A 72089-nucleotide genomic window follows, 5' to 3' on the forward strand; every position below is an offset into this window, starting at 1 on the left:
ATATTTTCCAGCGATTCGGAGGGAATCTCTTTCTAAGAGATTCTGATAATATCTCTCAAAGAGATTCTGAGAAAATCTCTCTCAGAGATTCTGAGAGATTCTCTCTCAGCGATTCTAAGAGAATCTCTCTAAGAGATTCTGAGCGAATCTCTCTCAGAGATTCTGAGAGATTCTCTCTCAGAGATTCTGAGAGAATCTCTCTCAGTGATTCTCAGAGTATCTCTCTAAGAGATTCTGAGAGAATCTCTCTCAGAGATTCTAAGACAATCTCTTTAAGAGATTCTGAAAGAATCTCTCTCAGAGATTCTGAGAGAATCTCTCCCAGAGATTCTGAGAGAATCCCTCCCAGAGATTCTGAGAGAATCTCTCCCAGAGATTCTGAGAGAATCTCTCCCAGAGATTCTGAGAGAATATCTCCCAGAGATTCTGAGAGAATATCTCCCAGAGATTCTGAGAGAACCTCTCCCAGAGATTCTGAGAGAATCTCTCGCAGAGATTCTGAGAGAATCTCTCTAAGAGATTCTGAGAGAATCTCTCTCAGAGATTCTGAGAGAATCTCTCTCAGAGATTCTGAGAGAATCTCTCTCAGAGATTCTGAGAGAATCTCTCTCAGAGATTCTGAGAGAATCTCTCTCAGAGATTCTGAGAGAATCTCTCTCAGAGATTCTGAGAGAATCTCTCTCAGAGATTCTGAGAGAATCTCTCTCAGAGATTCTGAGAGAATCTCTCTCAGAGATTCTGAGAGAATCTCTCTCAGAGATTCTGAGAGAATCTCTCTCAGAGATTCTGAGAGAATCTCTCTCAGAGATTCTGAGAGAATCTCTCTCAGAGATTCTGAGAGAATCTCTCTCAGAGATTCTGAGAGAATCTCTCTCAGATATTCTGAGAGAATCTCTCTCAGAGATTCTGAGAGAATCTCTCTCAGAGATTCTGAGAGAATCTCTCTCAGAGATTCTGAGAGAATCTCTCTCAGAGATTCTGAGAGAATCTCTCTCAGAGATTCTGAGAGAATCTCTCTCAGAGATTCTGAGAGAATCTCTCTCAGAGATTCTGAGAGAATCTCTCTCAGAGATTCTGAGAGAATCTCTCTCAGAGATTCTGAGAGAATCTCTCTCAGAGATTCTGAGAGAATCTCTCTCAGAGATTCTGAGAGAATCTCTCTCAGAGATTCTGAGAGAATCTCTCAGGATTCTGAGAATTTTAGGGATTCTGAGAGAATCTCTCTCAGAGATTCTGAGAGAATCTCTCTCAGAGATTCTGAGAGAATCTCTCTCAGAGATTCTGAGAGAATCTCTCTCAGAGATTCTGAGAGAATCTCTCTCAGAGATTCTGAGAGAATCTCTCTCAGAGATTCTGAGAGAATCTCTCTCAGAGATTCTGAGAGAATCTCTCTCAGAGATTCTGAGAGAATCTCTCTCAGAGATTCTGAGAGAATCTCTCTCAGAGATTCTGAGAGAATCTCTCTCAGAGATTCTGAGAGAATCTCTCTCAGAGATTCTGAGAGAATCTCTCTCAGAGATTCTGAGAGAATCTCTCTCAGAGATTCTGAGAGAATCTCTCTCAGAGATTCTGAGAGAATCTCTCTCAGAGATTCTGAGAGAATCTCTCTCAGAGATTCTGAGAGAATCTCTCTCAGAGATTCTGAGAGAATCTCTCTCAGAGATTCTGAGAGAATCTCTCTCAGAGATTCTGAGAGAATCTCTCTCAGAGATTCTGAGAGAATCTCTCTCAGAGATTCTGAGAGAATCTCTCTCAGAGATTCTGAGAGAATCTCTCTCAGAGATTCTGAGAGAATCTCTCTCAGAGATTCTGAGAGAATCTCTCTCAGAGATTCTGAGAGAATCTCTCTCAGAGATTCTGAGAGAATCTCTCTCAGAGATTCTGAGAGAATCTCTCTCAGAGATTCTGAGAGAATCTCTCTCAGAGATTCTGAGAGAATCTCTCTCAGAGATTCTGAGAGAATCTCTCTCAGAGATTCTGAGAGAATCTCTCTCAGAGATTCTGAGAGAATCTCTCTCAGAGATTCGAGAGATCTCCAGAGATCGAGAATCTCTCTCAGAGATTCCGAGAGAATCTCTCTCAGAGATTCTGAGAGAATCTCTCTCAGAGATTCTGAGAGAATCTCTCTCAGAGATTCTGAAAGAATCTCTCTCAGAGATTCTGAAAGAATCTCTCTCAGAGATTCTGAGAGAATCTCTCTCAGAGATTCTGAGAGAATCTCTCTCAGAGATTCTGAGAGAATCTCTTTCAGAGATTCTGAGAGAATCTCTCTCAGAGATTCTGAGAGAATCTCTCTCAGAGGTTCTGAGAGAATCTCTCTCAGAGATTCTGAGAGAATCTCTCTCAGAGATTCTGAGAGAATCTCTCTCAGAGATTCTGAGAGAATCTCTCTCAGAGATTCTGAGAGAATCTCTCTCAGAGATTCTGAGAGAATCTCTCTCAGAGATTCTGAGAGAATCTCTCTCAGAGATTCTGAGAGAATCTCTCTCAGAGATTCTGAGAGAATCTCTCTCAGAGATTCTGAGAGAATCTCTCCAAGAGAATCTCTCTCAGAGATTCCAAGAGAATCTCTCTCAGAAATTGAGAAAATTTTTATAAGGGATTCTGAGAGAATCTCTCTCAGAGATTCTGAAAGAATCTCTTTCAGAGATTCTGAGAGAATGTCTCTCAGAGATTCTGGGAGCATCTCTCTCAGAGATTCTGGGAGCATCTCTCTCAGAGTTTCTGAGAAAATCTCTCTCTGAGATTCTGAGAGCATCTCTCTCAGAGATTCTGAGAGCATCTCTCTCAAAGATTCTGAGAGAATCTCTCTCAGAGATTCTGAGAGCATCTCTCTCAGAGATTCTGAGCGAATCGCTCTCAGAGATTCTGAGCGAATCGCTCTCAATGATTCTGAGCGAATCTCTCTCAGAGATTCTGAGCGAATCTCTCTCAGAGATTCTGAGCGAATCTCTCTCAGAGATTCAGAGAGAATCTCTTTCAGAGATTCTTAGATAATCTCTCTCAGAGATTCTGGGAGCATCTCTCTCAGAGATTCTGGGAGCATCTCTCTCAGAGTTTCTGAGAAAATCTCTCTCAGAGATTCTGGGAGCATCTCTCTCAGAGTTTCTGAGAAAATCTCTCTCAGAGATTCTGAGAGCATCTCTCTCAGAGATTCTGAGAGCATCTCTCTCAGAGATTCTGAGAGCATCTCTCTCAAAGATTCTGAGAGAATCTCTCTCAGAGATTCTGAGAGCATCTCTCTCAGAGATTCTGAGCGAATCGCTCTCAGAGATTCTGAGCGAATCTCTCTCAGAGATTCTGAGCGAATCGCTCTCAGAGATTCTGAGCGAATCTCTCTCAGAGATTCTGAGCGAATCTCTCTCAGAGATTCTGAGCGAATCTCTCTCAGAGATTCTGAGCGAATCTCTCTCAGAGATTCTGAGCGAATCTCTCTCAGAGATTCTGAGCGAATCTCTCTCAGAGATTCTGAGCGAATCTCTCTCAGAGATTCTGAGCGAATCTCTCTCAGAGATTCTGAGCGAATCTCTCTCAGAGACTCTAAGAGAATCTCTCTCAGAGATTCTGAGAGAATCTCTCTCAGAGATTCTGAGAGAATCTCTCTCAGAGATTCTGAGAGAATCTCTCTCAGAGATTCTGAGAGAATCTCTCTCAGAGATTCTGAGAGAATCTCTCTCAGAGATTCTGAGAGAATCTCTCTCAGAGATTCTGAGAGAATCTCTCTCAGAGATTCTGAGAGAATCTCTCTCAGAGATTCTGAGAGAATCTCTCTCAGAGATTCTGAGAGAATCTCTCTCAGAGATTCTGAGAGAATCTCTCTCAGAGATTCTGAGAGAATCTCTCTCAGAGATTCTGAGAGAATCTCTCTCAGAGATTCTGAGAGAATCTCTCTCAGAGATTGAGAGAATCTCTCTCAGAGATTCTGAGAGAGTATCACTCAGAGATTCTGAGAGAATGTCTCTCAGAGATTCTGAGAGAGTCTCTCTCAGAGATTCTGAAAGAGTCTCTCTCAGAGATTCTGAAAGAATTTCTCTCAGAGATTCTTAAGAGAATCTGTCTCAGAGATTCTGAGAGAATCTCAGAATATCTCTCAGAGATTTTGAGAAAATCTCTCTCAGAAATTCTGAGAAAATCTTTCATAGAAATTCTGAGTGTGACTCTCTTAGATATTCTGAGAGAATCTCTCTAAGAGATTCTGAGAGAATCTCTTTAAGAGATTCTGAGAGAATCTCTTTAAGAGATTCTGAGAGAATCTCTTTAAGAGATTCTGAGAGAATCTCTTTAAGAGATTCTGAGAGAATCTCTCTTAGAGATTCTGAGAGAATCTCTCTCCTAGAGATTCTGTAAGAATCTCTCTCCTAGATATTCTGTAAGAATCTCTCTCCTAGAGATTCTGTAATAATCTCTCTCCTAGAGATTCTGAGAGAATCTCTCTCAGAGATTCTGAGAGACTCCTTCTCAGAGATTCCGAGAGAATCTCTCTCAGAGATTCTGAGAGAATCTCTCTGAGATTCTAAGAGAGTCTCTCTCAGAGATTATGTGGGAATCTCTCTCAGAGGTATTGAGGGAATCTCTCTCAGAAATTCCGAGAGAATCTCTCTCAGAGATTCCGAGAGAATCTTTCTCAGAGATTCTGAGAGAATCTTTCTCAGAGATTCTGAGAGAATCTCTCTCAAAGATTCCCAGAAAATCTTTCTCAGAGATTCCGAGATAATCTTTTTCAGAGATTCAGAGAGAATATCTCTCAGAGATTCCGAAAGAATCTCTCTCAGAGATTCCGAGAGAATCTCTCTCATAGATTCCGAGAGAATCTCTCTCAGAGATTCCGAGAGAATCTTTCTCAGAGATTCCGAAAGAATCTCTTTCAGAGATTCTGAGAAAATCTCTCTAAGAGATTCTGAGAGAATCTCTCTCAGATATTCTAAGAGAATCTCTCTCAGAGATTCTGAGAGAATCTCTCTCAGAGATTCCGAGAGAAGAGATTCTGAAAAAAAATTTATTCGAGATTCTGAGAGAGCATCTCTCAGAGATTCTGAGAGAAACTCTCTCAGAGATTCTGAGAGAATCTCTCTCAGAGATTCTGAGAGAATCTCTCTCAGAGATTCTGAGAGAATCTCTCTCAGAGATTCTGAGAGAATCTCTCTCAGAGATTCTGAGAGAATCTCTCTTAGAGATTCTGAGAGAATCTCTCTCAGAGATTCTGGACCAATCTCTCTCAGAGATTCTTTTCGAAGATTTTTTAGAGATTCTGGGAGATTGTCTCTCAGAGAATCTGGGAGAATCTCTCCCGGAGAGTCTTAAAGAATCTCTTTCAAAGATTCTGGGAGAACCTCTCCCAGGGACTCTGGGAGAATCTGTCCCAGAGATTCTGGGAGAATTTCTCCTAGAGATTCTGGGAGAACGTCTCCCAGAGATTCTGAGAAAATATATACCGTAATCCGGGGTAACATTGATCAGCGGGGTAAGATTGATATACCGATCAATATCGTAAAAAGTTCGAATCATCATTTATTGATGAAATATTTTCAAAGTATGAATGGTGCCTCTCTTTCTTACATCCATAAGCTAACGAAAGTTGAGGTTTTTGCGAAAATTGGTTTTTGTTCATGCGTGAATTTGTCAACTTTTTGAATCAATGATTTATATCATTATGGATGACACTGCCGAAGATTCATGTCTCACATAAGTTCTGCAAATGGTTTGAGCAAGGAAAATGCGATGGTAACTAAAAATGACATCGCTTAAAACGATTCCGTTGTCAAATTTTTCATAAGTTTATTCAATTAAACAACAATAACGAACTACTATTAAGAATGCAGAATTTCCTTAGAAAATTTCCTACCTTTTGGCGTATTCCACGGTTCAACGCGATTTTATTTTTGAAATAACTCAAAAAGTAAATGACTTGTAAGAATTTGGTCCTTATATTCGGCTTCAGGGGCCATGATTTAAGTAAGCAACGACAATTTCAATATTACCGAACCTGTTTTCACAAGGGTGATCAATGTTACCCCATATCAGCTCAATAAAAAAATCACTTAAAACATTTATTTAAACATACTTATATCTGTTTAAAACCAAAGTACAGTATAGAGTCACTAGCGGTAGGTGCCAGTACTTGTTTTAAAAATATAAAATCTGCGACATTTGCATTTTTAAATGAAAAATTTGAGAAATATCCCATAAACTGATCAATGTTACCCCGGATTACGGTACCAGAGTTTCTGGAATAATTTCCCAGACATCCTGGGAGATTTTTCCTGAGAGAATCTCTTCTAAATATTCTGCGAGAATCTATCTTAGAGATTCTGGGAGAATCTCTTCCTAAGATTCTGGGAGAATCTCTCCCAGAGATTGTGGCAGAAGCTCTCCTAGAGATTCTGGAAGAATTTCTTCCAGAGAATGAGGGATAATCTCTCCTAGAGATTCTGGGAGTACCTGTCCCCGAGATTCTGAGACAATCTCTCCCAGAGATTCTTGGAGAATTTCTCCCAGACATTCTGCGAGAATCTGTCCCAGAGATTATGCGAGAATCTCTCCCAGAGATTCTGTGAGAATCTCTCCCAGGGATTTAGAAAAACCTCTCCCAGAGATTCTGGGAGAAACTCTCTTAGAGATTCTTGGTAAAACTCTTCCAAAGATTCTGAGAAAATCTCATCCAGATATTCTGGGAGAATCTCCCCAGTGATTCCTGGGAATCACTCTTTGCCAGAGATTGTGACAGAACCTCTCCCATAGATTATTGGAGAATCTCTCCCAGAGATTGTGGGACAATCTCTCCAAGAGATTCTGGTAGAGTCTCTCCCTGCGATTCTGAAAGAATCTCTCCCAGAGATTCTGGAGAATCTCTCCCAAAGATTCTGGGGAATCCCTCACAAAGTTTCTGGGGAATCTCCCCCAAAGATTCTGGGGAATCTCTTCCAGAGTTTCTGGGGAAGAGAGTTTAACTATCCTCTCGCACCAACGTCTTACGCCAATTTGTAACAAGATGGAAAGAAACTACCTTCCTGATAACTTCGATTGTATTTTTCAAATACAGCAACCAACCCAACAGAGAATCGATAATTAATTGAAACCGTATGAGGCAGCAAAAACCTCCTTTGCTGGAATCAGCGTCAATCCTTGCGAATCGAATGCAATTTGCTGGCTCATTCACCGTTTACTTGTTTGTTTGTCCATTCGCTGCTTCTGGCGGAATGTTTCCTCCACATTCCAGAGTGGTTGTCAATGGGTCGACCCGTTCGCAGAAAGGCCACAAGTAATTAGTAAGTCACTCAGTTCAGTAGTACCGTAAGAATAAGGGAGACTGGGTCGACTGGATCTCTAGGAACCCTTGATCCCACCCTATTTTCTTGAAATCTTTTTACAAGGGTCCTCTCGTGGCGTATGGGCAACATGCTCTATCTAGTGAACAGAGAGTCGTGAGTTCTATTCTCACAAAAAAATGTGTAGCTTTTTGCCATTTATCCATTGTATCCAATTGCAAAGAATATGTAATGTTAAGTTTCTATTTAAAAAAATTATTTCGGATCCGAAAATGGTCAAACGCGGTTGAGCCTTTAGTCTAGTACATGGTCTTACAGTTGGTCGGCGTTAAGTCAGAGCGGACCAAGTACAAAACTTGGGAAAATTGGATTATTCTTCCATTAGATGCGAAATGACCTTACCTCCGTTTCACTTTGACCAGATTTGATGAATGCTGTAAACTGCGAGAAAAATGTAACAAATTTACTTTGGATGATCAATAAAAATCGATAAAAATGTGCAGTCAGAGAGGACCAAGTGCTTATTACCATAACAGCGAAAATGATCAACGCGCTGAGGAATGCGAGGAAATGGACACTAAATGGAAGCATTAAATGATTATTATTTTCCTAGACATTGTTCAGTCAGAGTGAACCAACCCACAGAACGGTGAGTTTAATTCAGTCAGAGTGGACCAAGTACTTATAGTCCATAAAAAAATCGTTCTATCAGAGGTTTGGATTATGATTTTTCATGGTTATCACTTCACATTAAATTGTTTGAAAATAACACAAAGATGTGAAGAAATATTGAACCAAAATTCAAACGAGTTTAAAAATTACAGAGCTATCGACTTTAAAACCATTTTTCTCAAAATATGAAAAATGTCACTTGGTCCACTCTGACTTAACGCTGACCAGTTGAGGTCAAAGGATACAAGCTCTAGTGGAATTAAATGGTAAAGTACTAAATTCGGTTTTTCATTTACTTATATTTATAGAGTTACAGTCGTATTGAAAAAAAATGAATTATATCTACCCAGTGTCCCTTACGTCACTCCTCTTCAATATCTTCCAAGATGCGTTATGTGCACTCTCATCATCATCACGGCACCGGTTGTCGTTGGTTGTTGTCCCAGTCAGTCATTCGGTTGTGTGTCAGGTCGCCGGTCGCTGAGGCTGAACTTTGGCCAAAGGTGTCTGTTGCTGCAGCGCGTTGAATTCCCGAATCGGAAGACAAATGCCTACCACATCAGGGTGATTAATGATGGCGAGATGAACTCAGGCCGCCTTTTTAATCGCTTTTCCTCAATCTGACACTCTGTTTGGCCCTCAGGATGGGGAACTGACGGAGAGAATCGATTTTTACGATCCCTCCCAGCACGAGATAATGAAGCAAAATTAGTTGGCAATTTTAATGCGCTGTTTGTTTACTTCAAATAGGATTACAATTAATCATCGGATGATGCAGAATTGCCTTATTCATGTTTCTGAATGGAATTTTTCTTCGCAGAGATTGCATTGACACTTGAAACGAAAATGCGTTCTCGCAAATCTCTGTCAGGTTCAGAGTTTCGTTGCAAAGCCATTCAAGGCAATAATGCTGGCCCCGCGCGGTGTGCTGTTATCACGCGCCAAAACGCCCAGCACTAATTTCGCTGACAGAAAACGCAAACTTGCAATTAACTGGAGCTCGCGCCAGGCAAAAACGATCCATTTGAGGCACCATAGGAACAGACGACATATCGGCTATCGGTTCGCATGTCTCGCGTGCTCCAGTTCGCACTTCTATAAGGTAAGGGTGTGCGATATGTACAAAGCAAAGCCACGCTGAAGGTGTCACGGTTCGATTCCCGATCGATCCATGATCTTTTTGAAATGGAAATCTCCATGACTTCCCTGGCCAGAGTTTCATCGTACCTGACACACGATATACCAATGTAAAAATAACTTTGTGAAGTGAAAGTACTATTAAAACATTTAGCATAATCTGTCACAGTGGAAACGTGATACCAAGAAGAAGTTAAAAATCAAATTTTGATGACAGTAGCGCAACTAAAGGGGTGTGGTTTGCACGGAGCCTCGCGTTCAAAGGGGCTCTGAAATCATGGTTAGAATTATAACCGTACATGGGTAAAAATGCGGCACTCTAAATAAGGAGAATGAGTCATGATTTCGGGAGGAAAATGTGTTTTCATGTTATGAAAATACACCATGACCAAATGTCATGAAATCATGAAGCATTTTACCGTAACGCCGGCTGTACGTTACGTTTTCAATTTAAAGCGAAGAAAAATGTCAGCTGGAATCCTCAAATCATGAAGCATGTATGCTGGAACCATGAATAAAATTCATGGAAACATAAGCGCTACTCATGGATTTAGTCATCTGTCATTTATGATTCCTATTTTTGATACGAAAAGTGGTAATTTCGGTCTGATATCATGAACAAAGTTCATGAAAACATAAGCACTATTCATGTATTTAGATGGCTTTTATTTATGATTCCGATTTTGGTGCTGAAAAGTGGAAAGTTGAGTCATGAAATCATGAAGCAGAATCCCTGGATCATGAACTAATTTCATGAAAACGGAACATTATACGTCAATTTAGATCCCAGTTTATATTTGCTATTGGTAAACAAATGCAATGAAAATAAAAATCGTTGCGACTTTTGCGCCGGTAGTTTCGTAATAAACCGCGAACACATTCCACAATTGTCAACCTAACGAGTGCCAAATCTTTAGCAGGAACGCGAACATTCAGTGGTAAGGTTTGTACGCAAAATATTGTTTCGAACATCAATTGATTTGACAAATGGTCCCTGGGCGCACAAAATGCTGGTGGATTGCATGAGTAATGGAACACTCCTTAACAATACTATGGATATGGAAAGTGAACTAGAACATCCGGCTGCCGAAGGCTTTTTTGAGCTGTTCTGCTATAGGACATAGGGAAGGCATCACAGCCGAACAGTTAAAATCGCCGACGAGTTTGTGAAGCGAAATCCCCGCTCAAAGTCAAACATTGCCCGGTTCTGCAAAATCATGATGAAGGCTTGTAAGTATATTTTGGAACATCTAACAGCTCCGGCAGATTGATTGTGCCGTGACACAACGTGGGAACTTACGGAAATCTCGCCAAGAATGTCATCGATACGATGGCAAGGATCCGAAGAGCAGTGTTTTCAATTTAAACTTTTTCAAAAACAAGACTACCGTCGATGGGGGTGACAATAGGTCTAGGGGGTAAAATTGGGTCATAACGGAAAAATATTTTTTTGTGGAATATTTCAGCTAATAACGCTGATATTACTGAAATTAATAATTCATATGTTAGGGAACATATTATTATACATAATTCATAACAATATATATTTTTAGAAATAGTAGTTTTTGTGTACTACATCAATAAACTTGCATGTTGAAACTAGATAAAATTTACAACATTAAATTTCTCCTGTACAAAGTATCACGCATGTACTCTAGCCTCTATCGTTGTATTAGTAGAATGTTTAAAGTCTTTTCATTACACATCACAGGTATTTTCCGGAATCTGTTTGATTTTCCCACAAAAAAATCATTTTTTTCGGTACGATGTCCAAAACATTGAAAATGGGGGTGAGATTGGGTCAAGCAAGAACGATAGTAAATGAAATTCCAAGTCCACTTTTTTGACATTTTACGGTGTCGGGTGTTCTCTTTTTTCATTAAGATGTGTTTATTCTTTCTAAATACAGCATCTCTGAAACATCAAACAAGTCTACTTGAGTATTCTGTGCATTGAATAACAATACAAAGCATTTTGACAACTTCTCAAACCAGCAACTGTGTTTCGTGCGCAGCAACATCGTAAATTTTTATCAAAAAGGTGTTTATTTTCTAAATTTGATTATTTATCAGTGTTTTCATATTATAGAAATATCACACGGAAGTACAAATGAGTTGGATCGCTGAAATACTGGGATTATGACGTCAACTTCTGCCTGAAATTTATTGATCGGGGAATGTCGCACCGAAATTTAACTATTTGCGAAGGTTTAAAATAATCACTGTTTCAGTACACCTTTGGGGAAACTGAATGGGCTATATAGAAATGGAGATGAGACTTTGAAGACAATTTGAGGGAACAACCAAGAAAATTTATGTAAACTTGACGATAAGTGTTGGGTTTACATATTTTTTCTCAAAGCTCTTCAATTTTCGGTATAATTTTTCTTTTAAGTGGGTTTATCATACTTGTGAAACATCGTAGATATCTTTTTGTCTTGTTTGCATCGTTTTTTGTCAAGATTTTTCCCTTGTGAATGGTTTTGAAATCATATTCTTAAAAACAAGTTATTTCAATTACAGTGACCCAATGTCACCCCCTCTATGGGGTGAGATTGGGTCATTTTTCATTCACTTGTGGTGCCGCTGTGAATGAATATTTGTCTTTAATTTTTTGAACAGTTGTTAATGTACCATCAAAGTACATAAAAACCAAATTTGAAGTTTATTGGAGTTAAATTGCGAGCGATAGTTATTCAAAAAATAAATCGCACATATCCCTTTTTGACCCATTGTCACCCCCAACGACGGTACTAGAAAAAATCACCGATCGCCATGAGAGGCGTTGACTAAGATGAAGAAAGTGACAGTTAGATTTGTGTAACGCCCTGAGCATACAAATTCTTGCATAATACTCACGATTTCATGATATTTAGTCATGATATCATGAAACATAAAATTTTATGAGTTCATGACTTTTTGTTCATGAATCCGGCAACCGATTTTTTTCCGTGTAGAAATTTAGTTTCTTACAATTCTTACAGAATCTCTCACTGATTGTTAAGTGATTTACAGCACATAATCGTGGTGAAGCATATAGGGGAACTTACGCATTCTCGGCAATCTAAGCAGCTGGACTTTGAAAAATTATACACAACCATTAGCAGGAGACACCTAAAATACACTTGAGCTCTCTTTATTCATTGGTTATTATACACAAAACACTGTTTTGTTCTCTAAATCACCTGTTTTTCCTCGCCAAAGTCACGAGGCATTTGTTCTTTTAATGACATTAAACGTCACTCATTGTGTCCTACTCGCTGAAAGGGTCAATGCAGGAAAATACAGACTACACTGAAAACAGCGTTGCAGTTATAAATACAGTATCAAACTTTCAAATTGAATGCACAACGCCACTTAATAGGGGGGTCTGTAGCCTTGAGGTTACGCTTTCGCTTCATAAGCGGAAGGTCATGGGTTCGATTCCCAGCCCCTCCACAAAAAACCCATCCAGCCACCAGAAGACGCCTCACGGAGGACCGTGCTTTGGAGAGCACATCCATCCGCCGTCAGTATCAGATGGTGACTGAGACAAACTGACCCTCTTCGCAGGCAGCTAGCCTCACTAACAACAGAGCTCTCTCCTACCTGCTCGGTGTGAGAGAAAGAATAGGAGAGAGTGAAAGAAGATGTAAATATAGATAAGTTGAAAATAGATCGTATCGGTAAAGAAGCTACAGATCACCTGATTCCGGCACAAAAAAAAAAAAACGCCACTTAATTTGTGTAGACTAAGGCGCCGTCCACACATTACGTAACGCTGTAGCGGGGTGGGAAGTAAGCTCAAATGATGCGACTCATACTTTTTTTTTGTCATACAAAGACCGTTACGGAGGGGAAGGGGGTCGAAAATTGAATAGTTTAGCGTTACGTGATAAATGGACGCAGCCTAATTTCGTTTTCATTTATTTCATCGAATATTTTTTGTATCAAGTCTTACTGTGGCAGCATTTCGGCTGTGAAAATTGACATGCCATGGTTATAAACTTGCAGCAGGTGCGATTCTAACCAAGAATCAACCAACCAACCAAGAAGTTACAGCGTGACCTCATTGTTAATTGGTTCATAATATTGCACTCTGCGAGAAAAATCCACGGAACGCGATTATCGGATAATTTGAATTTCAGAATTACGTTTGAATTGCGCGTAATACTGTCTGCGCGTTACTGCCACCACCGGATGTTGATTTAAAATGAGCGCCGGAATATTATCCCTTTTATTCGCTCCTGATCCACACCATCCGTCCGCATTCAAACAACACGCATGACTTTTGTCGTTACGAAAGGAAGAAATCACAAAAAAGAAAAAGATGGACACACCGTCCTCTGGTTAGTGCCGACGACTGTAACTCACCACTTGCTACACACTGGTTTCACTTTTTTCGTACTATATACCATCAGGATCACTAGATCATTTTTTCACAAATTTATTCGGGATGGATAGGAATGACGTCATCAAGTAGCTGTCAGTTTTCGGAATATATCACCTTCTCAATATAGTAACCGTGGTAATCCTTGAAATTATCTACAACTACAGTCGAAATTCGTTCGTTGCATTATCTTTAAGTGGACTACGTATCAATTGGGCTCCCGTTAGTTGGGCTATAGCCCACCTAAAACGAAGGCAAACGTCATTTTCTGACATAAGACGCAATTTATCAATGTTGGTAGCTCCGTTTTTTTTATGTTATTTGACAGCTCGATTCTCAGCCCGATTAGTCAAAGTCTTGCACTAAGTGGGCTACAGGTTTAGCGCAACGAACGAAGGTTGACTGTACCATCAAAATATTAGATTCATAGAACTAGTAATTAATTTTTAATAAAACTTTGAAAAAAGCTTGAAAAGGCCTTTTTAAATTGTCACTTTTGAGGCTTCACAGATAATCTGGTGGACGAATACTTTTTTGAAATCTCACATTCCTGTCCATCATATCATCTATCATATTGGTAAGCTCTAGAAAACTTGAAAGGAACAGGATTCTCTTATAGCGTATCTATTCTACACGCAGTGAACTGGACTATAGAAATTCATATATTTTTCCTTAAGAATGATGGAACGATTATTGAAATACGAAAGCTGTATGTATCGTTTTAGCTTCACCCCACATTGAGGCGTCGATAGAAAACGGGAGTGCGCACGAGCCTATTGATCGCAATACCCAACTAACAATTCAGAGCCACAAACAAGCATGCATGTTTAATTATTGTTCAATAATGGTAATGGCAGCTGAATAAAAAATTTGCTCTATAAAGAGCTGAGAAGGTGCTTTTTTAACACAAACTTAGATCAATATTCAACGTTATGCATTAGAATGAACAAAAGTTGAATCGCCACTTATTAAACGTTTCCAAAGATTCTCATTCGACTAGTCAAGATTGTTCTACAAATAAGCTGAACAAGACATGTTTCCCCCAATTAAAAAGCCAATATTCCACTAAACAAATGTATATGTATAAAAGGATATTCAGAAGACGAACTAACGTTTTACTTGCGTCACACTTCAGCTATTCCCACATGTTTAACATAAGCATGAATAAGAACTTAATAAGTATCTTATAAAATCCTAATTCAGCTTCAGTATATTATAAGAACAGTTGATCCAATATAGGCCAAAATGACGATTAACAAACACATTGTTCAGCAATAAATAAGCCTTGTGAAAGCGATCACACTATAGCTAAATTTCATAAAATGGACAAAATACCCGAAATTCGTGTTGAGTTCCGAATGCATTTCAAAGCTCATAAATTATGCTTTCTTAAAACTTTTGAAATAGCTGTTCAGAAAATAAACATGATCAGTCTCCAGAAATGCAGAATTATTGTGAAAAACAAAAATAAACATTTAAGGTAAGTATTCCGAGTAGGAGCAAAGTACTGACAAACAAAGCGTGATATTGACTTGATTGACATAAGAGATAAAATATCTGAAGACAATATCAAAATTTTGTTCCTGGAACTTCTAAACCTATGAAAAATTTGATGTACGCAGATCTAATGAATAGCTCGCAGCTATTGGTAAAATCTTGCAGAATCTAAATATGACATGCCAATTTCGTTCTAGTAGTTTATTTTAGATATCATTTCCAGATATGTTATATCATATATCTATCAAGTTAATATCACTTTAAGCTATCCATATTATATTTTCTATTGTTAAGCTTTTTTCGCCTGCTCGAGGTGTTCTTCCGTATAAGAAAAATGGAAATTTCTTTGACAGAATTGATTAAATAAATTTCTATAGCCAGCTACATTTGAAATGACATTTATTCACAACTGAATAAATGCTGCGCTCTAAGAAAAATGATTTTTTTGGCTGTTTCCGAAAATAAAAATTGCATCAAGATATTCGAATATTTTTCTATTCAGGTGGGTTCTGAGGACTAACCCTTCAAATGATTCAAATATATTCATACAGAGAACTTTTACTTCAATGCATATGTAATAGGTTTATGAAAAATACAAATCAAAAAATAGTCAAACTATAATTTATAAAATTATTTAAGTTAATTAATCATCTTTGAACAAACTAAAACTTATTATGAAATTAGATTAATCATTTCAGACTGTTTTTACTTTGTGTAAATAAACATTATTTTGACCAACATCGAAATAAATTTTCTCACTGTGCGCTAAAAATAGCCGACTGAACTCAGCTTGGATCAGCACTAAACAGCAGCTGAATAATATGCTTGTTCAGTTGTAGATTAGCGTACCATGTGTTGATTAGACGTTGTCGAATAGAAGCTCGAACATGGTCAATATTCAGCTATGAGAAGTTTATATTTTGCCCTGGACGGTACAATCATCAATTCTAGGGTGGCGCAGATGGCAAGGCATACCGCTGACGACTGGAAAGTCTCGAGTTCGAATCCAGTATACAGGCGATTTTTAATTAAGAATGTTATACTATCATAATAATAGTGCACACTACATTCATAAAGTGCCTAGAAAAATATTTTTTTGTTTTTATTAGTCTTTAATTATTTTTAGACCAGCCGTATAAAAGCTGAACTAAATGCTTGTAAAACGTTTTTAAAGCTGAAAAATAAAGTTGGTATTCAACGACATGCTTTAAAGTTTCTCCAAATTTGTGTGAACAATGCTTTAACAAAGGTTGGCCATGGAAATTAATAAAATGTTATAAAACATGATGCTGGATAAAACTGCCATAACGGTGTTTGTTAAATGAGTGAATGTTAGTTGGGTAGGCAATAGGTTCGCAATAGATTCGATTCCACGATGCCGCGAAAACTATTGTTGTTTTCCAATTTCGGTTTTATAACGGAAATTTATGAATTTCAATCTGACGTCTTGTGGCGAATTTTCATAAGGGGTTCCTATGTTTATCGATAGGGGCTGTCCATTAATTACGTAAGGGTTTATGGGGGGAGCGGGGGTCTGAGATTTCTTACGCGCCATACAATTTATTTATAATTTTCATACAAAAAATCTTACCATGGGGGGGGGGGGGGTTGAAAATCCCCGAAAATTGTCTTACGTAATTAATGGACCGCCCCATAGTTCACTTTCCTGAGTGTTGGACGGGGTTGGTGGTCTGATGGCTACCGCTTCTGCTTCATAAGCAGAAGGTCATGGGTTCAATCCCAGGCCCGTCCCTTTCCTCGTACTTTGTAGTTGTATATTTCTCACTTGCTTCTATCTTCCATTCTAAATCTATCACACTCAAACTATTCGTTCATAGCAAACGCTAGAACCAGAGACGGACAAGAAACCGTTTCCCTAACGCTTCCATTCTTCCACGCGCATGCCTTTCCTTACGCCTGATACATAGGCAGTCTGCAAATCACAAAAGCAAACCTCTCTGCCATGCCTTCCCCCAATCCACACACTCCCGCATGAACTGGCTTAGATGCAGTGGTATATACGGTCTACGGGGGAGCCAGTTAATGCATCATCAGTTCCTCCCCCTTCCCCACATTGGTCAGCATTCTGACGTGGCAGGCACCATTGTCGCTAAAAATAGAAGATTACCAGCACTTATACACTGAGGATGGCTGTTAGTCCCAAGCAGTCATTCGGTTGGTTCCTTGTGTAAGTGCAGCTGATCTGGTGATACTGCAGTAGCATCCACGGGCGGCCAATCAAGCTCAAGCTCGAGCTCAAGTTCACTTTTCTGAGTGTTGTTTGTTTGACCAAATGTCATCCCCTCGAAGGGGTGAGTTAAGGCCAATTTTCGTACGTTTCCTATTTTGAGGAAAATAATTAAATTTAGATCATTTGTTCAGCATTGGCAAAGTATTCTCTTATTTAGCCGAGCATATCATGCAAATTGCGAAAGTTGTTTAGAAATAAATGAGGACTTACACATTTTTGGCCAAATCTCACCCCCAACGACGGTACTTGCGCAGTTGTTTTTAAATTTCTTTAAATGCGAAAGGTAAATAATTTCAACATAAATTGAACTATTCGCTCAATGGCTCGATATGGTTGTGGTCTGTAAAGGTTGCTGCTCTTGAATGCTCTATCACCATGTTATTACCGAGAGAGTAAATGGTAACATTAAAAAAAATCCGGTTGCGATTTTTCACGATTTTTTGTTGGTTTGTGATTAGCACTCTCCGAATATTGTTCGATCGGCTTAGTCGGATCAAAATCCAAACATTACAATTAAAATTTATTTGCGTTCATATTATTCTCAGTGTATGAGAAAATCAGAAAAGACCCTTTGCAAATAAATTTACTTATGACTTGACACATAAACATCATCCTGTGATTCGCGACTAAGAAGCTGCTGGTGTTTTCTTCGGTTTTCTGTGAGAAAAACAAGGAGAGATGTTTTTTTTGCTTTTTTCACGTACACGATGGCAGTTCCTCACGAGGTTTTCCGTTGGTGCGAGTGCTTTGTGGAATCTTTTTTTTTGCTTCGTAGTCGAGAATTGCCTGTAGAACAACAGGAGTGTTGCCAAAATAGTTAACCTGTCAAAAGACGTATGTTTTATATGTTTCTCAGTATATTGATGTTTATGCGCTACAATACGCAGATAAGGAAAGTATTGAAAGGCTTAATTATTACCAACGCATGCTTTGTTGCCTAATTCCAATAAATTGATTAGTTGTGTTTGACTTTCTATATGAATTTAAATTGTGCATCATAAATACACCGTAATTGAATATGGTTTCCTGGCAACCTTGTCCAGTAATAAAAAGTGATTGCTGAGGAAATCAAAGTGCATTTATTTTAATTTGTGAATTGAAGCATTGAAATTAAGTATTTTCGAGGGCTTTATATACAAATCGAAAGTTCAATAGTGCATAAATGATCGGTGCGTAGTTTTTGTGAAAAAAAATGGAATTGGAGCGGAGAATTGGACCGTTTAAAGTGGTGATTTTTTTCTTAAGCAGTTCTTGTGTTGTTTTATTCGGCAGCTCACGAATGACGTTGATTTCGTATGCATTTATCTCATTTAATGATTAAACCCATGTTGTATAATATTTTTGTGAAAGATGAGATTCACAAGGAAGATTATAGTTCAAGGAATATGTTATGTACATTGAAGATAACTCTTGTTCCGTAGATAAATTTTGACAAGGACGATAAGTTAGTGCCGCCAAAAATACCCTCAGGGTGCCGAAGCCATCTTTTACCCTATATCTAAATTTTTTTTAAATCATTTACCCTATATCTATATTTTTTTTGCCCCTTTTATTTTTTGGCTTCATGCGTCTAGTTTTATTTCACAGCCTCATAGATTTTTTGGCCGAAAATTCCTCTTTAACGCTATGTTTTCATCTTTATTTTTTTGCCCTTTTATTTTTTGGGCTTTGGGAAATTTCGTCGAATGACATTTGGTCGAATGACGTTTGGTCGAATGACATTTAGTCGAAAGTACATTTGGCCGAAAGGACATTTGGTCGAATGGACATTTGGTCGAATTGTTTGGAACTTTTTTTTTTGTTGTAATGACGTTTAGTTGAACGGAAATTTAGTTAAAAGCTTATTTTCAAATGGTTTATTATCACTCGGTGAAATAAATTATTGTTTTCCTATTTTGCAAAGTTGGTGAGATAATGTATTATTTTAAGTAATCTGAATCATTACCTGTTGTTGAATAAAAAATGGGACATTGTATGTCGTCTTATTCTCAAATTCCTTACATCTTTTGATTAAATGAAATTTTCGGAAATAGTTGTTTTATACATTGACTGAAATATTTAGCTCTAGTGAATTTATTATTCTTTGAGATTATCGTCATTCTTTGAAAAAATGTTCAAGTTTTTATTTTATTACTCAACGCTGTCAAGGCTTGCATTATTTATAACTCTTTTGAAATGTCATCGTTCTTTGTAATGAACTGCTGATCTTCATCTGATGGAAGAATTCAGAGAGAGTGCTTGGGATTCTTCTTTGAATTCAGGGTCTTTCCGCTTACGGAAGTGGGTAACATTTTTGAATGCGGAAATCATAATTAAAACGACAGGAAAAAGTTGCTTTAAGGAAAACATTTATGGCCAATTGGCTTATTGTTACTTCCAGCGTAATAAAATTCCTCAAGCAAATATATGGCTTAGATGACCTCGGATGAATAACATAGTTTGCAGTAGAAGCTTTGAATTATTAAAAATGAAAATTGGGCTGATTCTATGAATCGGGTAAAGGAAGACGAGCTTACTGAGGTGACAAAAAAGGGCTTGCTTCCTTTAAAGATCAACTTATCTCGAATTGCAGAACATGCCTGAACGAAAAAGCAGCATGAAACATTAAAAACGCAAGAGGTTGATCAATCAATCAATGTTGAGAGAGCGTCCATCAAATTGAATATCAAAATTTTGCTAATCGTTCAGAGATTGTTAGTAAAATTGCTGATACTTTTTCAATTATTCAATCTCTCTTGTATTAGCGACAAAATGCTACTCTCGACTATAGTCAGACTAAACGTAAAACTCTGTTTCCATACGATTAAGATTCGACCACTTACCTTTCCACGAAATGTCGGTTCGACCAAATATCATATGCTTTCTGTTGCAACTAAACCTTTTCGACCAAATGTCCATTCGACGACATGTCCATTCGACCAAATGTACTTTCGACCAAACGTCATTCGACTTAATATCATTCGACCAAATGTCTTTCGACCAAATGTCATAGATTCTATTTTTTGGCACCATCCATCTCAATTTTTTTCACAGCCTCATAAATTTTTTTAAGCCCAACTTTTCTCTTTTCCGCTATGTATTCAGCATCATATTCTTCTCCTCCGTTTGCTCATTCTGTTCATTTTTTTCAAGCTCAGATAATTTTATTCATTTGTAATCACTTAGCTTTGTAAACTTTCCTTTCGTTTTCCTGAAAATACGCACTATGGTTCAGCTACTGACTGCGCCATGTCGTATCCGGAAAGCAAAACTTTTCTTCGCAACACGTCCATTATTCTCAACAATAACCGATAAACTGATTTCAGCTTTCTGTGAACGATCGCTGCTTGGTCGGATTTCCGATTCTTTCGTTTGTCTCTCCGCTCTGGCTCTTCCTCTCTAATTGTCAGTTGGATTCTTTCATATCAACTGTCTACATAAATTCAAATAACTCTCCAAGGAACGTTTCGTTCAATCACAGAACGCAGCCTAAAGAGTAAACATTGAATAGGGCCTAATATGCGAATGATGTTTATTGCGTGGTAATATTCATCAGTGCTGTCTTCCTTTTTATCATTATTACTGATCTCTAGATCTAGATTATCTAGATTGTAGAACAATTATCATTATAGATGTGATAGATATGATAAATAGATATGTATACTTCACCACAATAATGATAGGCTATTTATCGTATACTGCTACAACTCTGATTAAATCGGATGGAAAGCTGTGCATGTTAAAACCCCTCTTAACAAACCTTTAACCTGGGGGACACTATTGCTATCGAATGTTCGGGGATTGTTTATCGTGTCAGTGAAATAAAACGCCTACGTCAATGGTAAAAAAGCGAGAAAAATGGATTTTATCATCGCTCTCTTTTTGGGACTCTCGTTCGCTGCTCTTATTTACCTTTTTGACTCATATTCCGAACACTTAAGGACAGCAGTGACTTCGAATACATCTAATGGGCATAAAGAAGCTGATATTTGTAAAAAAATATGTCTTCGCATAGTCTAAACGGTTGAGTGTGTCTATAAAAATGTTTATTTAAACTTGGTTAATATTGTTTTTACGTAAAAGTATGGAACAACATTTTGATTCAAATGTCGAACAATGTATTCATTCTGTCTCATATTCCGAATACTTTGAGTCAAACTCCGAACAGCACGAATAAATCGTACTCCAATGAATAAATTCGCAAATAAATTTATCTGATGTAATTTTACTGACCTCGAACTAGAGAATTATCACTATTCCCGAGGTCCTAAAAAGAATGTAGTGTGTTTAAGTCAAATTGCAATTTGCTGCTATTTTCTTGTAATTTGATCACATATTTCAGCGAAATATTTCAACCAAATTGCCGTACAAAAACCAAGTGTTCGGAATATGAGTCTGTTCGGAATTTGAGACAAAACGGTATCAAACTTGCGATACAATGCCGATCATGGACCGCTATAGATGGGATGGTTTTCTTCGCTTAATTTGATCTTGCTTCAAAATCACTTGAGAACGAATTCTGCAATGTCTGGTTCTGCATGCTTCAGAAGGATACATAGAAGATTTTTGCAGAATTTCAAACTTGACAGTGAAGGTTTTTTTTTAGAGTATACCGAATTTCTGAATTTAAGCAAAGGATGCTGGAAAATCAACAAACTCCTGATCTACCTCAGATAACAGGTTTACTCAACATAATCTACCAAAAAATGTATGTATGCAATGCTCGAAGAGGACCTAAAAGCACTAGGAGATTTTGAACGACGTGTGCTTAAGATGATTCCTTGACGGAACCGTTCGAAATATTCCATACCCTTACTAAAAGGCGACCTGCAACGGTGGCCACTTAAAACCAAATTAAGGTGTGCAGCAAAAGGCGTAGTCGTTGTCTGGTTCGCTTACAAGGGATGAATTTTAATTAATATTGGCTCCACTTTTGAGGACCGACCGATATCAAGTCACTCGAAGGGCGCTGAAAATTACACCGATATTGGCGTGCTGCGTGCACTTGCCACTTGCCGATAGCTACTACTAGACACACTGCATCTGGAAAGTGTTTAGCCCCAAGTGCACCACTTTACTTAGGGGGCTCTTTCTCCACCTCTGATCGAACCGGAGGAAGGTCATTTACGGAACGGGTGCAGAGAGGTTCAGCTTTTCAAAAGGATAACAAAACATAATTTTGAATTGAAAAACAAAGTAACACAATGAATTATACATCTGAAATATCAGATAGTTGAGAATACGTAAGAGAATTAAACGAAAAATTTGTTTCATCGTGTTTGGGCACATGTTCAAAAATCTGAAGTTAGGATTTAAGTAAAGTTAGGCGCCTCAAAATGTCTGAAAACAGCAATTTTGTTAGTAATTTCTATAAAAACCAAATAATTGTGGCTATGTATGCCACATGTATGAGTCTTCAATCATAAATCATGCTTCAAAACACTTTTGATGGCTAATAATAGTACAATATTGAGAACACGGAATTTCAAACTTGCTTTTTTTCAACTTGGACCACTGTGAGTCGGTGGCGGCTGTTAAGCTACGAGTGGTCAGACTTTGGTCGCGTGCAACGGAACAGGTTGCCGTTTCGTTCGGGTTGGAGAATGGGTAGTAGTTAGAGGGTCTGTCTGATAAGGCTGCGTTTATCTCATAGGAGCTACATGGGCAGATATTGGCAAAACAACACCACTTAAACGAATACCGCCTGCATGGTAATAAATAACATTTCCTGTCGGTACCTGCCAGGAACGGTAATAATCTGGTAGCGACTTTGGAAACCAAGCAAATTCCAACGAATCAACCCGTTAACGCCCAGCGTTCTTGCTTGATTATGTTGGTTCCTTGCAGCTTTGGCTATCATATGTGGTTTCTGCTGATCACAAATAAGCAAAATATCAATTCCTTTATTCCACTCAAGTTTTGCTCTCAGAGATATCCTTAGCCTCCAATACACTTTGAAGTTGTACCTCAATGTTCTAAAATGATCTAAAATTATCATTTGGTGAACGGTAAGAGCTGCCACCAGGAGCTCACAGTTGACGTAGGAAAATTTGATTATTCAAACACACATGAAGAATTGTTATGGGATTGGACTATTGGATACATAAATGATAGCTATTTGACTCCCAAACAGGCACTAAAATGGATACGAATTTTGTTCAAACAGTAGGTGAAAAGCACCCACCCACCATACCCCCAATTAGAATTTTATTCCATAGACATATGCATTCCATTCTATTGTGTCATATCATGTCCTAACAATTTGGCTTCCATTCGGCTAACAATGCGACTATACATTGTGAGTGATTCCACTTTTGCGCTATCAGCTTCTCATTCTTAGTGGTTTACTAGGAAACACAAAATGAATGAAATTGCTTCATCCACTTCCGTACCTATACGCGGAGAGGCAAATTGAATAGATTTCCCCATCCCACCTACATGACGACAATCAATGCCATCCGAATGGAAAGGATTTTTCTTCCATGTTCTGGGCGAGAGTTCAGTTCGATTTTTCTCCACTCGGAGGATCGAAAGCCTTTCATTTGCCAATCGGGAATTGGCACTGACGACGACGAACATGACGGCAGATGGATTCCAGGAAAGGAAAACTTATTGCCAATTGTATTCGATTGACATTGTATTCGGAGAGCGAACACGGAGTACATTATTGGTTATTTATTCGAAGGAGCGGATGAAAAATCGTCTTTCCGGGAAATTTCATTTTCCAGAGTGTGGATAACTGTACACTGAAATCTCCATATGTGTAAGAATTAGGAATACGCCCTCAATATTATGAAATATTGTAGATTGATATCGAACAGACCAAAAATGAGATTTGTATGCTAATTTGCCTTGGAGGTCTAGGTCAGCTAGGAACTCTGAAACAAGCCTTCAGATCTACAAGCGTAACTAATGATATTTTGAAGGATTATTAATAATGTCGATATCCACACGGATTCACTTAATAGTATTCTGCCAAGATTACGGAAGATCAGGACTCTACAAGGACAATGAAGAATATAGGTTCTTCACGCGGATACGACGAGAGAAATGATTATTTTTATGATTTATTTTATACTGATTGGTACGAGGTATATATTATTTTTGAACTGTTATACGATCTATAAATGCTGCAGCAGAATCTTCTTGAGCTGCCAAGAATTATTCAATGCAAAGAGTAAATACTGAACGGCTATTTAAGGCTTTCCAATAACGAAGACCACATTAGCACTGTGTTTTAATTTGGTCGATTTAATGCGCTTTTTGATTACCGCACAAACCGTTGATTTTAGCGATATAGTTTATTCGGAGATTTTTCTTGGTATATTGAAGCGCATCTTTTGATGCAAAAATGTTTTGTGATCAATCCACCTATCAGTGAGATAGAAAAACTATGTTTATATTTCTATATTCTATTTTATATTTCTGTCTCTTATACTTTTTGAGATATATGCCGTTGAATGTGAATGGACCCTTCAATTCAGATTTTTTATCATAACTTTTTTCCAAGACTTTTAACATTTTTTGTGTTTTCTTCAAAGTTGTTTATCATGAGGAAAAAACCCTTGTTTTTGATAAACATATCATCACGCTATCTGTTGAAGTATCGAAGTTTTTTATTATTTACTCTTTTCTCAAGGGGTTGTTTAGGCTCCCATAACTTCCTTCGGCGCAAAATGGCGCAGACAACTCTTACAACAACTATAAAACAAATAAGCCTTATTCAAATTAATTCGATCGATAATTTCAAAACACGCGTTTTAAGATATCTAACAATTTAGTAGAAGACATGAAAAATGTAAAACCACGATTGGTTGTATAGAATGATGTAACACAACGGACAGACGGAAAACAGTTGAAATCCACGCTTATAATTTTCTAATTTTCGTGTCTTGTTAATAAAACATAATAAAATTCTTGTTTTTTCATAAAGTTACCGCTCCATGTTACCGTAATTCGGGGTGTAGTTGATCAGTGGGGAGAAGTTGATCATTCACGTACCCACATGTATAAACTGTTAAGAGAGCTATGATTCGATTTCAATTAGCACAAATTCTGTGACGTCATATTACCTGATGGCTGCTTTTGATGTTCCTTAGCTCGGTTTGACATTCAAAATAATTATATCATGGAAAAACTGATTTTTATTAAATGTTTGATGAACTGTTGAAAGGTTCTTCTCCAAACAATCGACTATTGACAAGGCTATACACACCATTTAAATAAACTGTTTCATACATTTCAGATATGTTCTGTGAATCCAGTTTTGAATTTGCATTGTGGATAAATAATCATTTTCTTTATTCTTCTGTAGTATTTTATGCGCGAGTTACTTATTTTAAATAAAATTGCATACTTTCAGGCGTCTAATGTGATGTGTTCTGTAATTTACAACATTTAAATATAAAATTGACCGATATATCATTAAGTTGTAAGATTTTTGAGACTTGATCCAGATTCAGTGACCCGAAATTTAGTGAATAGCATATCTCTTTATTTTAGGAAGCTTATCGCAATAATTGATCAACTTCACCCCGGAATCAAAAATTCCATTTTGATTTAAAAAAATGTTTTTGTTATTAAATGAATATTTTATTGATTCGATAAACATCCAACCAGTATATGTTTTAAAAATATTTGGATAATAATACATGCATTCTACTAGGAGTTACAGAACAGAATCATTCGAAAGTGATCAACTTCACCCCATTTTACGGTACCTAGAGTATTGATCTAGGTTGATCTGCTTAAATTGAACATTTATTTATGCCTCCCTTGGCCCTTGGCTTTTCGATTTGTACCATAAGTTTCATATATGATCGTGGAAATATATCCGCGTGGATTTTAACCGTTCTCTGTATGTCTGCTTTGTGTCATTATTTGAACCGAAGTACAAATGTACCGGATTCGGCATGACGTTTGCGGTTCAACACAATTTGCAAGGTTCGAACCAAAGTTTAGCATCGATTCTGTTCATGGGAAGACTGCTGTGTAGAAATATAGGTCTTCAGATTTTTTCGCTAACTCATTTCGTGTGGCCCGCAGAGGGTTCCAAGATTCTTCTCATGTTTGACCCGATGCCTATTCTATCAACCCGAAGTTAGAATAAACCAAGACTAGCTGTTTTAGTTTTCAATTTAGTTTGAAGGTGATATTTTAGTTCGATAATTATTAAAAATGTTTGTTGATCTTTGTGAATACTTGATTTTAAAAAAGATTCAATTACCTAATTATAAAATTCTGGGCTTCAAAACGCTAGATTGCAGTTCTAATAACGGTTGCAATTATTCTACGCACAAAGCATGACTTGAGAAGATTGATTTGAGGATTATTATAAAAAAAAAAACAAGTTACAATTATACGTTAAATATTATTGGGATTACAAAATGAATAAAGTTTCAACCGTGACTTCCTTCAACATTCAATTAAAGAAGCCTGAACAAAACTCATAGCCAAAATGCTAAATTTCACTCTATAAAAGGTTGATAGTTTCACAAAATTCTGTAAAAAAAATTTACCAACACCTGTGCGTGATTCAAGAATCCTTGGCAGGATAATTAAAAAAAGCTTTTCAGCGGGTATATTGAACAGGATTTCCTTTAAGAATTCTGAACATTATTTTCACGGATAACATGGGCGATTCAACAAACATTTTTGTCAAAAAAAGAATAAAACGAATCAAATACGTTATTTTCTGAAATCCTGGGCAAGGTTATAAACGCTATGTGACATTTTTACAAAATTTGTAAAAGAGTTTTGAGCAGTATTTTTTTTTTCATAAATACTGATAAGTATTCTCAAAGATTTTGAAATGATTATTCGATGAAGTTCTGAAGGAATCCTAGACACGATTCTCTTAAAATCCTAGACATTTTAACCAGGTTTTTTTTTTGTAAAAGCTTGATTGGGATTTTAATACACCCCGGATAATTCTGACAGGATTTGAAATATTATTCTGGGGTAGATATATAGAAATATGATTCTGGGGTAGATACTTACTCTCACAATATCAGCAGCATCTGTTTTTTTTTCGATTTTTCCAAATGAAAATTGTTTCAATCACTGATTTTTGTCAGATTTTTTGAACTTCATTTTCTGAATTTTGTCAGACTTCAAGAAAATATGAGTGTATTCAAAAATGTGGCCCGCCACACAAAATTGTTTCTGTGATTTGGCCCGCCGTTTAAAAAGGTTGGTTTAAAACATCCACCTAGTCCGGCTATCTGGGAAGCTCATGGGGCTTAGGCTACCTTTATCTTACTTGGGCTTCAAGTCTCATATTTTCTCCGGAACGACCTGGTTGCATTACTTCAAGAGGCTGAGGGCTTATTAATGCTTCTGCGCGTTTTCGTCACTTTTTACTCTGTTCATGCTGGCTGCAATATGTCTTTTCAATGTCGTTTACATTTTTGGGATGGCCACACGCCTGGGCCATATGAGACATTTTCGATAGATGCTCACAGGCGCAATGACGACCATTTGCCTGTATTGTTTAACGATCTACTCAGCTAATCCTCAACGTAGGATATAGCCTACTCCGATCGTACCCGATGGTCTCTTTCATATTCTCTGCCGAGTTATGTCAGACGATTCCAGTGGGAGGTTGGCTTCCGGTTCATCGCCTGACCATGAGCCAGACCTTATTTGCACGGCGATCATATTCCAAAGATATCATTCCGTGCACCACTCCTTCTACGTTGAAGTACTCAACAAAAGCAGTCGCTACAGTGTTTCGTACTATGTTGAACCTCGGGCAGTCGAAAACAACATGTTCTGGAGATTCTTCAATTTCTATACACTTAGGACAAAATAGGGTTAGTAAATGGCTCGGCATGGCGTACCTGACGGAATAAAATAGACCCCTCTTTGCGGTTCTTTGCCTTCTGTCCAGCAACTCCTTAGGAAAGATCGGGTAACCAACCCCGGTGAGAACTTTGGTCGTATACTGGCAAGGAAGGGGGGGAAGGCTGAAGGACCGCATCGTAGCGTTGCAGAAGTGTGTTGGAAGGGATCAATGGTGCGAACGTTTAGAGGTAACCACATCATCTACCAGAGCTGCGGCAACACACACGAGCTGGGAACAACTTCTATAGTGATGAGTGAGAATGTGCAAGTTGAGGATCAAAGGCCGGTTCTTCAACTTCAGTATAATAAACGTGCACAGCCCTCACTCCGGAAGCACTGATGATGATGATGATGAAGGATTTAACGCCCTGCTCTAACGCGAGTACGACAGCTGCCCAATCCGTGATGTCAAGATCATTATAGGAGTTCTGAACGCCCTGGTTGGCCAGAAAGAGGAGTTCAGACCGAATATTTCAAAGTTCAGCGCCCACCGGCTGACGAACGAAAATGGCCTACGACTAATTCATTTCGCCGCCTCCAAAAATACAACTACTACCAGTACTACCTTCCATACCGATACACCTGGAGATCACCACAGCAGACGGATTTACAAATCGACCACGTTCTGATTGAAAGATGCCACTTCTCCGACATTATCGACATCAGGACCTATCGTGGCGCTAACATCGACGCTGACCACTATCTAGTGATGGTTAAACTGTGCCCAAAACTCTCCGTCGTTAACAATGTATGGTACCGACGGCCGCCCGGTATGACTTAAAGCGGCTTAAGCAACCATATGTTGCAACAGCATACGCGTTTCACCTCGAGGCTGCATTACCGGAAGAGAGTGAGCTGGATGAAGCCCCACTTGAGGACTGCTGGAGGATATTGAGAGTAGCCATCAACAATGTAGCTGAGAACAACGACGGGTACGTGGGATGGAGTCGACGGAACGATTGGTTCGACGAGAAATGTAGGCAGATTCTGGAGGAGAAGAACGCAGCGCGAGCGGTCATGCTGCAGCAAGGGACCCGGCAGAACGTAGACTGTTATAGACTGAAACGACAACAGCAGACCCGTCTCTTTCGGGAGAAAAAATGCCGCCTGGAGGAGACGGAGTGCGAGGAGATGGAACATCTGTGCTGGTCTCAAAAACACTTAAGTTCTATCAGAAGCTCAACACATCCCGCAACGGTTTCGTGCCGCAAGCCGAGATGTGCATAGATAAGGATGGAAGCATCTTGACGGACAAGCGTGAGATGATCCAAAAGTGGAAGCAGCATTTCAACGAAGACCTGAATGGCGCTGAGAGCACAGGCAATGAAGGTCGGGATAACGGAGGAAATGCCTTCGTCAGTACTGCGGGCGATGGAAACCAATCAGCCCCCACTTTGCGGGAGGTTAAGGATGCCATTCACCAGATCAAGGACAATGAAGCTGCTAGTAAGGATGGCATTGGAGCTGAACTGATAAAGATGGGCCCCGAGAGGCTGACCATCGGCTGATAGGCACAATTTAGGAAACAGAACAGTTATTACCGGAGGAGTGGTAGGAATGGGTAATATGTCCCATCTACAAGAAAGGCGACAAGTTATATTGTGAGAACTTACGAGCGATCACCATTTTGAATGCGGCCTACAAAACGCTCATAAGGCCGATAGTCCTCTACGGGCATGAAACGTGGACAATGCTAGAGGAGGACTTGCAAGCACTTGGAGTCTTCGAACGTCGGATGCTTATGACGATCTTTGCCATGTGCAGCAAAACGGTGTGTGGCGGCGAAGAATGAACCACGAGCTCGCCCAACTCTACGGCGAACCCAATCTCCTGACGGTGGTCAAAGCTGAAAGGATGCTATGGGCTGGGCATGTTGCAAGAATGACGGATAGCAACCCTGCAAAGATAGTGTTTGCTTTGGATCCGGTTGATACAAGAAGGCGTGGAGCGCAGCGAGCTAGGTGGGCGGATCAAGAGTGCAACGATTTGGCGAGCGTGGGGCAGAACCGAGGATGGAGAGACGCGGCCGCGTCCGAGTATCGTGGCGAGAAATTGTTGATTCAGTGTTATCTGTTTAGATGTAAATTCAATAAATGAAATGAACGGACAGGATTAGTGCAACGGAGTGTGAAGTGAATGCGCGTTAGTTATCCGGAAAGCCAAATTCACGACATATCCTGTAATCAGAGGAGTTGTTGAGTAACCCTAGTCAATTGTTTAACTTAAAACATGATAGGTTATGTTTCATGTCACCTTATTCTCAACACTTCTAGAAATGTCTGGCTACACATGTAGAATCTACATTGTACCGTAATAAATCGAAATCCGGACGGTACCAATATCCGGACACTCTTATAATATTCATTAATTAAACGAAAAGTTAAATTTAATTCTGCCTGTTTTTAAGCCTATTAACTATTTATGATACTTCTGATCGTTTTACTGATAGTTGTAATCTAGTTATCATTGCCAAATAATTAATAAAAATACAAAGCAAATATGCCGCTCCGTCTGGACGTCATTTTTTCTCATCGTTAGTTTATTCGGTAGAAGTGTTGACAAACGCAATTGGAATGATTTTCTTGTGATAATGTGTTTCATTCGTATTGTAAGTGAAGTGATTTAAACAGAAATAGACTCAAAACGATGGTTTTACGATTCGGGGACTTAAAAGTCGTGAAATATGGTGAAAATGTGTACTAAGAGGTGTGATAAGAGGGTTTTGCATTGCATTAGAAACCCTAGTTGAATCTAAATAAATGGATGTAAAATTAATGGTAATAAAGGAATACTTGTTAAATACCTACAGAAGGCATTATTAGTGAAAACATAGTTATTTATACGGAAAACCTGTGTGAATCTATCATTATTACCATAGAATCAAAAGGAAGTGCATCGCAACTAATTCAAATACAAACAATACTCATTTGTCGTCTATTTGAAGCACTGTGGGTCGCAAAAATAATTTTCGTGAATTTTGTGCAAATAGTTCAAGTTTTAACAATTGTCCGGATTTCGATTCAATAGTGTCCGGATTTAAGAACAACACTTACTTCGGGTGTCCGGATTTTAGGACAAGACATGCTTCATTATTTTAACGATTTTCATGATAAAATCTTAAATTTTAAAGAGAAATTTATCACCTACATTAAAATCTGATTAGAAGTTGTTCATTTAGTAACAGAACTTTGATTGTTTACCCATGATTCTCACCAAAAATATAATTTGAACATTTGTCGCTGCTTAAGTGTCCGGGTATTGATGCATCACGGTAGATCTGAAGTTTTTGAACAACTTTGAATATACATACAATTCAAAATATCACAATTGTTTGATCCGGCGTTACTATGAACTGAAATGATAAAGTTCTCGATGATAGTGAAGGTAAATTGAGGTTTCAGTGTAGGTACGCCGGGAATAGTGTTTGGCATGTAGCACTTGAAAGATGAGAATTCTCGAAAAAAATATTTCGCTTCAGAAAATTTCACGTATTGTGGTAACACATTTGCAAGAGATGAATTTCTAGACTTTCTAGCCTTATGATTTTTTTTTTGTATCTAATGTGCGCGGTTATCTTGAACACTCATAAATCACCAACAAGTCGAAATATGCCTTAACATTCACTTCGCATTCTATCCAGAAAGACCCTCGCTATACAATAATGTAACAAATGAGGGCAAAGGTTGAACAAATGTTTACCTGTAAAAGTTGAGAAATAGGGGACGATTGCAAAACTTCTTCCTTCCCTTACTTCTCCTTCTTCACCCAAACGCCAAAAGATCATCGACTCTGCACTGATAATTTATTGCCTTCCCGACCTTCGTGTCTTTCTTCCCCGGTAGGCAACTTAAATTTGCACCGCATTCACGAAGAGGTCACTGAAAGGATGAGATATTGATTTCCATATTCGATCTGTTTGGTGGCATCACAGCGACAAAGAAAAAGGGTTAGAGAGATCTTTTCAGCAACAAAGCATCGGAAAAGTGTTGTAACTGATTTTCCCACCGTTCGAAAGGCCACACCTGGCTTCGACGGCTTAGATGAAGGCCTGGCGTGTGAGAAGGGGAAATAACTTGCATCTATAATGACACTCTTAGAAGTAAAGACGGAGCGCCGCCGCTGCGACGGTTGATGGCGATCGTGAATAAATCACTCACGCGATCATGTTTCGCGTTGCATTAAAGTCAAGGCCGATGCCATTTGCTAAGAGAACGTATATGGCATTACCCGGGGATACCAATCCGCGCGAGGTAATTATGCTGTTGCATTGCAGCTGCCGTTAGAATGTAAACATCGATTGCTGAATTGCATTGCGGTTTTTCTATCGCACTTCTGAAGCATTTCCAGCTCAAAACGCAAATATAAATTGCATTTAAGACTGACTATCTTCAATCTAAAGGAAACTTTGCTGAATCTAGGATCTTTTTGTAATGGAAACTGTTTTGAATTCCCTACGCATTAAGTATCTACGTGCTTGCCACACGAAATACATGCAAAAATTATTAACCGCAAAGAAAGCTCTCAAGTAATAATGGTGGAGGTGGTGATTTAGTCATTTAGTTTGTTTTTCCAATAGTATGTGTTGTCAACTGAAACTTGTTGATAGATTCCATTGTTATAAAATGCACCGTTTTGGAGCTCTAAATGTTCTAACAATGAAATCAATTTTATTTGAAAGGTCCTTTTCAAAACGTATTATAGGAAATTTAGAAAAAAAAAGGAATATGTCAGCTACAAATATTTGTGTAATGTTCCATTCAATTCGATAAAAGTAGCGATTTGCGTTTTAAGCTGGAACTGCTCTTTACGGTTGTGAATTTGATGGGAGAGCGTGCAGCTTGGACTGTCTAATATTCCACGCCGGATTGAGATGAGCCCCCATTTGCGTTGCGTCGCTGATTGTTTTTCTGCTCATCCCGTGCGGTTCCAGTATCGAATTTTGCATACATTGAGGTTCAATGTAGTGGCAGCGGCAGCTACGAGACAAAAGAAAAAAAAGGGGTGAGCAATATTTGCGACCGAGGATAATGCATTTCTACGCTACTTTTTTGTAATCGGTCAATGAAGCGAAAAATTTTTGAAATTACATTATATGCCACCCGGTGAGCACCGCATGGAAAACAATGCAGGGTTGTGGAGATCAATGAACTTTCTAAGGAATATTTGCTTGAATTGGTATGAATAAATAGCAAAAAATCACTTGCAAGTACCGTAAATTCGGGCGAAATTGAAGCTCTAACCCATTTGGCATTAAGCCATTTGACATAATTTGACCCGTATAGGCCCAAGTGAAAGAAAAAAATAAACTAACACTTTCACCACTCAGCGAATACTTAATGGGTTTCAATTATTTTTATGTCAGTATACTTGAACACATATTTTGTTTCTAAAAGTGGCCAAAGGATCTCGGGAATGTTCCTGTGGTCGGAATTATTCCGATGGGTTACTGTGTCAGGCCGGGTGAAAATGGTGATGTGCTTTTATGCCCTTGAAAGTAGGCTAATTTTAAGCCACAGATAGTAGATAGGAATCAGCTTTAATGTGGCCACTATATCAACGAGTTTTAAGAATAACGCATACGTGTGAACCTTTTGGGAAACGATTGAATTGAATAACAATGTTTCCTGTATTTCATTGATCCTACAAATATCCATTTTCAGGACCCAACACGCCTCAAATTTACAATAAAGTGTATCTAAACATCTGTGCCAAGCTTATAGGAACGTGTTTTAGTGAACTATTATGTTGGATATTTACTTTTCGAGAAATTAAATGATTTATTATCCAACAAATCAATAGCCGATTCTTCAAGGCATTAGGTCCGAGAGGCCACCTGTGTTCATTCTAAATGGAGCAAAACACTTCATGCATCATTTATAGTTTTGAGTATCATGTCTTAATGATTTTTACAAATAAGAATTAATAACATTTCAAATAATTGAAGATTATTTAGCATGTTCCCAAAAAACAGCCTCAGGCCCTCAACTCCCCGATATTTCTTCGGGGAGGAGCCAGTAAATGTAGCACGCAACACATGTGGAAGAAGTAGCCTAAGGAAACTGCTTCTTCTTGCTGACTTGAACAACGTTACAAGAGTCCAGCCTCGGCAGGGCTGATCATCTGCAGTCAACTCTTGGTCGCAATAAGCGCTGCAATTCTGCATAATGTGAGTGAGAGCCGTAGTTACTGCATTTCAGCACTACGCACACATTCTCTGGATTATGTTGTTGTGAGACTAGTCCCCTCCGCATCTAGCGAGCATGCGATCTCTCACAACAGTGAAACGGGAACAGTCAAACACGACATGCTTTTCTGTTTCCTCAACAATAGCACAATGGACCATCGATCATTACCCCATCACTTGGACTCTATGGTGCAATCACCTACTGAGATAAGCGCCCGTTGCTCGGACTTGCGGTTATTGACCACCACCATCTCAGTCTTGTGACGGACCAGTCCTAGTTTCCTAGACTTCATCCAATCCTCAACTATGGAGATAGAGTGCGCTGCTGTCAACTCTAGTTCACGGTTTACACAACAAGGTAGGCTATTCCCACGTGTAAACAACGATTTTCCATCAAAACATGTGTCGTCATTCCTATCGTCAAGCGTGAGGCCTTGAGGATAGTAAAGGAGAGCAGGCCTTGCTTTCTTTTGCACTCGTTCGAGTTTGTGATAGGAATAACGTCACTGCCAAATGTCATTTTTCGGAGTATAATACCTTGCTTGCTTCTACCGTGCTCTAGTTCCCCCATCGATTCGGCACAGACTACTAGGATGATGTCGTCAAAGAAGCCAACAATCTTAACAATCGTCGGAAGTGGTAGGCTCAGTACGCCATCGTACATCGCCTTCCATAACATCGGGCCCAGGATTGAACCTTGAGATTTTCCCGCGGCAATTAAAACACTTTTTTGTTCCTGCTCTGTGATATACAGTAGAACCCTACCATCAAAACAGTTTCTAGAATTTTGCACAACTGCACCGCTACCTTGAGGTGGTAGAGTGCGTAGGATATCGTCTCCCAACTTAACACATTCTTCACATCCCTAGTAAAACCGCGCAGTAACGGATGCCTCTCCTTTTATGCTCGATTGCCGCCTCAGCTGTCTGAATGAACGACTGGATAGCATCCAGAGTCGATTTACCTTTATTGAATCCAAACTGTATGTTGGATAGGCTGTTTGCAGTGCAAACTTTGCACCTTCCATGTACGGTACTACACGGATAAAAATCTGATCCCCACACCATGATTTACAAATTCATAAATTGGTTAGGTCATAATATCAGGATCACAAATCATGGTTCCTGGAGTCATAATCATGATTCCTCATAAGCGTAACATCCAGTGTGAAAACACTAAGCGGCGCACTTTGCTTCATCTCATTCGTATCGATCACTCTTAATCCAAGATGACGAAGCGGTTGAGTGGTAGAGTACGTGGCTCACAATCGGAAGGTTCTTGGCTCGATTCTCAACGTATGCAATTTTTAACTTTTTTTTTATTTTGTCCATCATAAACGTTTTGGATTCTGATTTCTACCCGTGTAATGATCTTGTTGAAGGCAACCTCTCCGAAAACTTGCCCGTCGTATCTAGTAGATAGATTGGTCTATACGCCAACGGGTCACCTGGTGGTTTCCCTGCCTTTGGTATTACCATCAATTTTCTCTTGGGACTCTATGGCACATTTGGTCTTAGCCATTACCACTCTGTAGGCATCACTCTACGGACTCAAATTCTCTTCTAGACTATCAAAGCGTGTCCATTTTTGACTTTTGATTTCCTTTTGGGGAGCTAATATTGAATACTGCACTGTGTCCTTCTTTTTATGCATCTGTGCGTGCGCGTTGTAATTTTCGTCTAGTTCGAATATTTACAATTGATTCGCACCACCAGTACATACGTCCATGATATCACAGCAACTAGCTCTTCACTGTTTAGGTCCACAGCGTTCCATTCGTGCCTCATGGATTCAGTAGGGCGCTGTTTTCCAACTTCGGACTTAGGAAGAATTACACCACACTGCTTTCCGTTCGCCAAGCATTATGCTATAGCCAATCGCTTGATGATAACTATGAATATAGCCGTTATCAACGCGTCAGCTCATGGTACCGTCAAACGGGAAGACTTGCAACGCAACGGCGGGGTGACTTGCAGCATATTGTAATTTACTACCAAATTTCACTATAAAACACAAATACCATAAGAAAATGTGTTATTAATCAATACTACAATATGTGTTACTTATAATTCTAGTAGTGGGCACAATTAAAACAGTAATTAGAAATATGTTACATATTAAACACAGTTCTTTTGAAAGCTTTGAAAACTGATACCTGCTGGAGGTTCAAAATCGTGGCCTGAAAACATGATATAGATTTAATTTACAAAATTAATACTCTGCATGGTGTTTCTATATCGAATGCGTGATAATACTGCGTATTTTACTTTACGAAATTTTAGCAACAACTTTTTTAATGTATATACTTTTTATAAAGGTGTACCTGTGCGGGGTGACTTGCAACACTTAATTTTCAAGAAATTTAGAGTTTAATAAAAGTGGAAAACATTTGTGTTAGGCCTACTTTATAATGAAATAAGTCATAATTCATCAATCAACTTCAAACACTCGTTAAAAAAAATTTTCAGTTAAGATATCGGATGATTTAACGCCTCATTTTCCCATTCAAAAATATTTAAATTATTTTCTTACAAATTGGTAATCAGTTTGTTCTTGTACTGGTTCGAATGCTTGAAATACGTGAATAATAATACTTAATAAGTGCGACTAACAAAAAATATGTACATTTTGATGGCAAAAACTAAATTAGCATTTAGTGTTGCAAGTCACCCCGCATAAGGAAATTTTAAAAAATCGCCTTATGATTTGCAAAAAGATAAAATAATTCGAATAAATCTTCTGTCATCTCATTCTGTAGGCGGGTTGGCCATTAAAAGTTCAAAAAGCAATTTATATTTTCAGATGACGTTTAGATCATAGTTTTGGTTGATTGAAGCTGAAAAGTGTTGCAAGTCACCCCGTTTGACGGTACCTAAAAGATTAGGACTGCAGAACGTCACGTCGATAATCCGTTCTGCACCATCTCTGTTGAAGGTACTCATTATACCCACTACTGGCTACTGGCTGCCGATTAGCTAGATCGGCTGTCATCCTGGTATCCGGTATGTGTCCGATAGTAACACCACGTTGGTCTTCCTTTCCGAGACTGACTGCCAAAGCAGCTGCTGGGCTACATCACAGTGGTTTAAATTTAACTGTGTTACTTCCGTTTTGGCTGCTTTGATATTCCGCTTGTGCCCGGACATTTGGGTCCGCCCGTTAAGTGTCCGTTGTCTGCTCTGTCGACACATATTAGGCACTTAGCATGCAGGAAGCACCACACTAGACAACGGACAAGCATGCAACGCCCAATGGTAAAGTCGAAATACGTTCCTAATGAAAGTTTTCCGGACTACAGTGGGAGCCGAACCCTCACTCTTTGGATCGATGCGGCTAAATGCTTGGTAACATTAACCGCACGGCCACGAAGCTTTGTTTTATTGTTGTTTTGCCATTCAAATTTCTATCTCATTTTGGATAATTAAGGAAAATAAATGTATTTGGTAAGTTAAGCGGATATCCCTGCATGATTCCAGCGATAAAAATAACAATCATAGCAGATAATGAACGAAAAATGGTCACGTTTACTATTCCGTCACAAGCTGTAGCGACGGAAAAATAGAAAATAATTTGAAGAGAATCTCAGTCATTGTCTCGCCGTCCGATGACAGTGAGGGAAGCATCTACGTAAAAGTCGCATGACATCCCGTATTTACATTGACGCATTCCTGCCCTGGTTGCAGGCCACAGGTGTGCTTTCAACCTACAAGCTAGCCCGGTTCGGCACCAAGATAAATTGCACCTCCGCCGAGGAATACAAATACGCGACGGAGGCGGAGTGGCTGTCCTTATCAAGCAGGACATCCGCTACGAAATCCTGCCACATCCGAAAACCAGCGTTATCGAGGTAATCGGGGTGAAAACTCACGCACTCAGAGGTGACATCTCTCTATAGGGCTCTGCACTGTTATGAGTTTATATTAGGTTTTGACGTTTACTGGCCTTGTTGTTTACTAATTTTATGCAAGTGTGAAAGAGAGAGATTGATTTTTGTGCAGGTCTCAATATGCTGTCTACGCTCCTGGACAGTTTACGGACAACGACGGCAAAACTATCCAATTCTCGGAGGTCCTCGAAAAGATCACCAACGGAACCGGCTTTGTGGTAGCCGGCGATCACAACGCACGTCATACCCTGTGCCGAAACCACACCTGCAACAGGAACGGAAACTTAAAGTGCACAACCTCGGTGCGACCATGGTGAGCCCGCATGAAGTCACGGTGCTGGACGCAGTTGACGGCGCTCCGTTCATCGGCCAAGTCACCGAAGACGAAGTTCACTCGGTGGTGAAACGAGGAAGGAATATGAAGGCCCCCAGAAACGATGGCATATTGAATCTTTCTTTGAAGAAGCTCTCCGGTGAAGCGATCCGGCTCCTAGCAGCGAGATTCACGAGATGTTTTCAGCTCAACCACTTCCCGACCAGGTGGAAGATAGGGAATGTCATCCCTATTTTGAAACCTGGCAAGGACCCATATCATTACTGTCGGCAGTCAGCAAACTCTTCGATCAGCTTATCCTCCAACGACTGATGGAGCACATCGAAGTGCATTAAACCATCGTCCCGGAACAGTTTTCCGGAGGTTTCCGGAGAGGACACCCCACCGTCGCTCTTCATCAACACGTACATGGTTCTCCTGGACGTTAAAACGCGTTTGACAACGTCTGGAACGATGGGCTCATCCATAAATTGATGCAGGCGAACATCCCAGACTACCTAGCGAGGATGGTAAGAAGTTACCTCGCTAACAGATTGTTTCAAATCCATCTTGCAGGTTCGTTATCTGACATCCAAGAGGTCGCCGCGAGCGTGCCTCAAGACAACCTCCTAGGGCCCATCCTGTACAATCTGTACACCTCCGACGTGCTACAGCGCTGGCGCTGAACACGGACGACAGTGTGATCATCGCGAACGGTAGAACCCCCACTCACTACCGGTCCCGGCTACAGCAAGGTGTGACGGCGTACGTCGCGTACCTCTCCGCCTGAACGATTAAGGTAAACGAGGCTATCCTCTTTTAGCACCGACCATCAGCGAAACTGATTTCGCCACCCGACTGCTTCATCCGGATGAACGGCTGTCCTATCGACTGGTCAATCGAGGACGGCTACCTCGGTATAATTCTTGATGACAAGCTGACATTCCGTAGCCACACGGACAAGCTGAAGCAGAGGTGCATCGGGCTACTGAAGTCGTTGTACCCCTTAATATCCCGTCGGTTTCGGCTAACGCGTCGGAACAAACTAGCAGTCTTCAACGCGTTTATCGCCTCGGTGATCGACTACATCATGCCAGTGTGGGGTACGTGCGCTACGACCCACAAGAAGAAGCTGCAGGTGGTACAGGACCGGCGGCTGCTGACTATACTGGTTGCCTCGTACGACACGAGGACCACCGAACTGCACAAAGCCACAGGGTGCAGATGATCCAGAATCGCATCGAAGAAACGACAAGCAGAAGTATCGGAGCTGCAGCAAGTCCACAAGAGGCGCACACCCCCTCGAGTGCGAGATCTACCACCCGACGGACAGCCAGCCAAAAGCGGGATGCGAAAGACCCGCGCAATCCGCAGTTGCTAGGGCAACCAACGCATGTGCATCCAGCGCATTCATCGAAGCAAGAGCGGATCGGATTCAATAATCGCGTGTGTGCTTGTTTTGGGACATGCTACGTTATACTTATTTATTTGCAATGACATTCATTTTTATTTGCATTCTTCTTTAAGATCTGATATTCAACATTATAAATTGAGAGGTTTGCACCATTTAGAATGTACCGGATGTGGCCACTCGGATTTAATGCCCTGAAGAACTGGCTATAGTTTTTATGGATACTAAACCGTTTCGGGGCCTTCCTTTGCCGATTAGGTAGTGTCCGCGGCTACAAAGCAAAGCCATGCTGAAGGTGTCTCGATTCAATTCCCGGTCGGTCCAGAATGTTTGCGTAATAGAAATTTCCTTGACTTCCCTGGGCAAAGAGTATCATCGTACCTGTCGCACGATATACAGTTAGTGACATAAGTTAGTAACCAAATGCTGTTTTTCCATACAAAATGCCCAAGTTTGGGGTGCTGTATCTCAGCTTCTGGTAATCCAAGTTGGCTGAAATTTGGATGACGAACTACAAATAACTTGAAGTTTTGCCTGTAAGGGAATCATTATATTGCAGTCATTTTACATAGAGTTTCAGAGGGTTGTTCAAAGACAAAAGTAAGTAACCGAGAGACTTTTCAATTTAATTCTAAAACGGTAAGTTGTGGGTTGTTAGTCAGTTCCACAAAGTTGTTCAATTTCAGAAGTCACACAAATTTGCAGAACACACCAACCAATCCTAAACATTTTTTAAATACGCTCATTTTTCTTTCCTAAAACATGATCAAATATTGCCAAGATGAGCTGTTTACAAATTTATACAATTATAAATTTATAAAATTAAACGAGTTAAACGTGAATACTTTACAACTCAACTTAGTGCAGATCTACCAACAAAAAAGTTATGGAGAACATAAAACGTTTAGGTCTCAAACAAACTAATACAAAAATGGGCGGTGGCGATGTAAACGCAACAACATTAAACAATTACTTTGTTTCACATTACATACCTATCACATTTGTAGAAAATTCAGTCGAATTTGTTGAATCACATTCTGAGTTTTCATTCCGTGGGGTAACTAATGATGAGGTACTCCAAGAATTTGTTTCTGCATCGTGTGATTCCGTTGGAGATGATCTTATTTCCTTGAATGTTTTAAAAATATCTTTACCTGCAACTTTGCCTTATATCACACATCTAATCAATTTCTGTATAACTTGTTCTGAGTTTCCTGCCGATTGGAAAGTTGCAAAAATAATACCAATAGGAAAGGTTGATAATCCTACCACTGAAAAAGAATTTCGCCCGATCAGCATTCTATGTGCCTTGTCCAAAATTTTTGAATCGATACTTTCAAAGCAGTTGAATGAATATCTGGCAAGAAAGAAATTATTGAGTCCTTTTCAATCAGGATATCGTAAATCTTGTAGCACGATAACTGCATTGATTAAGGTTGAAAACGATATAAGAGAAGCGTTAGACAAAAAGATGGTTACGATTATGGCATTACTCGATTTTAGCAAAGCTTTTGATACAATTAGCCACAGTTTACTTTGCAACAAACTTATACATATTTTCAAATTTGATATTCTATCGGCTAGCTGATAAACTCTTATCTGTCGTGTCGTTCACAATACGTTGATTTTAATCACACCAGATCAGAGAAAATTTCTGTTCCCTGTGGAGTACCCCAAGGGTCAATCCTAGGTCCGCTTCTTTTCTCGATGTATATTAACGACCTACCAATGGAGTTGTCTTTTTGCAAATTTCACTTGTATGCTGATGATTGTCAACTGTATATATCAGATACAATAAACAGTCTAGAAAATAGTATAGAGAAAATTAACTCAGATATTCAGAACATTTTAAACTGGTGTGAACGGAACGGACTAGTATTGAACTCGAGTAAAACACAAGCGATTATATTTAGAAATAAGCGTACTACAATTACATGCCCTTTCAAAATTAAGATAGGCAACGATGCCATTGAATTTTCAGATACTGTAAAGAATCTCGGATTAATAATGGATTGCAGATTAAATTGGAATGACCAAGTCAATGCTGTATGTAATAAAGTGTATAAGGCTCTTCATTCTCTTGTTGTTGTAAGAAGTAGCACTCCGCAACACACACGACTTCTACTTGCTAGATCATTAATTATTCCGCTGTTCGATTATGGAGATATTTTATACTCGCTTATTTCGATGAAAAATCTACGTAAACTGCAACTAGCCTTCAACACTGTTACTCGATATGTTTTTAACCTCGGAAAATTTGATCACGTATCCAGATATGCAAACTCGATACTTGGTAGAAGTTTCGCTAGCCATTTAAAACTTCGAATCTGTACGCAAACTTTCAAAATCTTAAATGATCCTCCATTGTATCTAGAAAATTTCTTTTCATATGCACGATCCATGAGAGCACCTTTATTAATTGTGCCTAGATGTCTTTCTGGTGATCTGAAAGATTCGTTTCGCCATCGTGCAATCAAAGCCTGGAATGAGTTACCGAGAATGTGTAGGTGTGAGAGAAATTATATTGCTTTCAAGAATTGTTTAAGTTTGTTTCATAACTAGTTTGTGCATCGGCATTAATGTTAAATAGTAACATATACTTGGAAAACCGTTAGTAGGTTATTTGTGTTATTATATTGTGTCATTAAATAAAAATAAATAAAAATAAATAAATAAAGCTTATTTTCAAATTTATGAGTTTATAAACAAAACTACTTAAGAACGAAACGGCATAGAAACAAAGCTTTCTTCAATCATAATGTAGGCATTTTTTCCAGCTACCTACTACCTACTACAAAATTGACAGTTAAATCAATGGGTAGACAATATGGCAATTAGGTATTTACCAATTCTGGTTTAAAGCGTTGAAATGGCTTGAGAATCATAAGTTTACCAAAAAACTAACAAAGAGCAGTGAGAAAGTGCAAGTGTTGTCAGCTGTATATAACTCGTTATTACCGAAGCTGTTGAAATTGACAAAGTTCAATACTACGAATACTATTCGCTATGCTGTAACCCCTTCGGACTAGACGGCCACAAATCAGTAAGGACAAATTTACGCTCCATTAGCCATGGTCTCATGACCAAGTTTCATTCGAATGGAGTTCGTTGGATTACGGAAAAGATGAAAATCTGTATGAAGTGCATGATTATGATTAAGCAGAAGGCTCCCGTAACGGATCTTGCAGAAGCAATGGTGTTTGAGGAACAACTTTCAAGGTGAAAGACCAATTCAAAAAAGATTGGGAATTTTTCTATGCAACTGAAAATGACTATTCAGAGGCTGAAAAATTTCTTCAGGAAAGATTTTCTAACCTTGTTCCAATTCCTGGAACAAAAAAATATAATTCATTCATACCAAAAGACGAACGAAGCATTTTTGCTAGTGAATTCTCAGATGCACATGAAAACCAAGAAAATACAGCATGCTTTGTTCTTAATAATACAAAGAAATGAAAATATTCTGGTGTTAGCAACTAAAGACAATCTTCCCGGTTGAAAAAATAGATAGTAGGGGAAAAGCACTAATTTTCGACCTACAAGAATTCTGTGCCAATTTTCGGATTTTCATACAAAGTAAGCCAAAATCGTAAGAATCGTATGAAAATTAGCACAGGGTCAAAATTGGTGCATTTTCCCTATTAAGATGAAACTGTTAGTTATATACTGAATAATTGAATAAATAAAATTAAATAATAATAATAATCTTATTTGTTCCATAGAAAAGAAAGAAACCCTTTTCAGTGTTATGACAAATTGAGGCAGAAACAGTTTTTTTTTTCAGTTTTTCTTAACGGTGTAATTTTTCATGAAAAATATCATCCATTTCGACATATACTTCATTAAAACCAATCCCATATTTTTTTTCAGATGTTTTAGAAAATTTGCAATTGTTTTGATAACAAATCTTCGTTTTTCAGATGCTTCGATTGAAATATGGGTTTTCAAAGAAAAGGCTTATATGGTCATTTTCCACAAAATTGGCCATAACTCAAAAACGAAAAAAAAGTACATTTCGAAAATTTCAACGATTAAAGCTTATGAAATTATCTTCTTAAAAATATTTTTTGAAAATTTTCCACGAGTTGGAGCATAGTTTTTTCGGCTTTTCTTTACGAATTTTCTCTACGGTGAAAAATTTTGTGGGAAACTTTTTCCAGTTAATATTTTTTTTATTCCTGAGAAAATTTGCTTTCATTTTCATAAAAAAAACTTTGTTTCTACGATGTTTCGTTCTTGAGTTATGATTTTTCCAAGTTAGTAGTGTCGGAGGAAAATAAAAAAAATCCAACTGAGTTTTCCGGGAAAATAGGTGACCCTGAATTTTTCTCATTTTTTTTATTCATATATTGATGAGCCTTGCCTGTGGAAAAAGTTTCATGAAAATCTGAGACCCTTCGGTCCACTATGTACGGAAATAAAAAAAATCCCCTTATCTCAGAATCATAAAACCAAAACTTAAGAGTTGTACAGTGAACTGTTAAGAAAAACTACTGCTTTCCCATTTCCTTCATATTTCCATTACATAGACAGCCTTGGTTCAATTTACCTTACGTGCATTTAAGTCAAAAGACCCAAAAACCGGCTTTCCATCACTCGATCCTGGAAAGCACCAACATAGCCGCGGAATGAATTCTACCATGGAACCTTAACAGAAAATGACATAAGCCGCTCGGAAAATATATTACCTACATATTATTACCGTATCACTGGAAAAGTATAATAAAATTATTGAAGCTTCACCGTTGACGTCGTCGTCGTCATCGTCGTCGTCTTCGTCCGTTGTCGCCTGTATCAGGGCATGGATTCACCATCCGACCAACCAAAGACCTAAGACGACGACTTTGGCGAAAGTGTTCTGAAGAGAGTGATAAAGCAAGCCGAGGGAAAACTGCAAGGATCTCGTTATGGGCAAACAGCACACAGCCACACACACACACACCCCCGATAAGGCGAGGGAATATTGCACCGAACACTTCAACGGTGGTAGCAAATCGACAAGCCGCCTCACATAGGAGTAACGGGACCAAGTTTCTGGCCATAAGATCTACAAGCGACCTTTCAGAATCCTGCAAACTAAAGATTATCCAAAACCTCCTTCAAGCACGGGTCTGCAGATCTACAAGCGTAACTTATGATCTCTCGAAGGTTTATGATCAACTTTTATGCACAAATAGGCTAATGAACATATGTTCCGTCAAGTTTTGAGTTCAACGTTAAAAAAGAAGTTCTTTGGCCTTCAGATCTACAAAAATAATCAGTGGTTTTCACTCAAAGATTTTTTTGAATAATGTTACTTCATATCCTACTATAAAACATCCAAGAGCTTTCTTATTACATATGTGTTCAAAACAATACAATCTACAGTCGCCTCTCCACATCTCGATATCGAAGGGACCATCGAGATAAGGAAAGATCGAGACTAAGCACAAATTTTTGATGAATACTAGATTGAAAAACACTCCGTTGCAAAGAAAGTAATACACAAACAGACGTCATTTTGCGCTCCTAACTTGTTTTGAATCCCAGAATTTTGGTCTAGTAACCTTCGATATTGGTCATATCGACATACGGAGAGAAAATTGAGAACAAAGAATCAACAGAAACACATCGAGATATGGAGATATCGAGATATGGGGAGTGAAAATGTATGCAGACTGAAGGGACTTATGAAACCATCGATATTGGGAGAGATATCGAGATGTAGAACATCTAGATGTGGAGAGTCCACTGTATCAATAATAATCTGACCGTTAAATATATTGAATAAGTGACCGTTGAAATTCTGTCCAAGGAATTTGTCCTGTTACCCCTCTGTGCACCTCCAGGAACGACAACGGAGGGAAGGAAATTCTGTCGAATTTCCTGAGAGGCGCGTTCCGATAAGGGGTTCTGTATGCTTATGTTGCCGCTTTTGGAGTTTGGAATAGGATTTGGTTCCAACAACCAGGCAGGGCCCTCTCGTTGGGCGATTATGGCGACGACGAACGGCAATGGGTTGTTTTCGTTTTGCAAATTGGAAGAATGATGCGTTTGAGGCTTGATGGTGGCGGTGCTATGCTGGGTGGAATCACCGAATTGGTGTTTTGAGTGATAAAATTATTGATTTTGAATTATGAATCATTTTATTCGGATTATGTTGGAAATATTCGGGCCCATTCTTAGATCAGTTGAGAGGGACATTTTCATATAGTAAAATCGTCTTGTTAGGTATTTATTCGATTTTATCACATTTTAGTTTTTGATCTTAAAGAATACGTTTTGTTGAACCACGAAACATGAAATTTTTTTATTGCCACTGATTAAATCAGACTGCCAAAGTGCCCGCTCAATACTGCGTTTAGTCATACCTTGAAAAATGACAACTACATTTATTTTCCTAACGTTATATCGAACAAAACCTTTTTTTCATCTTGTTCTATGTAGCGAACGTATTTCAAAAGCTCTTCAAGTGATCTTCTTCTTCTTCTTCTTCTTCTTCTTCTTCTTCTTCTAGGAATAACGTCCTCACTGGGAAAGCACTAACACAGTTATTAACTAAGATCTTTCTTTGTCAAAGTTGCCATTTTCGCATTCGTATATCGTGTGGCAGGCACGATGATACTATATGTCCAGGGAAGTCAATGAAATTTCCATTACGAAAAGATCCTGGACCGACCGGGAATCGAACCCAAACACCTTCAGCATGGCCTTGCTTTGCAGCCGCGGACTCTAACCACTCGGCAAGTCATAGCTGAAGGAAGTTTTGAGGAAAGTTTCATGAGCTTGGAACTAAAGATATCATCGCAGGACATTCTGCAGATCCTAATGGGAATTGTTGTATATATTTTAAGAAGTTTCCATGAACATATAATTTGAGACATCTCTAATGGTATCCTCGGAAAAATTGTCGATGAAATTCGTGAGGGAATTTCAGGAAAAACTTTATGACTATGCTCAGTGATAAGCGCTGGCATTGCTTTGACAACAACACCAGGCTAGTGAAAACGTTTTTTAGCTCATAAATCACACTTTTAAAGTGAAAATGCATCGAAGCCAAACCCTTTCAAGGGCACATATTTAGAGAACCAGACAACCGTTTGCTCACTGGTCATTAACTGGTAGTGACTTTGGCTTTGATGCATCTTCACTTTAATTTACAACATAAAAAACGGGAATTAAAAACACATTACATTGTATCGAGGTTACGTTATATCACCTAATGACTGTAATGCTTTTCAACATTGTTGGATCTGTTTGAGTTGGTTCCATTACTATGGAAATTCCTTTTCCAAATGTATCTGTCTGTCATCGAGTAGCAGTCATCATTCATTTTTTCTCGTTCTAATCTTTTCCCAAACCGACCGGTGCTGATTCGCAGAGTATACGAAAAGAACAAACAGTCGCAACCGATACCGACTTTCCGTCTGTTGTGAAGTGAAAAGCCATCTTCCGTCTGTGCCTCCAACCATTTCCGCTCGGGGCACAGAATATTGCTTGTATGAAGAAAGAGGTGAAGGGGCAGAAAATAGATCATAATTCAGTATCGTCATTTCAGAAGTAAGTTATCATTTTCCATTCCCTGTGATCGATTATGATTGGGGCGAGCTGCTGAAAGCAGCCTATAAATCATTTTTTATGCGCGAGGAGCATTTTTTTTTTCGCAAATATTCATCCATTTTTGCCATTACAACTCAGGCGATTCTTTTGAGGATGCATCAAATGGGAGGGATGTGTAGAAGACATGACTGCATTGTTGACGTAGGACTACGGCTGATTGAAGAGATTGAATGCAGGACTGGTAGTTGATCTGTTTCAAATGAGTTCGGTCTGTTTCAGCGGTCGCGGTCTGTTCTAAATAGGGTGATGTGCTAGTATCCATCTTGTCATATTCTCAATTCGTCGTATCGTTTTCATTTCTGTCGCAATCAGTTAATTCAGATTCAAAATGTTTGATTAGTATGTATAGATTTACGGGTATCCATTGTCGTATTCCTTCTTTCAAATAAAACTGTCGTATTATTTTTTCAAATACAAAATAAACAATTTATTCACTGCGCACCCGGAAACAAACCGTCCTCGTCAAAATTCGCTAATAGACTGAAGAACTCTCGCTGCGAACGCGATGCCGAATACTTTCCCTCTCTTTTTTGCTCCTTCGATTCGTCGTTACCGTCGTTCTATTTGCCGCCACCAGTTGTAGTTCAATCGATCTCTCTCTTTTCTGTATTCATTCAGTTCAGCCACTTGGCATCCGTTCTTGTTGGTATGCATCTTCATGTTCGTTTTCTCCTTTATTTGTGATTCAAGCGAACGCTAATCCGCTCTAGTGATGGTCATAATGACACTGATAGAAATGCACTAGTATATTTTGTACAACCTTCTACGATTAATTATACTTGTAAATCTTTCTTATGAATATTTCAAATTATCATAACAAACGAATTATTAATTTCTCAAATTACTCTATATTACTACATTCGCTCCCTTCTGTACTCTTCAGACAAGCTTTAGTCAGTTTATATGTGACAAAAGTTTTTTTTTTTTTCATTTGAGTCTTGCACATTGATGGTCAGAATATTTTTAATTTGCTTCTTTTTATCAATACACTTGCTTTTGTATATATCATCTTTTTTATTTTTTGTCATTCAATCAGGATAATTTTACAATTCACAAAAAATAATAATACTAATCCCTACTCAACCAAAATCCTTCAAAATAATTACGAATATTGATCAAATTTCAAAAACAATTAATGCAAAATCTTCATCCATCAAACTATACTCGACCGTATTAACTTAATTGCTTAAATAAATCTAAAATTTTGATCGTTTCATAATTTACATTGTTTAAATACATACATACATACTCTGTTTTAGTTTAAAACTCTAATATGAACTTTAAGTTTTCTTAATTATATACAATATCCACTTATTTCTCACAATCCAAATCATCTAAACAAGTTATTGTGTTTGTCGGATTAAAACAAACTTATGAGCACATTCTGTTGAAAAGAGATTATTCTTGTAACATTTCACATTAAAAGTATGCTCAATTCAAAATAATAAAACAATCTTTTCATTCTTGTTGTATTCAAATTTAATAGATTTTTTTAACACACCATTTATTTTAATGAAGGTTTTAATTCTAATCATCTCAAGATTTATTTTTATATTAAGTACGTTCCAATTTTATTAAGAAAATTTAATCACAATGTGTATTAGTTTGACACTTAATACCTTAACTGCTCGGAGCCCCAACATAACCTACTTCGAGCAACAAGATCAGCAGCTAAAATAGTTTTCAACCTTAACGAACTCAACATGATCTGCCTTTCCATGAACAAACTGTAGACAAGATAACAAATTTTCTATCATTATTCTAAATTAGCCGAATGTACATGAGCTTCAATTTTATAATTGACTCGCTGATTTTGATCACAAACTTGAATCACCAATCATATTTCTGATAACTTCCTAGGGCTATTAAAATAATATGCCGTACTACCTGTAACTTCCAAATGTATCAATAAATACAAAATACATGTTTTACATCTAAAAAAAACCAGCTGCTGATTTATAATACTTTTCTTGGATGGAACCAACCAAGATCCAGAAGAATTTTTGAAGCAACAAGAGCAGAAACACCCGATCATTTTTAAACAATAACAAAATTTACATGTTCTACCATTATTTACAATTTCATTTGCTATTTTTGCTAACTTTTCATGGATTGAGCTTACCAGTCTTAAAAATAAACCAACAAACAACAAAATCATTTGCTATTTTTGCTAACTTTTCATGGATTGAGATTACCAGTCTTAAAAATTAACCTTAAAACAACAAAATTAGGAAACTTCCTATCAACTCCTTACATCTACGAAATTTACATATTCTTCAAACGAATAACTCAAAAGCAGATTTAGAATTCTTTCCAAGATAGAATCTCAGTCTTCAGAAGATTTTTAAAGCAACAATACCAGAAAATTTCTTCAATAACGCAATTTAAATGTTGTGAGCTGTAATAATATCAAACACTGATTATTAATACATATTTAAGATGGAGCTTATCAGTCTGCTAAAACAATCCTTGTAGTGACAAACCAAAAATATGTGATCAACTTCTCACAATAACAAAATTTGAATGTTCTACAATACAATAATTTCAACATTGACTTTGAATATTTTTCTTAGAAGGACTAACCAAGCTCCAAAGAATCCGTGAAGCAACAAAACCAGAAAACTGATTATCAACTTATTACAATAACGAAAATCACATATTCTAAAACCCACAAGACAACGCAGTAATTTCAAACGCTGATTTTGAATACTTTTCTCGGAAGGAGCTTACCAAGCTCCAACAGAATCCGTGAAGCAACGAAACCAGAAAATTTCTGATCAACTTCTTACAATAAGCTTGCCAGACTCCAGAAGAATCCATTAAACAACAAAATCAGAAATCTTTCAGTCAATTGAATGGAGCTTACCATGCACCAGAAGAAACAGTAAAGCATTAAAACCAGAAAACTTCTTAGTAATTTCTTACAATAACAAAATTTACATATGCTGCAACCCAATAATTTCAAACGCTGATTTTAAATATTTTTTTTTAATAAAGCTTACCAGGCTCCAAAAGAATCCGCGAAGCACAAAAAATAAAAACCAGAATATTTCTAACAATTTTCTTACACTAAGTTCATTAATATATTCTAAAACCAAACACTGATCTTGAATACTTTTCTTGTATGGAGCTCACCAGGCTCCAGAAGAATCCGTGAAGCAACAAAACCAGAAAATTTCTTAGCAACTTCCTACAACAACAAAATTTATATATTCTAAAACCAAACACTGATCTTCAATACTTTTCTTGGATGGAGCTTACCAGGCTCCAGAAGAATCCGTAAAGCTACAAAACCAGAAAACTTCTTAGCAACTTCCTACAATGATGAAATTTACATATTCTAAAACCAAACAATGGTCTTGAATACTTTTCTTGGATGGAGCTTACCAGGCTCCAGAAGAATCCGTGAAGCAACAAAACCAGAAAACTTCTTAGCAATTTCCCATAATAATGAAATTTACATATTCTAAAACCAAACACTGATCATGAATACTTTTCTTGGATGGAGCTTACCAGGCTCCAGAAGAATCCGTAAAGCAACAAAACCAGAAAACTTCTTAGCAACTTCCTATAATAATGAAATTTACATATTCTAAAATCAAACACTGATCTTGAATACTTTCTTGAATGGAGCTTACCAGGCTCCAGAAGAATCCGTGAAGCAACAAAACCAGAAAACTTCTTAGCAACTTCCTATAATAATGAAATTTACATATTCTAAAACCAAACACTGATCATGAATACTTTTCTAGGATGGAGGTTACCAGGCTCCAGAAGAATCCGTAAAGCAACAAAACCAGAAAACTTCTTAGCAACTTCCTACTATAACAAAATTTTCATATTCTAAAACCAAACACTGATCTTGAATACTTTTCTTGGATGGAGCTTACCAGGCTCCAGAAGAATCCGTAATGCAACAAAACCAGAAAACTTCTTAGCAACTTCCTACAATAACAAAATTTACATATTCTAAAACCAAACACTGATCTTCAATACTTTTCTTGGATGGAGCTTACCAGGCTCCAGAAGAATCCGTAAAGCTACAAAACCAGAAAACTTCTTAGCAACTTCCTACAATGATGAAATTTACATATTCTAAAACCAAACACTGGTCTTGAATACTTTTCTTGGATGGAGCTTACCAGGCTCCAGAAGAATCCGTGAAGCAACAAAACCAGAAAACTTCTTAGCAATTTCCCATAATAATGAAATTTACATATTCTAAAACCAAACACTGATCATGAATACTTTTCTTGGATGGAGCTTACCAGGCTCCAGAAGAATCCGTGAAGCAACAAAACCAGAAAACTTCTTAGCAACTTCCTATAATAATGAAATTTACATATTCTAAAATCAAACTCAGTGGAGCTTACCAAGCAACACAAAAATACGCGAAGCAACCGAAGCAGAAAACTTCTTACAACAACAAAATTTATATATTCTACAAACCAATTATTTCAAATGCTGTCCTTGAATAATTTTCGTGGATGGAGCTTACCAGGCTCCTGAACAATCAGTAAAACAACAAGAACCAGAAAACTTCCGATCTACTTCTCACCCACAAGACAACGCAGTAATTTCAAACGCTGATTTTGAATACTTTTCTCGGAAGGAGCTTACCAAGCTCCAACAGAATCCGTGAAGCAACGAAACCAGAAAATTTCTGATCAACTTCTTACAATAAGCTTGCCAGACTCCAGAAGAATCCATTAAACAACAAAATCAGAAATCTTTCAGTCAATTGAATGGAGCTTACCATGCACCAGAAGAAACAGTAAAGCATTAAAACCAGAAAACTTCTTAGTAATTTCTTACAATAACAAAATTTACATATGCTGCAACCCAATAATTTCAAACGCTGATTTTAAATATTTTTTTTTAATAAAGCTTACCAGGCTCCAAAAGAATCCGCGAAGCACAAAAAATAAAAACCAGAATATTTCTAACAATTTTCTTACACTAAGTTCATTAATATATTCTAAAACCAAACACTGATCTTGAATACTTTTCTTGTATGGAGCTCACCAGGCTCCAGAAGAATCCGTGAAGCAACAAAACCAGAAAATTTCTTAGCAACTTCCTACAACAACAAAATTTATATATTCTAAAACCAAACACTGATCTTCAATACTTTTCTTGGATGGAGCTTACCAGGCTCCAGAAGAATCCGTAAAGCTACAAAACCAGAAAACTTCTTAGCAACTTCCTACAATGATGAAATTTACATATTCTAAAACCAAACACTGGTCTTGAATACTTTTCTTGGATGGAGCTTACCAGGCTCCAGAAGAATCCGTGAAGCAACAAAACCAGAAAACTTCTTAGCAATTTCCCATAATAATGAAATTTACATATTCTAAAAACCAAACACTGATCATGAATACTTTTCATGGATGGAGCTTACCAGGCTCCAGAAGAATCCGTGAAGCAACAAAACCAGAAAACTTCTTAGCAACTTCCTACAATGATGAAATTTACATATTCTAAAACCAAACACTGATCTTCAATACTTTTCTTGAATGGAGCTTACCAGGCTCCAGAAGAATCTGTGAAGCAACAAAACCAGAAAACTTCTTAGCAACTTCCTACAATAACAAAATTTTCATATTCTAAAACCAAACACTGATCTTGAATACTTTTCTTGGATGGAGCTTACCAGGCTCCAGAAGAATCCGTGAAGCAACAAAACCAGAAAACTTCTTAGCAATTTCCCATAATAATGAAATTTACATATTCTAAAAACCAAACACTGATCATGAATACTTTTCATGGATGGAGCTTACCAGGCTCCAGAAGAATCCGTGAAGCAACAAAACCAGAAAACTTCTTAGCAACTTCCTACAATGATGAAATTTACATATTCTAAAACCAAACACTGATCTTCAATACTTTTCTTGAATGGAGCTTACCAGGCTCCAGAAGAATCTGTGAAGCAACAAAACCAGAAAACTTCTTAGCAACTTCCTACAATAACAAAATTTTCATATTCTAAAACCAAACACTGATCTTGAATACTTTTCTTGGATGGAGCTTACCAGGCTCCAGAAGAATCCGTGAAGCAACAAAACCAGAAAACTTCTTAGCAACTTCCTACAATAATGAAATTTACATATTCTAAAACCAAACACTGATCTTCAATACTTTTCTTGAACGGAGCTTACCAGGCTCCAGAAGAATCTGTGAAGCAACAAAACCAGAAAACTTCTTAGCAACTTCCTACAATAACAAAATTTTCATATTCTAAAACCAAACACTGATCTTCAATACTTTTCTTGAACGGAGCTTACCAGGCTCCAGAAGAATTTGTAAAAACAACAAACTATGAAACGTCTTAGCTATTTTTTTTAATTAACGAAATTTTCAACAACCCAATAATTTTCGAACGCTGAGTTTGAATACTATTTTTGGATGGAGCTTACCAAGCAACACAAAAATACGCGAAGCAACCGAAGCAGAAAACTTCTTACAACAACAAAATTTATATATTCTACAAACCAATAATTTCAAATGCTGTCCTTGAATAATTTTCGTGGATGGAGCTTAACCAGGCTCCTGAACAATCAGTAAAACAACAAGAACCAGAAAACTTCCGATCTACTTCTCACGATAACGAAATTCACATGTTCTATGGTTTTGAATTCTAAATGCTGATTTAACATAATTATCTTGGATGGAGCTTACCAGGCTCTACCCATTCGCTCTACTTTTTTTTTAATATAATACTCATAAGCATCATACAGGCATCCGCTCACTCGCTCTGCTTTTCATTTTAATACACATAAGCATTATACAGGCATCCGCTCATCTGTATTGCTAGCAGTAGCCCACTCGCTCTGCTTTTTTTGTATTATAATACTCATAAGCATCATACAGGCATCCGCTCATCTGTATTGCTAGCAGTAGCCCACTCGCTCTGCTTTTCATTTTAAATACTCATAATCATCATACAGGCATCCGCTCATCTGTATTGCTAGCAGTAGTGCACTCGCTCTGCATTTCATTTTTAATACTCATAAGCATCGTACAGGCATCCGCTCATCTGTACTGCTAGCAGTAGCCCACTCGCTCTGCTTTTTTTTTATAATACTCATAATCATCATACAGGCATCCGCTCATATGTATTGCTAGCAGTAGTCCACTCGCTCTGCTTTTCATTTTAATACTCATAAGCATCGTACAGTCATCCGCTCATCTGTACTGCTAGCAGTAGCCCACTCGCTGTTTTTTTGTTAAAATACTCATAAGCATCATACAGGCATCCGCTCATCTGTATTGCTAGCAGTAGTCCACTCGCTCTGCATTTCATTTTAATACTCATAAGCATCATACAGGCATCCGCTCATCTGTATTGTATTGAGCAAACACCATATTGTTATCTTCAATCAATTTGGTGTTCATATTAAAGTTTGGTTTTGCAAATAAGAGGAATAGATAAAAAATAGTCATATACATTGTTGTTGTGAAATAAGTGAATGAATCAAATTCAATACTACAATATTTAGACAAAATGTTTATCTATTTGTTTAGTTTTGAGAGACGAGTGAATTTCGACTACGAATTCATCTTCATAACATTTTGAGTTTATAAGCATATGTTCAGCTATCGCCCGTTCAGCCGGCAAAACCAAAATACAATAAGTTTTAACAAATTCCATCCATCAAATATAGTTAATAATTATTGTCATCTGTAAATCTAGAAGCCGCTATTCCAGTAAAAATTTGCATTTTTGGTATAGTTGAACACATTTTTTTTTATTAACAAACGAAACGAATATTCGAACAAATCAGTCACGACAGCTCAAGTGTAACTGATTTTTTTTTAATTCTTCATATCAACCCTATGCCAAGCAGAACTGTGAAAAATCAATGTTTCACAACATCAGCTCACTTCTGTACTTCATCCCTTACGCTAAGCGATCAAAACTCAAATTTGCGTATCTGTTTAATATTTCGAAATATCAGTATACTACTGCTTTTTTTTTGCTGTAAAATCAATGTTTCAAACATCAGTTCACTACTGTACGTCATCCCTTGCGCTAAGCGATCTCAAGCCAAATTCGTGGAGGACAACACCATCTCACAACAACCTTATTATTTTTTTCCGAGTCCCAGTTCAATGTTGCAAAATATCAGGTTACTAATGTACTTCTACATGGAAAAATCAATGTTTCAAAACATCAGTTCACTACTATATTTCAGCTCTTGCGCTAAGCAATCTCAAGTAAAATTCGTGGAGGGCAACTTCTCCTCGCAACAAGCTTGTATTTTTTTTTTCGTTTCTGCTTGGGGGGGAGTGGTTGTGCATTTTGCATTTTGTCGTCCTCCAGAACCGACGACGCACAGATTACCGCGTTTCAAAATAATTCTTGGCACTTTATTCAAACAATTTTCACGATCATTCATCATTTATTCTTGCAATTACTATCCACATAAAATGTACAAAATACTTACAAACTACTATCCATATAAAATGTAATTTCAAAGCTCACCTTTGCAATAATAGCCGCCATCTATACGCTTCAATTTGCTGTGTTCATAAGTTTTAAACATTGTTTGACTAACCAAGTTTACCAGCACCATAATTTTCACTAGCACCTCACATATCACAAACGAATCGAGTTAAATACACGTCTACCGACTGCGCCATGTCGTATTCCTTCTTTCAAATAAAACTGTCGTATTATTTTTTCAAATACAAAATAAACAATTTATTCACTGCGCACCCGAAAACAAACCGTCCTCGTCAAAATTCGCTAATAGACTGAAGAACTCTCGCTGCGAACGCGATGCCGAATACTTTCCCTCTCTTTTTTGCTCCTTCGATTCGTCGTTACCGTCGTTTCTATTTGCCGCCACCAGTTGTAGTTCAATCGATCTCTCTCTTTTCTGTATTCATTCAGTTCAGCCACTTGGCATCCGTTCTTGTTGGTATGCATCTTCATGTTCGTTTTCTCCTTTATTTGTGATTCAAGCGAACGCTAATCCGCTCTAGTGATGGTCATAATGACACTGATAGAAATGCACTAGTATATTTTGTACAACCTTCTACGATTAATTATACTTGTAAATCTTTCTTATGAATATTTCCAAATTATCATAACAAACGAATTATTAATTTCTCAAATTACTCTATATTACTACATCCATCTCCATTCATTCAGCATGATAAAATATATTAATTTCCTTCATAATTCAATAATCGCCATCAAAATTCAGCTCAAAAATATAAACACAATTCCACAACCGATAAAACATGACATTTACTCACAGTGCAGCGAAAAAAACACAATCAAAGGAACCGTGTATTTACGTCGAGCGTCGCGGCCCACATTGATGCGCAAAAGCTGTTTTTTTTCTCAGTACGATGGATTGAACGCGAAGAAACTTGTATCATAAGGTGGTGTGACTGGTGTCGTTCGCTAAGCATTTCTTTCAAATCGTGTTCGTCCATGCGATTTCGGTGAAAAAGTGCAATGTGGATAATTGAACTGAAGTTATTTATTGAAATACAGTAATTTTATTGTATTTTTAATGTACAAAATTACACTTGGAAAATGAATCTATGTTGCAGGTAAGTTGGAAAATTCGACGTTGTGAAACATTTTAAATTTGATACGACGAATAATAGCGCTTACGACGAAGTAAAACGAAACCCTACGGTTTTGTTTCATTTTTCGCAACATTTGGAATGGCAACCAGCACGTTTTTTAGTTCTGTGAACACTACAAAAGCCGTTTCAATTTTGCTCTGTTTGGCGTCGTTTGTATTGAAGATGCGATTCTGGTGTTGATTTCAGAATCGATGTTATGGGCGGAAACGTATGCTGCGTTGTATCTGCGGTTTTGTTGAAAAGCGTTAACTTTGCTGTCACTGTACATTTCTCGCACAACTCGTTGTGTTTTGGCAAATCAATGGACCAAATATAAATATTATCAGCATTGGGAGATAGAGTATCTACTCTTCATAGTAGCATTTTTAATTATCTTGTGAATCCATACGTTTGCACAATAACGAGAAGCTTCAAACTAATGGCTTTCAAGATTCGAGGTTTGCTGTACATTGCTATTGAACACACTGGTAGAAAGAATTCCACACAGTTCTCCAGAAAGAATCACCTGAGTGATTACACAAGGAATCAATGGAAAATTCCTGGAGTGGAATAATCCTTAAAATAAATTCTGGAGCAATTCTTTGGGAGGGTTGTCGATGAAATTGCTGTGGTAATGGCTTAAAGAATAACATAATAAACGACATAAGTAATCCTGAAGCTACTGTCGTGAGATGCATCAATGTGATTTTTTCTTTCAGAATTACTGTTAGAATCTTGTAAAGTCTTATACAATAACTACACCAGAAAACGGTAGAAGAATCTTTGGAAGAAATTCATGAAGCTTTCCTCGAAAAAATACTGGAGAAGTTTCTGATCAAATCCCTGCAGGAGTGAGTGGATGTATTTCTGAGAGGAATTTAAGCGGAATCCCCTATATGTACTCTCGAAGAAATCTTGAACGACTCACTGCAAAAGCTTCTGAAGCTTTTCCTCGCAATATCTGGAAGGAATCCCCAAAAAAAACCTGTGGAGAACATGACTTCTGGAAAGTTCGAATCTGGAGGAAACTTAGGAGCCCTTTTGATTTTTTCCAAGGTTCTCCATGAATTCTTACAGAAATTTAAATCTTGGTCAAAGAAATACCCATAAATTTCCTCCGGATTAACAATGTTTCTTGTGTAGTTTTCTAAGATGGATGGATGTGGGATATGAAAAGGGTCTGTGTGATCTGTGGGGATTTGAATTCGAAACTTGTAACCAACTGGGTCACCAAGTGGCTCTTCTAGCATACACAGAGTCCTGAGTTGAAATCCCAGCCAAGCATGTGGATTTTTTCATAATTACGTCTATAATTTATTCATCTTTACCACGCGTAATTAGTCAATTTATGAAATAACCATGCAGATTAGATTACCGAACATCTCAATATATGTGTCAATATATTTTTTCTTGTGCTAATTTTGAAAGTTTGTCGAACAAAACTCCGGTAGGGTTTGTTCGAGATGCACTGTTTTTTTTCTTAATATAAAAAAAAACTATGGCATAATCATTTAACCATTTAATTAACCTTTCCCTCTTTTTGGCCAATCGACATGGTAGAGAAGCTACAACTTAGAAGTTAAACGAGGTAGAATTGCTTGGAAAAATTCCAGAGAATTCTCGGAAGAACCCCTGGAGGAATCTTTAGAGAAATTTCTGAAAAATGTTAATCTATGGAGGGAATTATTGAAATCCTTGCAGGATTTTTCGAAAACATCTCCTAATTATTAAGCGGTGAAATATACCTAGAGTAATTCCTGGAAAAATCCAGAAGAAGTTAAAGAATTCTGTGGAGGAATCGCTGAAAAAATAAATGCTGGAACTTTGTGGAGTCCCTTTGGGGTTTCCTGGAAGAATCTCTGGAGAATTCCTGGAATAGTCTAAGGTGTACCCTTTTCGAAAACATTTAAAATATTTCATGGTAAAAGCTTTGATTTTTTTTTCTGAAAAATGAACTGCATACTCTGGACGAGTTTAAAAAAAATGAATAATTAACTGTTGAAATGTGGTAACAGAAATTCGTTGAGAACTCCCTGAAGGTGCTTCTGAAGTAAGTCTTGAGAAAATACCAGCACAAATTCCCAAAAAACATTCTGGAGGAATCTTTTGAAAAAATGCAGAAAGGATTCCTGGAGGAATTCGTTGTGGATCTCTGAACACATCCCGTGGAGAATTTCCAGAGGAATCCTCACTGAAATATCGAGAAATCTAATTCAGGTATCTGTACTGGTGAAATCTTCGAAGGGGTTACTGAAATGCCTGAATTATTTCAAGAAATTCCAGTAGGAGTTTTTCAAAAAAAATCTGTGGTTTCTTTAAAGGAATTGCTGGGAAATATTTGAAATATTTCTTGAAGAAAAACACTGTTATCTCTGAAAAAGTTTTGGAAAATATTTCTTCATTATTACCTGAGGAAATGTTACTCGATAAATTAGTTTCAATATTTCTGAAGGAGTCCTTGTAGCTTTTCCTGAGCTAATCATTGCACAAATTTCTAAAGGAATTCATTTGAGAAAACTATTTAAACAATTGCAAAATAGAGAAATTGCAGATGGAATTCTTGGAAGAACTCTGGAGGAATTCTCGAAGTTTTTCTAGAGGAGTCTCTGGATGAATCAGTTGAGACATTTGTAGGAAATATCTGAATTATGTCTTGAAATTGCTAAGGGAATCCTTGGAAAAACTTCAGGAGAAATCCTTGGAAGAACATCTTTTGGAGTTCCTGGACAAATTGAAGGAGTGAATCTTGAAAGAATGCTTGGAAGAATCCCTTTTGAAAATATAGAGGAATTCCACGGGAAAATTGTCGAAAGAATACTAAGAGAAATTTCGGGGAATATATTTGAATTATATCAAGGCGGAATCTATGCAGGAATAACTGAAACCCTTGAAGGAGTTTTCGATATAATCGCTGAATTATGAAGCGGTGAAATTTGCCTAGAGCAATGTTTGAAAATCAATGAAGAAGTTCCTAGACGATTTCCTGAAAGAATTCTGTGAAAGAATCCTTCGGGAAGTTGCAGCACTCCCTGATGGATTTCCTTTAGGATTTCTTGGAAGACTCTGGAGAAATCCATGGATGAATTCGGGAAGGAATCTCTTGTAGCAATCTTTGCCGAAATAATTGGAAAGTATCTGAATTATGTCAAGGTCAAATGTTTAATAGAATGCTGAAATCCTTGGAAAATTTTTCGAAAGAATCTCTGAACTATATGACGGAAAAATTTCCCAATAGAAATTCCTTGGGAAGTCTTTGAAGGATTTTTTAAAGGAATTCCAGTAGAAATTGCAGAAGGAATTACTGAAGGAATCCTTCTTCGAACGCAGGAGGAATCTCTGTAGGAATCCTCGGGAGAATTCCTGGTTGAATATGTGGAGAAATTTCTAGAGAAGTCTCCGCATGTATTCATCGAGGAATTTGTGGAAAATTCTAATTCATTCCTTGATGAAATTTTTGAAGAAATTTGTAAAGCAAAACACTGGAGTACCTGTGTTCAAAAATATCTCTGAACTATTTCACTGCAACATGACTCCAGAGAAAAACCTTGAGAAACTTTTTGAGATGTTCCTAAGGGAATTGATGGACAGATTCCTTTTAAAAAATCGAATTTTCTAAAAAAATCTCTAAACTGTTGTCTGACTCTTGAGACAATCCCTGACAAAGCCTTGGAGAAATGCGTTTCTACTCTGATGTGGTTTTACATCAACTTTTCCCAGTCGTTTTCTATAGCTAAGCTGCATGTCTGGGCAAAAATTTCAAAAATTCGTAGGGCCCGTTTAGAAGTTACGCCCTTTTGATTATATTAGCCCATACATTCAAAGGAAATCTGAGATATTTAAATGAGTTTTCATTGACCGTGATTATCAGGAGAAATATACCTTGAAAATTGGATTCAAGGTAGGTTTATTCAGATATTTGTTACTTTAAGACGGAGTTTTTGAATCAGAAGATCAACAAAATATGGAATTACGCCTTTTGGAGGTGTAACCATTAAAAAACACTAATTTTAAATAGCTTAATCAGGCATTTTCTTAATATCGTTAAGCATGTTCAAATGTTTCCAAATGACACATTGCTCTTACAGACCGCAAAAGTCTTCCATAATTGAGTGATTTTTTGATAGCTCAAGTGCTATAAGGCATTATGGAGCCAATTTCATGATATAACCAGATTCATGTTTGTTAGCCACAATATTCTAGATGGTTTTGGTGAACCGTTGTACCTCACGATTCAGATTTTTTACGTGCAATTCATGTTGAAAATTGTACATGGCAACTCATGTTTAAAGAATTACTTTCGAACTTTGAGTTCTCGGTTATGGATAGCAAGGGATTATTGGAAATAAAAACTATAAAGTGTAGAAAGCAACGATACCTGAAGTTGGAAAAAATATTTTTGTTTTATGGAATTCGAAATCATAGCACTAACAGATCTTAATGTTAACGTTTGTCTTTGTCAACTGAGGAAAAGTTTGTTTAGGGTCCCAAAATATGATTTTTTTTTTTTTTGACGGTTGGATAACGTCTATTCGGCAACATATGGGGGTACAATTCAAAAAAAAAACGAAAAAATTGGAGCATATAACGAAAAGTGCGTTCAGGTTTTAACCCGCTAATAACTCAGTCCATTTATCGATAGAGTTTCAATATTTATCCATGAATCGATGGAAATGTATCTACGTGTCGGATTCAAATCGAGGACACTATTGATTATTAGCAAAAAACTTTTTGAAAAATTGTAAAACGTTGACCCCTTTCTTATCTAACCAATCACGTCCAAAGCACATTTTTGGATTCCGCTTCCCTCTATAAAAGCGCACCGCACCCTGCTTCTTTCCTCAGTCTTCTTTTTGCGGTCGGACTGTGAACACAGTTCAATTTGTGTCGTCGGAAACGCCGTTCAAAATGTGTCTGTGTTACGGAAATTCATGAATTCAATCGGCCCTTTTCAGAGCCAACAAATGTGTTTTAAAGAGTAATTTGTGTATATTCCCTTAGGTGTTCACCACATACTTGCTATTAATCTCTTAATTCATCCTAAGCATCATTACAATAATTGATTTATTACAAATAATTGACAATACGCCAATTTGAGGATGTTTCCGAGGACGCTGTTGCAGTGCCGTCGGGATGCAATTGCAGCATTAATGCTCATCTTGTACATCCCTTACCAAGACATCAGTTTCATATAGCCTATTTCCCAGATAAGAAAACGAAGAATTGAAAGGAGGAGCATCATCTGCTATTCTAAGGGTATAAAGCATTCAAGTTGAATTCAGTTTCATTCTGTTTTCGCTTTTAGAGCTGGTAAGAGCTCCTCCAAACCTGCTCAGCTCTTCGCTACCCAGAGGCCAGCTGTTGATCATCAATCGGCGGCAAATCCAGCGTCCGGATTGTGAAATCGCTCAAGATTTCTGAATGGACTCGCGCTTCCAGAATTGGCCCTGCAGGAAACGGGGCGCAAAGGCAAGTTCGTACGAGATGGCTGAAGAAAATCAGCCCAAGCCGCTTGTTCGAGCGCCATCGTCATCCCCACCGCAGACCTCATCGGGCGAGAAGGATTTCAACCAGAGTGTCCGTGTTACATGAATTCAACAATTCAGGGTTGAAAATATTTCTACCGTGAAGCGCAACATTACTGGCAATACTCACAGCAACAACAGAACTGTCGGTGAATTAAATAATAGTTTTGGTGAAATTATTAGTGATTTGCGGTAAACATTTTACCAAAATCAGTTAAAATTCCACCAACATTTACAATCATTAAGCTGCTGCAAATCCAGTGTCCGGTTTGTGAAGTCGCTGGCTACGAGATGGCTGAAGAAAATCAGCCCAAGCCGCTTGTTCAAGCGCCCATCGTCATCGCCATCGTAACCTTATCGGGCGAGGAGGATTTCAACCTGTTCGCTGGCAAAATGTGTCCGTGTTTACTCGATTCTCAAAGTTCAATCGGCCCTTTTCAGGGCCAACAAATGTGTACTAAAGAGTTATTTGTGTAATCAGGGTTTCGGTTTGAGTATTGATTCTAAGGAAGACATCTTTAATTAAGCTCTGCAAGTGTTATGACTATCGTAGAAACCAAATAATGATAGATTTTTTTTTAATTTTTCTTATACGTATTTCAAATATTAAGGCTTACTCTTCACGAGTTGGCGTGAGAATGGGTTGATTGATTTAAACAATTCTTTCACTATTGTATTTATCCAGGACTTTTACGGGTTTGTGAGATCCAAAAAAAAAACGGGAAACCCACAGGTGAAATTGTAGATTTGTGAAAAATGAATGATAACGGTCTAGTTTGGCCAATGATGCATTGCTCAGCAATTTGAATTTTAAGCTCTGGGCAGAACACAGCTAGCCGGAACAACCGGAAGAAGCTAGTTGGGCTATAACAATATTTTATGAAAAATAATAACAACAATACAAAATTGGCTCCGTAATGCCTTCTATCGCGTAAGCCTACATCTTCTTCTTTTTCTTGGGAATTTACGTCCTCACTGGGACAGAGTCTGCTTCTCACGTCCACGAGCACGTCCACAGTTTTTAACTGAGAGCATTCTTTGCCAAAGTTGCCATTTTTGCATTCGTATATCGTGTGGCAGGTACGATTATACTTTATGCCCAGGGAAGTCAATGAAATTTACATTACGAATAGATCCTGGACCGATCGAGAATCGAACGCAGACACCTTCAGCATGGCTTTTCTTTGTAGCCGTGGACTCTAACCGCTTGGCTAAGGAAAGGCCCTACATAAAATCTGTTAATTGTGGAATACAGTGGCGTGGGAAGTGGGTAGGACAGGTAGGACATGTACTACGCACAAGAACATCTGGGTAGGACTGTTAAAGGAATGTCCTACCCACGTTTCAACAAAAAAAAGTCAGCAGAAGCTTAAAAAATTGAATATATTTTATGTATTCGAACCTTCTGAACAGAGTCTCAATAGAGAATCAAAAAAGTAGATTTGAGTATCTTGTACCATTCAATTGCACGGAATTAAAAGGTACAAGGTGCTTTTTTGATTATCTAGTTATCATCTGCTCGATATAGATACAAGCTCGTATGAAGAACGAGTGAGAATATCGACAGGAAACTAACTGTAAAAATTGTATAAGAAACTTCTTTAACCGTTAGAAAAACAAATGGAACAATCCTCTGCGGAATTTCTGAATCAATGGACTCGGAATGAACTTGGAAAATCTTAATCAATAGATGTTTCTTAAAAATGTACACTGCCATCCCTGTAAATGTTCTGGGACCAATTTTCATAAGCATTCGTGGAAGTAATTCTTGACAAGTTTCTGGAACTTCCATAGGAATTTATTGATGAATCTTTGGATGACCATCGTGTTATACACATCACGAGTGTGGTGATGCTAGCGATTTTTGAAAGTGTGATTTACTGTAGGTATGATCTTTCATAGTACTGCTGAATTTCTTGACGATTATCAAGGCAATTCCTTAAGAACTTATTCATTAAAACATTTAGAAGATTTTCTGATTTTTTTTTTGCTGGATTGTTGAAGAAATTTTAGCGAAATATTTTATGGAGTTTCTGCACGATGAAGCAATTTTCAAGAATTTTCAGTTACTTCTGAAAACTTTTGCCAATAGATTCACTTTGTTGCATGAAAAAAAAACTACACAAATTAACAGAATTTTTGCTGTTCATTAATTTGTTATCTAGAAAAATAGAACAACCTCACTGTCTGTAAAGACAAGCTCAGTCAAATTTACCTAATAAAATTAATTTAAAATGAATATAAATATAAAGGACATTCATATATTTTAGTATGAATGGTAATACAAGCTGATCCAATAAATGATCCTTAAGGCAGGGCTAGTAGATGGTAAACAGTTTTAGTTCCTTCAATGATACGAATAGTAAGAAGGTATATATCGCAAAAGTTTAATCTAACGGAAAAAAGTGGCTGAAAAAATGTTTCTTTTTAGAGACTTGGTCCCTATTCTGATACAGGCCTATATTTTTTAATTTTTGGTCTCTATTTTAAACCAAACGATCTCTAAAGTCTCTTTTTCCTAATTCTGCTTGCATTGAATCCTGATACAATATTGCACAGGATCCAGATAAACCGTCAGAGACTATAACAGGTCCAACAGGCTTTCAAGCTTCAGGAATCATCATAGTAATTTTATTTTAGGGTTCCTACAGGGATCTCTCCAGAAATTCTTTTTTGCGATTTCTTTACCAATTCTATTAGAAATTCTTCCAGAAAATTTACAGAGGATGGTTAGGAGAATTACTCCAGAATTTGCTCCAGAAATTCCTTGGGAACCCCCGGTAATTTCCTCAGTTACTAACTTGATTTTCTTTTCCATACTAAGGACTGTATTCGATGAAATTTGGGCACCCGCAATTGTTCGTAACTTTCTAGCGTGTGGGTAAAAATTATTGAAATTTTGACTGAATGTATTTCATTGTGTAATGTTTACATACGCTGAGTTTAGTGAAAATCGGTCAAGTGATTTCAGTGATGGCTTCGAAAAAGAAATAGTGTGCCAACAAATTTTGGGCACATTCAACCGTATCTCATGGGATCAAAACGTTCAAGGACCGTAAGAAAACCAAGGCGAAAAACGTGGCACACCAAATCCGGAGAAGGCCAGGATGGTTTGTTGTAACTGGCGTTACGTCCCACTGGCACAGAGTCTGCTTCTCAGCTTAGTGCTTTTATGAGCACTTCCACAGTTATTAACTGAGAGCTTACTATGCCAATGACCATTTTTGCATGCGTATATCGTGTGGCAGGTACGAAGATACTCTATGCCCTGGGAAGTCGAGAAAACTTCCAACCCGAAAAGATCCTCGACCGGTGGGATTCGAACCCACGACCCTCAGCTTGGTCATGCTGAATAGCTGCGCGTTTACCGCTATGGCTATCTGGGCCCCTATTGAACTAATTTAGGCGTTATCCCAACATTTCGATCAGGGATGTTGCGTAAAAGACGAAAGTGTCAGTTTATTTTGTGCAGAAAACAATAAACGTCATGGTTTACATGTGTACAAGGTCTAGAAGGCACCGAACCGGAGCGAAAAACAGAACTCGGTTGTCAAAACTCGTGCAAGAAAACTGTACAGGGAATGGCTCACAAAATCGTTCTGCATTGTGATGGACGATGAGACCTACATGAAAGCCGACACCAAACGAATGCCAGGACAGGAACATTACGTCGCCACCTCTGAGTTGGCCGTTCCGGAGAATATACGGAAGAAGAAACTGTCAAAATTCGCCAAAAAAAATCCCTGTCTGGCAAGCGATCTGCGGATGTGGCAAAATGAGTCAGCCTTTCATCACCTCTGGGATCGTCAACGGGCCTCCAAAAACGACTTCTGCCCTTCTTGAGATCACACGATGGCCCGACACTGTTTTGGCTAGATTTGGCCACTTGCCACTATGCCCGGCCCGTCTTAGACTGGTACAAAGATAATGATGTAGCTTTTGTACGAAAGACGTCAACCCTCCAAACACTCCGGAACTTCGCCCAATTGAAAATTTTTGGACAATCATGAGGGCAAAGCTCGTTAAAACTTCAAAACTGATAGAAAATGAACTCGAACTAAAGAAAGTGTGGTTAAAAGTAAGTAAGCAAGTCGCTCCTATCATTGCCCAAAATCTGATGAAAGGGGTCAAGGTGCGGACATTTGGGTTGGGAGAAGAGGTTCTAAAAACCAATGATGTCATAACTTAATTATTTAGTAGTGCTTTATTTCCAGAAATTTTGACAGGAATCGGGCTCAAGGAAAGTTTTTGGTGAGTGTATCCAAATTTCATCGAATACAGTCTTTATCCAAGAAATTTTATGGTATTTTTTCATTAATCCGTAAACTAAATTCTCCGGTTGTTACTCAAAGAGATCTTCTTTAGATTTCTACAAAAAATCTTCTGAGGAAATCCTCGAAGTTTTATCTCAGAGTTTTTGAAAAAAGAAATCTTGAAGAATTTCTCAGCATTTCATTCAAATATTAATTCTGGAGTTTTTTCCACACATTTTTTCAAAAGTTTCTAAAAAAATGCATGCAAAAGTTTATTTAAGTTTTCACACCAGCTAATACAACAATAATGATCCCAATAATTCCTCCGATCATTTCTACAAAAGCTTCTACAGAAACTCCTGGGAAATACCATCCCAAAACTCGATTTATTTTTTTAGATTATTTCAGCAAATTAACTAGGAAATCTACTAAGAGGCTGTCCATTAACCACGTGGTCATGTTTCACGTATTTTAGAACCACCCTCTCTCCCCTTGTGGTCATTTGTCCATACAAAAATATTAAAATTTGTTTGGACCGTGGTCATTGGTTTTTTTTTAGGCACGAGGTCTCTAATTTCCTATTTTTAGGGCACTCAGTCACTACCAGCCATGTGAAGATGGAAAACTTTCTCAGTCTTGTAGTAATAACTGGCATGAGAATGAAAGGGTTAGAAGCAAAAGGGTGTCGGTGCAAAAAAACTGAGAAAATCTACTTTGACTTTTTTCAGCTATTTTTCATTCTATACAGATTGTATGGAAGTATACAAAAATAGCAGGTCTTCTAAGAATTAGGTTGCTTCTTCTGTTGAGAGGAAAAGCCACCTGAAAATATCGTTAAAATGCTTGGAAACAGTAAAATTTCCTCAACTCAAAAATATACCTTACACTCCTTTGCATGTGATGCCCTCAAATATAGTAACTTCAAATTTCCAGTCTAAGATTCCATGGGGGTAAATTTTTTCTGTGCAAACAATATTTTCCAACGTCTATCCTATCCATGATTTCGAATGTGGAACCGCCTCTGGTGGAATACTTTGACGGCATGCCAGGGCAGTGTGTCATTGCAACATTTGAACATGCTTATCGGTATTAGAATGATTAATCATTCTTTTTAAAATTAATGATTTTAATGGTTACACAGGGCGTAATCCAAAACTCCTTCCAGAGGTTACAAGTGACAAAACAAACGAACTTTGAGCAAAATTTGTATGCTATATTTTTCCTGATAATCATGACCAATACAAATCTGTTTAAATATCTCAGATTTCTTTTAATGGACTTATACAATCAACCGGGCGTTACTTCAAAACAGGCCCTCCGATTTTTTTTTTTTAAATTTTGCCCATACATGCAGCTTAGCTATAGAAAACGACTGGTGAGCACTTATTTGATGTAGAATTTTTTCTGATAATAACGGTCAGGTGAGCACCGTGCGGGAACTGAAGTTAAATTGATGACAAATTTATTTTAAATGAAATTTAGATCAAACTGCGGTGGAATCCGATGAAATTTGTTCCATTTTTTGGTAGTCTATGTTTTTGGAACTGTTGTATACTTGGACTAAAAAAATGGAGCACCATTGAAAACAACCACAATTTAGTAATACCTATGTCTATCTATGTCAAGAAGCAATACGACTAAAAAAAATCATGAACACGCATAGAGTTAAGACAGGCTCCATTTCTGAAAAACTTTTATGAAAACCCTTAATTCCTTACTTCTGTTTAGTCTTTGTTTATGCTGTTTCGTTTCTTATTTGAAGCATGAGGTCTCTAAAGTTCAGTAAAAGTAAAGTAGTTTTGAATTTGATGTTAATCCTTTTTTGGGACCAGAAACATCTTTCTACTCACTTGATTATTTTTGTAGCCTACTAACTATAAATATACGACATATTTACACATATTGCACACAAAATAGTAGGACGCTATAGCTCACATCATACGAGACCGTAGTCCTACGCCAAAACGAAAAATGCCAGCCAAACAAAGGAGCGAAAATCGAATTTCTTCCAAATGTGCAAGGACGTGCGGGCGGCAACTCGTTCAATCGAACCTTGTTATACAAATTGTATGACATCCCCAGTCTAATTTTCCTAAATGGATTTCGACGGGAGACAATATCAATGGGTGAGAGCATGACAACTACCGAATGTAGAAAAAAAGACAAAAATCATGGAACGGGCATGGTAAATGGAGGATTTTCTTTTGTCAATGAAGCTATAACTTTGCAATTGTTGCAAAAAAAAAAATTGGTTCATTAGTGATGCTTTTTTGGGCATTTTACGATTGGGAGTTTTGTATGAACCTTTGAATGATATTTCTTTATCTTACAAGTGAGTTTTCCATTGTTTCTTTTTCAGATAAATTAATAATCAATCTGTACTAAATAACTTAGATCTCTTTAAACAGAATGTTTTGAAAAAACGCATTTTTCAACGAAGCTTTGTCAAAATTATTTTCAAAGTAATTATCAGATTTTTCCGATTTATCCATACTTTCATGTAAACGAAAAATATGATTTGTTACATCATTACGAAAAGCAATATACAGGTCGGACTCGATTATCCGGAGTATCGATTTTCATTTCACTCCGGATAATCGAATCCTCCGGATAATCGAATCACTAAGAAAAAAATTAAAATCTTCGATAGAAGAACTAAAATATCATCATTTTTCGTTGTTTTATTTAAATGATGCAGTGTCGTAGCCAGAAATTATTTCTAGGAACAGTAGGGGTCTTCACAAGAAAAAAAACATTTTTTGATCAGCATACACAAAAAACACTTTTTCAAACCCAAATACGTTCAAAACTACAAAACCATTCATATTGTATATTGCAATACCAAATTTTCTCATATTTATGTATAAAAATTGAAAAACAAGAACATCATAAACCAAATTCCGGATAATCGAGTCTAAAATTCCGGATAATCGAGTCTAAAATTCCGGATAATCGAGTCCCGGATAATCGAGTCACCGGATAATCGAGTCCGACATGTACTGAAAAAAAAAATTTGCAATTCTTTGAAACTCTTATTTCCCAAATCCAGTTTGTGAGCAAAAATCACGCTTAAGAAAATAATCATCCAATATTTTTGTCAGATTGATGATTGAACAAATCACCCAACCAACCATTAATCATGTTGTGCCAATCCAATTGGACAATAAATCCATCGCAGCCATTAAATCTCCTCTATGTATTTCGTACAAATTCGTCAAACTGAGCAGTCCCCACCAAACAGGAAAATAGAAAAGAAACGCAAATCCATCCAAAGGAAATCACATCGTCATGCTCCAAAACGATTTTCCCGGTCCGCAATCGGTTTCACTACATCTCTATTCAATCCTTAATCTGGAAAGCAAACAGGTCAATAGAAATACATATATTCATAAAAAAAGCAATAACATGCATCGGCCTTACATCTAACAACACAATGTCGTAGCTAAAGGTTTAACCATAATCGCCCGAATAGATTATATGAGAAGTAAGTCGTCGTCGTCGTATTCGTGGTTCCTGACTGACCAACCCCCTCGAAGCAGGAAAATAGAATGAAGTGGGGCAAAAGTTTCTTTTCAAGATTTCAAGCTAAAATTTGCGAAAAAGTTACACGTCTTCACGGTGAGAATCGATCTCACGATTCCCTGTTCACTACATAGGGTGCGTCACTCCTACACCACGAGAGGACTAATGGATGCAAAAGTTCAGAACCAATTAAAAATGGGTATATATTTAATACCCTTTTTTAGAAAAATTGATATAAATTGAAGGTGCAATGGGTCGTATTTATTTATTTTCAACTGTTATAAATTTTCTTGGAATATTGATTATCTCAAAGGTCAAACTTTTACCCCACCTTCCCTTATACACGGAAAACCGGAGTTGGCTGCAAACCAATCAATTCCGAATTTCGTCGATGATTATCCAAAATGAGAATAAAAAGGGACACCCAGCAAACTAAACATACAATCCCGGTAACGGTGGCGGGAGTTTCTTTCACCGAATTGGGTGGGAGGGATTTAGATCGCAATGGATGCCGAAACGGAAAGGACAGGACAGGACACGTATGTGAGTTTGCCCAAAGGATCAGGATGGCATGTGAGATATATCCCTTTTCTCATGCGCGCACAGTTGGCGGTCGAGAAAGGGGGGATTTCGATATGTCTTTGTGTATCGATGTGAAGGGACGGAGTTTTGTCGGTTCTGTCCTGTTTATTGGGATTGTACAACATGATCAATGACAGCGGATTGCTGTCGGATATCGTTGGACATTGATACGATTATATCGTGACAGTTTTAGTGACAACCCCTAATAGAGATTTTATTAACAGCAATGACTAGGTGATTTTCGGGTCGTTTTATTAGGTATCTGTGCAAATATCAGGGACGAGAATTGTGTATCGATGTCATTTTGGACGACCAAATCAACATCAATTAGTTGATTATTATCTCAGAATGGTTATGTCAAACCCGTTGTTCCATTCGTAAAATCATTTAAAAAAATGTTCGCTTCTCAATATCAAAAGGCCGTCTCCAGATTAACGCCAATCGAGAGATTTATACCAGATTTTGGATGGCTAAGTCAAAGTGTTTATCGCACTAAACTGATTGTATGAGATGTACAACGCCTTCAACCAAGCGGTTAAAAGGTCTCTAATAAACAAACAAACAAACAAACTAATCAAACACCAGCGACGAACGTAATAAGGATTTTGCCATTTTGATCCATTTTCATACGTTTTAGGATATTTTTATTTCAAGACATTTTGAGCCATTTGATGCAATTTTAAGTACTTCCAATACATTCGAAGTCATCTTAAGCATAAATTAGGTATTTTAGGTCATTTTTTAACCATTTCAAGCCATTTTAAGCAATAGAGGCAATTGAAAGTTATTTTAAGCCATTTTAAGTAATTTCAAACCTATTTCAGCAATTTCAAGACGTTTTAAGGCAATTCAAGGCATTTTTAGGAATATTCTAGCATTTTAAGGCAATTGAATCATTTGAAGCCATTTATACAATTGCAAGCCCATTTTAGCCGTTATGAGGCACATTAATGCATTTTAAGTCATTTCAAACCATTGTGAGGCACTTTAGGCGATTTTAAGGCATTTCAAAGCTTTATGATCCGTTTTAAGACATTTTAAACCAATTTTAGCCATTTTAGGCCCTCTTGAGCCGCTTTAGGCCATTTCAAGTCATTGTTATACATTTCAAAGCATTTTAAGCCGACTTAAGGCATTTCAAGCCATTTTAAATCATTTTTAGCCCTTTTTAGCCATTTTAAGCACTCCTAAGCCAATTTAGACCATTTATAGAGA

The sequence above is a fragment of the Aedes aegypti genome, chromosome 2, assembly GCF_002204515.2.
Source record: "Aedes aegypti strain LVP_AGWG chromosome 2, AaegL5.0 Primary Assembly, whole genome shotgun sequence".
NCBI lineage: Eukaryota > Metazoa > Arthropoda > Insecta > Diptera > Culicidae > Aedes > Aedes aegypti.